Here is a 72,089-nt window from a genome sequence, read left to right on the forward strand (position 1 = left end):
TAGGAAATTCTGAACAACCCATTCAATCAAGAAATACCAAAGGCATAATATAGATTCTTCTCTTCCTGGAAGGAGCACCAAGCAGTCTTCTGATTCAAACTTGCAACCTCCATGGAACAAGCAGAAAGAATACTCTGATTTAGACTTCTCCTCACTAAGAAGGAAGCAGAGGGGCAGCTAGGTGGTACAGTGGATAGAGCACCAGCCCTGGATTCAGGAGGACCTGAGTTCAAATCCGGCCTCAGACACTTAACACTTACTAGCTGTGTGACCCTGGGCAAGTCGCTTAACCCCAATTGCCTCACCAAAAAAAAAAAAAAAAAAAAAAGGAAGAAGAAGAAGAAGGAAGCAGAGAACTATGTTTTCTGATGCAGATTCCTTTCCATCTTGAAGGAGTTAGCATCCCAGAGCAATGGCAAGCAGATGTTTTCTTGGGCCAAAACTGAGTTAGTGTCTGATGTAAGGCAATAGCAGCAAGAGCTCATGAGGTAGGAAACACAAAGCAAAATTTTAGAAGCTGAATTCCAAAATGCTGAAAACATTTTTCAAGAGAAGTCTGGTTATCAAAGGGACTTTAAGTTGGAAGGATGGAAATAAGAGGAGTCAGAGAAAAATGAACAGTATGCTCAGGAAGGAAAGCATCTTGTCCAGAGCCAGCAGCAGCAGAAGAAAGTAGAGAATGCAGTGAAAGAGATGAAGAAGCCATTGGCCTACTACCTCAATTATGAGGAATTGGATTAGATGCTCTGAGAGCTTAACCTCATTAAAAAGAATAAGGGCCAGGACCTGAGCCAAGATGGCAGAGGAACAGCAGTTACTTGCCTGAGATCTCCCAAACACCTCTCCTAATAACTTCAAATACTGCTATTAGACAATTCTTGGAGCAGAAGAACTCACAAAAAGACAGGGTGAAATAATTTTGCAGGCAAAGACAACATAGAACATAAGCAGGAAAGGTCTGTTGCACTGGGGTGAGAGTGGAAAGTAGTTCAGCACAGTCTGTGCCATCACAGTCCCTGACCCAGCAAGCCAGGAACAGACTTTGGGATCCTCAAAGTCAACAGTGGCAGCAACTATTTCTGGACCTCAGCCCATAGACAATAAGTGGGTTGAACAATTGGACAGAAGCAGATAACAAGGGTCTCTTTGCTTAGCACTGAGGCAGGACTCTTGTTTTGCCCATACTCTAATCCAGGTCATAGTCTTTGGTGGCATTTATAGGCCAGAGAGGAGCACAAGCACACAACACCTTGCAGTCACAGTGGAGTTGGATGTTCCTCATACTTCCAGGGCAGAAAAGCAGACTTGTGGTTGCTTGCAGACAAGAAAACAAGCCAGGAGAGTAGTAAATATACTTCTTAAATCATACCACCTAGGAAGAACTAAAAACTTTAAAATCCCTAGAAGTACCTCTGAAAACAGCTGCACAAACCCTCAAAGCCTGGGACAGTATACCCTCCACCCTAGAAATTCTGACCAGAGAAAATTTATATAGTGACAAAGAAAATCAAAATACAACCTCAGAAAAAGATAAAAAAGTCAAAGCACCTACATGCAAAGGATCCAAGAACAATCTGAATTGGTCTCAGGCCATAGAAATACCCAAAAGGACTTTACAAATAAAGTCAGAGAGGTAGAGGAAAAATGGAAAAAGAAATGAGAGTGATGTAAGAAAATCATGAAAAAAAGTCAACACCTTGTTAAAGGAGACAGACACACAAAATACTGAAGAAAATCATTCCTTAAAAACAGACTAGGTCAAATGGTAAAAGGGTAACAAAAAGCCAATGAGGAAAAGAATGACTTGAAAAGCTAAATTGGGGGCTTTGGGGGTGGAGCCAAGATGGTGGAGAGAAGCCAGAAAGTTGCCTGAGCTTTCCCATGTTTCCCTCAAAAACAACACTAAATCAAGCCTCTAAACAGGTTCTGGAACTACAGAACCTACAAAAAGACAGAGAGAAAAATCCTCCTACTTGAGATAATTTAGAGGACTTCAGGAAAGGTATGTCTCACTTGGGTGAAAGGGGAGGGTGGCTCAGCATAGCTCAGCTCTGCTTGGCTCACCATTGCTCAGCTCAGCAGGTAGCTCAACACAGCTGAGAGTGGGGCAGCTCAGAGTTGTAATAAGCTAGCAAAAGTGATCCCTGTGCCCCAGGAGCAGACTTCAACTTTATCAGTTTAAAAATAGGCTACAACAGGAGTTATATAACCTTTATCGGTTTAAAATTAGGCTACAACATAAGTAATAAACAAACAAACAAACAAAAAACCTTACCACTGACAGCTTCTATAGTGAAAGGGAAGACCAAAACTCAAACTCAGATGAGTTCATCAAAATGCCTGAAAGTGAAGACTCAAGTGGGAAAAAGATCTTGTCTCAAGACTAAAAAAATTTCTTTGAAGAACTCAAAAAGGCTTTTAAAAACCAAATGAAAGAGGCAGAAGAAAACATGGAAAAAAGAAATGAGAGTTATGCTGGAAAAAGAAGCACAAAAATTGACTGAGGAAAACAATTCCTTAAAAAGTAAAAATTGGCCAAATGGGAGAAAAGAATAGCCAAGAGGGAAGAATAATTGGCCAAATGGGAGAAAAAAAAATTGTCCAAATGGAAAAAGAGGTTCAAAAGCTTACCAAGGAAAATAATGCCTTAAAAATTTAAATTGGGCTAGTGGAAGCTAATAACTCCAAGCAGAATCAAAAAACTGAAAAAAAGAAGAAAATGTGAAATACCTCATTGGAAACACAACTAACCTAGAAAATATAACCAGGAGAGATAATCTAAGAATTACTGGACTACCTAAAAGCTATGATCAAGAAAAGAGTCTAGATGCCATATTCCAGGAAATTATCAAGGAAAACTGCCCTGAAATTATAGAATCAGAGGATAATTCATCATTGAAAGAATCCACTGAACACCTCTTGAAAGAGACCCCAAAAGGAAAACTTCAAGGAATATTGTAGCCAAACTCCAGATTTATCAGGTGAAGGAGAAAATGCTCCAAGCAGCCAGAAAGAAACAATTTAAATATCATGGAGCCATGGTCAGGATTGCTCAGGACCTAGCAGTTTCAACATTAAAGGATTGCAGGGCTAAGAATATGATATTCTGGAATGCAAAGGAGCTTGGATTACAACCAATAATCAACTACCCAGCAAAACTGAGCATTCTGTTTCAAGAGAAAAGATGGACATTCAATGCAATAGGGTACTTACAAAGTTTCCTGTGAAAAAGACCACAAGTGAACAGAAAATCTGATCTCCAAATACAAGACTCAAGAGAATTATAAAGAGGTAAACAAAGGCAGGGGGAGGGAAGGTTATTCAATGAGGTTAAACTGCTTACATCCCTATGAGGGAGGATAATAATTTTCATCTCTTGGGATCTGTATCTCTATTAGGGCATTGTTATTAAATTGACTTTGATGTGATGATATAAAGAAACCTAAGGGGCAGAATAAAAGGATACTAGGGGGAGGAGAGGGAGTGGGAGGTGGAATGGGGTTAATTACATCATATGAAGAGGTACAAAAAGAACCCATTACAATAGAGGGGAAAAAGGGAGGGGTAAGCATTGTTTCAATCTTAATGTCATCAGATTTTATTCAGGGCAGGTAAAAAATTCACTCCCATTTGTATACTGGAAGTTAGCTTACACTTTAAGGAAACAAAAGGGGAAGGGGAAAAGGATGGTATTGATAGAAGGAAGGGCAGAAGCAAGGAGGGGGGAAGAGGGCAAGGAAAGGAAGAGCAGCAAATAAAAGTGAGGGCAGATTGAGGGAGGCAGTGGTCAGAAGCAAAACACTGGTCAGGAGGGAATGGGTGAAAGAAGGGAAGAAAGAGGACAAAGGGGAAAAGAGGATGGAGGGAAATAAACAGTTAATAATCCCAACTGTGAATGTGAATGGGATGAACTCTCCCATAAAACAGAAGTGAATAGCAGAGTGGATTAAAAATCTGAATCCTATAAAAAGATGTTTACAAGAAACAAACTTGAAGAAGAGAGGTACACACAGAGTAAAGGTAAAAGGTTGGAGCTGAATATATTATGCTTCAGCTCAAACCAAAAAAATAGGGGTAGCAATTCTTACCTCAGAAAAAGAAACAGCAAAAATATATATAATTACAAGAGATAAGGAAAGAAACCACATCTTGTTAAAAGGTATGATAGATAATGAAGTAATATCAGTACTAAACATGTATGCACCAAGTGGTATAGCATCCAAATTCTTAGGGAAGAAGTTAAATGAGTTATAAGAGAAGGGAGCCAAGATGGCGGAGAGGAAGCAGCAAGCTGCCTGAGCTCTCCTTCTGTTCCCTCAAAACGAACATTAAATCAAGCCTCTGAATGGATTCTGAAACTACAGAACCTGCAAAGAGACAGAGAGACACAGTCCTCCAACCAGAGATAATTTAGAAGACTTCAGGAAAAGGTCGGTCTGACTCGGGCAAAAGGGAGGCCCAGCGCAGGGCAGCAACCCAGCGCCGAGGGGGTTGGGGCAAGTCAGCAGGAGCTGCTGGCCACAGCCTAACAACTGAGGCTCCCCGAACCTGGCTCAAAAATCTGGTGGCCAAGAAGGACAGTGGAAAAACCTACCTGCATCGGCCGAGAGGGCCACGAACGGCAGGATCAGACGCCGGGGTCTGGCGCCTGGCTGGCCGAGCACAATCAGACAGGAAGTGCAGGGTGGGGGATCTCCACACACCATAAAGGCCTCAGAGTAAAAGCCCGGTCACACAGCACCTATACACCTGCACAAGAAGCCCAAAACAGGGACCCTGGGCTCCCAGAGCAGACCTCAACTTAAAGAATAAATAAATGAGCTGCAATAATGAGTAAGAAGCAAAAAAGAGCCCTCTCCATTGAGAGCTTCTGTATCAATAGGGAAGAAGCCAACACAAACTCAGATGAGGACAATAGCCTCAAATTGTCTACATCTGAAGCCTCACAAGGGAAGGTGAATTGGTCGCAAGAACAAAAAGCCTCCTGGAAGAGCTCAAAAAGGATTTTAAAAATCAATTGCAAGAGGTAGAAGAAAAAATGGGGAGAGAAATGAAAGCAAAACAAAAAAACTATGAAAAAAGAATCAGCAGCTTGGAAAAGGAAGCTGAAGAAAACAAAGCCTTAAAAAATTCATTTGGCCAAATGGAAAAAAAGCTGCATAATCTCACTGAAGAAAACAATACCTTAAAAAATTCACTTAGCCAAATGGAAAAAAAGGTGCATAATCTCACTGAAGAAAATAATGCCTTAAAAATTAAAGTGGGACAGTTGGAAGATAAGGAATCCATGAGACACCAAGAATCAGTCAAGCAGAATAAAAAAAATGAAAAAATAGAAGAAAATGTGAAATACCTCATTGGAAAGACAACTGATCTGGAAAACAGATCGAGGAGAGACAATTTGAGAATCATTGGACTGCCTGAAAGCCATGACCAGAAAAAGAATCTAGACACCATATTCCAGGAAATTATTAAGGAGAACTGCCCTGATATCATAGAATCAGAGGATAAAATCATCATTGAAAGAATCCACCGATCACCTCCTGAAAGAGACCCCAAAAGGAAACCTCCAAGGAATATTGTAGCCAAATTCCAGAATTATCAGGTGAAGGAGAAAATACTCCAAGCAGCCAGAAAGAAGCAATTTAAATATCATGGAGCCATAGTCAGGATTGCGCAGGACCTGGCAGCTTCAACATTAAAGGACCGCAAGGCTTGGAATATGATATTCCGGAAGGCAAAGGAGCTTGGATTGCAGCCAAGAATCTATTACCCAGCAAAAATGTGCATTTTCTTTCAGGGGAAAAGATGGACATTTAATGACATTGGGGACTTTCAATCTTTCCTGATGAAAAGACCAGAACTGAATAGAAAATTCAATCTCAACATATAAGACTCAAGAGAAGTTTAAAAAGGTAAACAGAGGGAAAAAAAAGTTACCCTATTAGGTTAACCTGTTTATATCCCTACACAGGAAGATAATACTCATAACTCTTAAGAACTGTAAATGTATTTGGGCAGAGAGAAGGACTAGAGGGTATAAATATAAATTGTCTTTGATGTGATGATACAAAAGAATTAAGGGGATAAAAAGGGAGTCTATGGGGAGGAGAGGAAAGGGGAGGTGGAATGGGATGAATTATATCATATGAAGAGGTGGAAAAAAACCTATTACAATAGAGGGAAAGAAAGGAGGGGGAAACATGGTTTCAACCCTATTCTCATTAGATTTGACTCAAAGAGGGAATAACATATACGTTCATTGGGATAAAGAAACTTAACTCATTCTTTAGGGAAACAAAAGGGGAAGGGAAAGGGGGGGACTGATAGAAGGGAGGACAAAAGCAAGGGAGAAAAGGGTAAAGAAAAGAGGGGGGGTGATAAAAAGGGAGGGCAGATCGGGGCAGGCAGGGGTAAGAAGTAAAACGTTGGTGAGGAGGAATAGGGTCAAAGAAGGGGGGAAAAGTACAAACGGGGTAAATAGAATGGAGGGGAATAGACAGTCAGTAACAATAACTGTGAATGTGAATGGGATGAACTCTGCTATAAAACGGAAGCAAATTGCAGAGTGGATTAAAAACCAGAACCCTATAATACGCTGTTTACAAGAAACACATTTGAAGCAGAGAGATACACACAGAGTAAAGGTAAAAGGGTGGAGCAGAATATATTATGCCTCAGCTAAAGTAAAAAAGACAGGGGTAGCAATCCTTATCTCAGACAAAGTGCAGGCAAAAATAGATCTCATTAAAAGAGGTAAGGAAGGAAATTACATCTTACTTAAAGGTACTATAGATAATGAAGTAATATCAATATTAAATATGTATACGTCAAGTGGTATAGCATCCAAGTTCTTAGAGGAGAAGTTAAATGAGTTACAAGAGGAATTAGATAGTAATACTATACTAGTGGGGGATCTGAATCTCCCCCTCTCAGAATTAGATAAATCTAGCCAAAAAATAAATAAGAAAGAAGTGAAAGAGGTGAATAGATTACTAGAAAAGTTAGATATGATAGATGTCTGGAGAAAATTGAATGGGGATAGAAAGGAATATACATTTTTCTCAGCAGTACATGGCACATTTTCAAAAATTGACCATGTATTAGGGCACAAAAACATCATAGTCAAATGTAGAAAGGCAGAAATAGTAAATGCATCCTTCTCAGATCATGATGCAATAAAAATTACATGTAAGAAAGAGCCAGGGAAAAGTAGAATGAAAATCAATTGGAAACTAAATAATTTCATTCTAAAGAATGAATGGGCCAAACAAGAAATCATAGAAACAATCAATAACTTTATCCAAGAGAATGACAATAATGAGACAACATACCAAAATCTATGGGATGCAGCCAAAGCAGTGCTTAGGGGAAAATTTATAGCTCTAAATGCTTACATGAATAAAAAAGAGAAAGAGGAGATTAATGAATTGGGCATGCAACTTAAAAAGCTAGAAAAAGAACAAATTAGAAATCCCCAATTAGACACTAAATTAGAGATCCTGAAAATTAAAGGAGAAATTAATAAGATTGAAAGCAAAAAAACTATAGAATTAATCAATAAAACTAAGAGCTTGTTTTATGAAAAAACCAATAAAATAGATAAAATATTGGTTAATTTGATTAAAAAAAAAGAAAGAAGAAAACCAAATTCCCAGTATCAAAAATGAAAAGGGTGATGTTACCACCAATGAAGTGGAAATTAAAGCAATAATTAGGAAATATTTTGCCCAACTGTATGCCAATAAATTTGACAATCTAAATGAAATGGATGAATATTTACAAAAATACAAACTGCCCAGGTTAACTGAAGAGGAAATAAAATCCTTAAATAAACCCATATTAGAAAAAGAAATTGAACAAGCTATTAATGAACTCCCTAAGAAAAAATCCCCAGGGCCAGATGGGTTTACGGGTGAATTTTACCAAACATTTAAAGAACAATTAATTCCAATATTATACAAATTATTTGGAAAAATAGGTGAAGAAGGAGTTCTACCAAATTCGTTTTATGACACAAATATGGTGGTGATACCAAAACCAGGCAAAGCAAAAACAGAGAAAGAAAATTATAGACCAATTTCCCTAATGAATATTGATGCTAAAATCTTAAATAAGATACTAGCAAGGAGATTACAGCAAGTGATCACCAGGATAATACACTATGACCAGCTGGGATTTATACCAGGAATGCAGGGCTGGTTCAACATTAGGAAAACTATTAACATAATCAACCACATCAATAAGAAAACCAACTAAAATCATATGATTATCTCAATAGATGCAGAGAAAGCTTTTGACAAAGTACAGCACCCATTCCTAATAAAAACACTAGAGAGTTTAGGAATATGTGGAGCTTTCCTTAGAATAATAAACAGTATCTACCTAAAGCCATCAGCAAGTATTATATGCAATGGAGATAAATTAGAGGCCTTCCCAATAAGATCAGGGGTGAAACAGGGATGTCCATTATCACCCCTATTATTTAATATTGTTCTAGAAATGTTAGCTTTAGCAATCAGAGAAGAGAAAGGAATTAAAGAAATTAGAATAGGCAAGGAGGAAACAAAACTATCACTCTTTGCAGATGATATGATGGTATACTTAAGGAATCCTCGAGAATCAAGCCAAAAATTACTTGAACAATTAACAACGTTAGCAAAGTAGCAGGATATAAAATAAATCCACATAAATCATCAGCATTTCTATACATGACCAACAAAGTCCAGCAGCAAGAGATAGAAAGAGAAATTCCATTTAAAGTAACAGTAGATAATATAAAATACTTGGGAGTCTACTTGCCAAGACAAACCCAGGAACTCTATGAACACAACTACCAAACACTCTTCACACAAATCAAATCAGATCTAAATAATTGGAAAGATATCAATTGCTCATGGATAGGCAGACCTAATATAGTAAAAATGACAATACTGCCTAAATTAATTTACTTATTCAGTGCCATACCAATCAGGCTACCTAAAAATTATTTTATACAGGTAGAAAAAATAATAACAAAATTCATCTGGAAAAACAAAAAATCAAGAATATCCAGGGAAATAATGAAAAAAAATTCACAGGAAGGTGGGTTAGCGGTACCAAACCTGGAGCTTTACTATAAAGCGGCAGTCATCAAAACTATCTGGTACTGGCTAAAAAATAGAGTGGTAGACCAATGGAATAGGCTAGGCTCAGGAAATGCAGTAGTAAATGACACTAGTAATGTAGTGTTTGATAAACCCAAAGACTCCAGCTTCTGGGATAGGACCTCAGTATTTGACAAAAACTGCTGGGAAAACTGGAAGATAGTATGGCAGAAATTAGGCATAGACCAACATCTTACACCTTATACTAAAATAAGGTCAAAATGGATACATGATTTAGACATAAGAGGTGATACCATAGGTAAATTAGGAGAAAAATGAATGGTGTACCTATCAGATCTTTGGAAAGGAAAACAGTTTTTGACCAAACAAGAGATAGAGTATATTATAAAATGCAAAATGGATGATTTTGATTATATTAAATTAAAAAAATTTTGTACAAACAGAAGCAATGCATCCAAAATTGGAAGGGAGGCAGAAAGCTGGGAAACAATTTTTGAGGCCAGTGCTTCTGATATAGGCCTCATCTCTAAAATATATAGGGAATTAAATCAAATTTATAAGAATCCAAGTCATTCCCCAATTGAGAAATGGTCAAAGGATATGAACAGGCAGTTTTCTGATGAAGAAACCAAAGCTATCTATTCCCATATGAAAAAATGCTCTAAATCTCTAATGATTAGAGAGATGCAAATTAAAACAACTCTGAGGTACCACCTGACACCTATCAGATTGGCTAAAATGACAAAAAAGGAAGATAATAAATGTTGGAGAGGTTGTGGGAAAATTGGAACACTAATGCATTGTTGGTGGAGCTGTGAGCTGATCCAACCATTCTGGAGAGCAATTTGGAATTATGCCCAAAGGGCGATAAAGCTGTGCATACCCTTTGACCCAGCAATCCCACTTTTAGGTCTTTTGCCCAAAGAAATCATGGAAGGGGGAAAGGGACCTACATGTACAAAAATATTTATAGCTGCTCTTTATGTGGTAGCAAGGAATTGGAAGTTGAGGGGGTGCCCATCAATTGGGGAATGGCTGGACAAGTTGTGGTATATGAATACAATGGAATACTATTGTGCTGTAAGAAACGATGAGCAGGAGGAGTTCAGAGAAACCTGGAGGGTCTTTCATGGGCTGATGATGAGTGAGATGAGCAGAACCAGAAGAACATTGTACACAGTATCATCAACATTGAGTGTTGACCCACTGTGATGGACTATATTCTTCTCACCAATGCAATGGTACAGAAGAGTTCCAGGGAACTCTTGATAGAAGAGGATCTCCAAATCCAAGAAAAAAAAGAAAGAAAGAAATGTGGAGTATAGATGCTGATTGAACCATATTATTTCTTTTGTTTTGGGTGCTGTTGTTTTTTTTTTCTATTTTGAGGTTTTGCATCACTGCTCTGATTCTTTTTCTTGTAACAGGATTAATGCAGAAATAGGATTAATGTTATTATGTGTTTATATATATATATGTGTGTATATATATATATCTATATGTATATGTCCAGAGATATATAGATATAACCTATATCAGATTACCTGCTGTCTAGGGGAGGGGGGAGGGAGGGGAGGGAGGGAGAAAAATCTGAAATTGTAAAGCTTGTATAAACAAAAGTTGAGAATTATCTTTACATGTAACGGAAAAAATAAAATACCTCATACATTAAAAAAAATGAGTTATAAGAGGAAACAGACAGCAAAACTGTACTAGTGGGGGATCTCAACCTTCTCCTCTCAGACTTAGATAAATCTAACCACAAAATAAACAAGAAAGAAGTTAAAGAGGTGAAGAGAATCCTGGAAAAAATGTGGTATGTTATTGCAATGGAACATTGTTGTCCTATGAGAAATGATGTGCAGGATGCTTTCAGAAAAACCTGGAAAGATTTACATGAGCTGATGCAAAGTGAAATGTACTGTGTATAAAGTAACAGCAGTATTGTAAGATGTTCAGCTGTGGATGACTTAGCTATTCTCAGCAATACAAAGATCCAAGATCAACTGTGAATGACTCATGATGAAAAATGCAATCCATCTGCAGAAAAAGAATTGTTGGTGGTTGAACACAGATTGAAACATAATTTTTTTAAACAAATTTTATTTTTCTTGAGGTTTTTTTGTCTCCTTTCTTTCAAAACCTGACTAATATGGAAATGTTTTGTTTGACTTCACATGTGCAACTTATGCTGAAAAAGATAAAAATTTTAAAATTAAATTAGTAAATACTAATAAGGCCAAAAGGAACAAAGAAAAGAAAGAAAAATCTTACTACGATGACCCCACACTTCTTCTCAACAGATTCAGTATCTGGCCCAGGTACCACTGGGTTGGCATGAATAGCTTCAATGGCTTTGAAGAGAAGTGTTTTGCCAGACTTGTCAGCAAGAAACTGTTGATGAACTTTCCTATGAATGGATTACTGAGGATATGTACCTCCTACAATTAATAAATAATAGCTGTAGGTTCTGGTTGTGGAAACAAGACAAATAAGACAGCTAGGCAGCTCCAGGGCTAACACTTTACTCATGCTAGCCATTCTTGGGTGCCAACAATGACTATGGGAGTGGGATTAGGATTTGATCCAGGGGAAGCATGATCCAGGGAAATGTCTATATTCTTTAGGCATTCACACAGTTTCTCCCTTCTTTGATGTGATACATGTTCCACAGAGGGTCATACAGGTACACTGGAATTCGTTCTTGATTGTTTTTTTTCATTTTTCCTAACAAGCATACATCAGTTCTTGTAATCTTGTTCTTTCTTTTTTCTTGAGGATTCTAAAGCCATTTGTTGTTCCTTCTAGTGCACCCTCTTGGGGGTGAGGTTGGGGGGATGACATATTTCATATATCTAGAAAATAGGTAGCAGGGGCTTTCTTGGAGTTAAGTGAGAGCTAGAAGTGGATATGAAGCAGAGATTAGGTTAAATTGTTTAAGTAACTGCTCACATCTCATGCTCCTAGAGAATGACCCTCTGGCCATTGCTCAGTCATTTGGAGCAGAAGTTGAGTTTGAATCAATCCTTCCATTTGTGAAAATAAGGGACTCATTTTTCACTTGAAATCTATTAGAGGAAATCACTGCCAAGCTAAGGTGCCATTCTCCCTCTCTTAACTCTGACCAAGAACTGTAAAAGAGAAGCCTAAGCTTACAGCTGATAGGTAAGAAGGGAGTGCTGGTTGATTCTTGTTTCTGGAAAAGGGACTGAAGTATGCAGAGCATAATTTTTTTTCAAAATGTCTATAGGACTCTATGGTCTCTAGGGTGTTCATGAAAATACACTGATAACACATTTTTAGAAAATCAGGTACTCCTAGGTTGCCTTCACATTTTTCTTGATTCCCTTCTTAGTGTTGACCTTTTGTTCTTACAGAAGAATTTTGTTATTAGTATTTCTACTTCTCACTGTAGATGGGGGGTGGAGCCAAGATGGCAGAAGAAAAGCTATGACTCTCCCAGATCCGGAAAACCTGTCCACATACATTCAAAAATAGTGTGAAAAGATACTTTTGGAGCAGCATAACCCACATAATAACAGTGAGACTCTTTTCCACCCAAAGATGGTTTAATTAGGTGACTGGGATCACCTGTGGTTCAAGCTGAGCGAGGAACACAGCTCATGGAACAGGAGCAGCCTCAATTAGGCTGCACATCCAACCAAAGCCTCAGAATCTTCAGCTGCTTATTCTGAAGCTTAGCTTGTGATGAGGGGGTCCAGCAGTTGGGGGGAATAGCTGCAGTCTCTGCTGCAACTGGGGTGGGAATCTCACATTCTAAACCAGTAAGCAAGGTTGAAGGACAGCCATCCAGTGGGGTAGAGGCACAGGCATGCCAAGCTTCCTACCATAGAGAATCAGATTTCAATTAGACTTCTATTTCTGGCTCAAAGAGAAAGCATGCTGTTGTTACTCACAGGCCAGGAAGGCTGAGAAAAAGCCAAATTACCCCCCAGGTGAAGCTGTAGCTCAGAATAGTGTATCCTGGAAGCAACGCTATGCTTTAAGAAGGAGTTAAAAGCCAAGAAATAGGGTATGAAGATGAGTAAGCAGAAAAAACAGCAGATCATAAAAAGCTGCTTTGGGGGCAAGCTAGACCAGAATACACCCTTAGAAGTTTCCGAAAAAAAGTATGAATTGGTCTTAGGCCTTGGAAGTGCTCAAAAGGGAATTTGAAGAGAAAGTAGGAGAGATAGAAGGAAGATTTAGAGAGGTGGAGGAAAGAACGGAAAGAGAAATGAGAGTGATGCAGGAAACTTATAAGAAAAATGTAAACAGCTTGAAAAGCCAAATGGAAAAGAATACTAAAAAGCTCTCTGAAGAAAATAATTGCCTAAGAATTAGGACTGAACAAATGGAAACTAGTGACTTTATGAGAAGCCAAGACATAGTAAAGCAAATCCAAATGAATAAAAAATTAAGGGAAATAAGAAATATATCCTTGGTAAAACAGCTGACCTGGAAAATAGACCCAGGAGAGATAATTTGAAAATCATCTGAATACCTGAAAACCATGACCAAATAAGAACTTAGACAGCATCTTCCAAGAGATTATCATGGAAAATTGCCCTGACATTCTAGAAGCAGAAGGTAAAATAGAAACTGAAAGAATCCACAATAACTTCCTGAAAGAGATCCCAAAAGAAAAACTTCCAGGAATAATAAAGCCAAATTCCAGAGATCCTAGGTCATGGAGAAAATATTGTAAGCAGCTAGAAAGAAGGAATTCAAATACTGTGGAGACACAGTCACAATAAAACATGATATAGCAACTTCTACATTAAAGGACTGGAGGACATGGAATAGGATATCCCAGAGGGCAAATGAACTGGGACTAAAACCCAAAATCATTTACCCAGCAAAACTAAGTATAATCTTTCGGGGGGAAAAATGAGACTTCAATGAAAAAGAGGAATTCCAGGCATTTGTGATGAAAAGACCTGAACTAAATAGAAAATGTGACTCTCAAATACAAGACCCTACAGAAGCATAAAAAGGAAAACAGGAAAAAGAAATCATGAAGGACATGATTGCAAGGGTAAACAGTTTCCATTCTTCAATGAGAAGATAATACTTCCAACTCATAAGAACTTTCTCAGTATTAGGGCAGCTGAAAGGAATATACTTGGACAGAGGGCATAGGTGTGAATTAAATATGAATGGATGGTATATGTAAAGCATTTATCCTTGTTTTTTTTTAGGGCAAGAAGGGTGGGGTGGCTTATGACTGGGGCTGGATTTGGGCTTGGGGCCTCCTGGGTCCAGGAATGGTGCTTTGTCCATTGTGTCACCTAGCTGACCCACGATGACATCTTTAAAATAAAGTTAAGTGGTGGGGCAGCTAGGTGGCACAGTGGATAGAGCACCAGCCCTGGATTCAGGAGGACCTGAGTTAAAATCCAACCTCAGATACTTAACACTTAACTAGCTGTGTGACACTAGGCAAGTCACTTAACCCCAATTGCCTCAACAAAAAAAATGAAACAAACAAAAAAAATAAAATAAAGTTAAGTGGTAAGAGGAATACACTGGAAGAAAGGGAAAAGGAGAGGTGGAAGCATGTAAAGTAACTCAAATAAAAGAAACAAGAAAAAGCTTATGGAGTGGAGGGGAAAATGGGGAAGGAGCAGGGGAGTAAGTGAATCTTACTTTCATCAGAATTGGCTCAAACAGGAAATAACGTACAAATTCGAGTGGGTATAGTAATATATTTTTCCCTGAGCGAAAGTGAGAGGGGGGGAGGAAAAGAAGGGGAGAGTTGAAGGAAGGGAGGGCAGATTGAGGGAGGGGGCAGTTAAAAGCAAAACACTTTTGAGGAGGGATAGGGTGAAAGAACATAAAAAATGGAGTAAATATCAAAGGGAAGGAATAGGATGAAGGGTAATACAGTGAGCAATAGTAACAGTATAAGAAATGATTGGCAGTATGCTATCAGAAGGATGTATGAAAAATGCAAACCATCAACAGAGAAAGAACTGATGGTATTTGAATACAGATTGAAGTATAATTTTATTTGTTAGTTCCTCTTGCTAAAGTTATTCTATTTTCTTTCATAACTTGAGTAATGTGAAGACGCTTGGCATAACTGCACATATATGATTTATATTGAATTGCTTGATTCCGTAGAGAAGGCTGAGGAGGGAGGGAGGAAAAAAATTAGCTTTTAAAAAAACCAACGTGAAGAAACAAAAAGCAGGTGGATTTCAGAGAAACCTGGGAGGACCTGCATGAATTGATGCTGAGCAAGATGAGCAGAACCAGGGGAATGCTGTACAACATTTTGTGGTCATCAACTGTGACAGACTTGACTCTTCTCAGCAAAACAATGGTCCAAGATAGTTTCAAAGGAGTCATAAGGGAAAGTGCTCTCCAAATCCAGAAAAAAAAAAGAAATGTGGTATCTAGATGCAGATTGCACCATGCTATTTCTACCTTTTTTTTGTTTTCCTTTAATGAGGCTTTTCCATTTGCTCTGATTCTTCTCTCACAGCATCACTAATGTAGAAATATGTTTAATGTGATTGTATATATATAAAACCCATATCAGATTTCTTGCTGTCTTGGGAAATGGGGAGGGAGGGAGAAAAATTTGAAATTTAAATCTTATAAAAAAACAAATGTTGAAAACTATCTCTACATGTAACTAGAAAATAATAAAATACTTAATAAAAATAAATAAATAAGTAAAATAATTATAGACAATATGAAATACTTGGGAGTCTACCTGCCAAGACAAACCCAGGAACTCTATGAACACAATTACAAAAACACTTTTCACACAAATAAAATCATTAGTGTTCCAATTTTTTCACAGCTTCTCCAACATTTATTTTCCCTTTTCGTAATATTAGCCAATCTGATATGAGTGAGGTGGTATCTCAGAGCTGTTTGCTTTTCTCTAATCAGTAGTGATTTAGAGATTTTTTTCATATGGCAATAGATAGCTTTGATTTCTTCATCTGAAGACTGCCTTTGACCATTTCTCAATTGGGGAATGCCTTGCATTATTATAAATTTAATTTATTTCCCAATATGTTTTAGAAATGAGACCTTTATCAGAAACACGGACTGTAAAAATTGTTTCCCAGCTTTCTGCTTCCCTTCTAATTTTGGATGCATTGCTTCTGTTTGTATAAAACCTTTTTAATTTAATGAAATCAAAATCATCCATTTTGAATTTCATAATATTCTATGTCTCCTGTTTGGTCATAAATTGCTTTGCTTTCCATATATTTGAGAGGTAAACTATTCCTTCTTCTCCTAATTTACCTATGGTAAGACTCTTTATGTGTAAGTCATATACCCATTTTTACCTTATTTTGGTATACAGTGTAAGATGTTGGTCTATGCCTAGTTTCTGCCATACTATCTTCCATTTTTCTGAGAAATTTTTGTCAAATGGTGAGTTCTTATGCAATAAGCTGGAGTTTTGGGGTTTATTAAACAGTATATTACTAAAGTCATTTACCAATATGTCTGCTGTGCCTAACCTATTCCATTGATTCTCCACTCTATTTCTTAGCCAGTACCAAATAGTTTTGATTACTGCCACTTTACAGTGGAGCTTCAGATTTGGTAAAGCTAGCCCACATTCCTGGGCATTTTTTTTTCATTGGTTCCCATGATATTCTTGATCTTTTGTTTTTCCAGAGGAATTTTGTTATTATTTTTTCTAGCTCTATAAAATAATTTTTAGGTAGTCTGATTTGTATGGCACTGAATAGATAAATTAATTTAGGTAGAGTTGTAATTTTTATTATATTAGCTGGACCTATTCATGAGCAATTGGTATTTTCCAGTTATTTAGATCTGATTTGATTTGTGTGAAAAGTGTTTTGTAATTGTGCTCATAGAGTTCCTGGGTTTGTCTTGGCAGTTAGCCTCTCAAGTATTTTATATTGTCTACCATTACTTTTTTTTTTCTTTTTAAGTGAGGCAATTGGGGTTAAGTGACTTGCCCAAGGTCACACAGCTAGTAAGTGTGTGTTAAGTGTCTGAGGCCAGATTTGAGCTCAGGTACTCCTGACTTCAGGGCCGGTGCTCTATCCACTGTGCCACCTAGCTGCCCCTGTCTACCATTACTTTAAATGGAATATCTCTTTCTATCTCTTGCTGCTGGACTTTGTTGGTCTTGTATAGAAATTTATTTTATATCCTGCTACTTTGCTAAACTTGTTGTTTCAAGTATTTTTTTAGTTGATTCTCTAGGATTCTCTAAGTATATCATCTGCAAAGAGTGATAGTTTTGTTTCCTCCTTGCCTATCCTAATTCCTTTAATTCCTTTTTCTTCTCTGATTGCTAAAGCTAACATTTTTAGTACAATATTAAATAATAGAAGTGATATTGGACATCTCTGTTTTGCACCTGATCTTAGTGGGAAGGCCTCTAACTTATCTCCATTACATATAATGCTTGCTGATGATTTTAGGTAGATACTGCTTATTATTTTAAGGAAAGCTCCACCTATTCCTAAGTTCTCTAGTGTTTTATTAGGAATGGGTGCTCTATTTTGTCAAAAGCTTTCTCTGCATCTATTGAGATAATCATATGATTACGTGGTTAGTTTTCTTATTGATGTGGTTGATTATGTTAAGAGTTTTCCTAATGTTGAACCAGCCCTGCATTCCTGGTATAAATCCCACCTGGTCGTAGTGTATTATCCTGGTGATCATTTGCCGTAATCTCCTTGCTGATATCTTATTTAAGATTTTAGCATCAATATTCATTAGGGAAATAGGTCTATAATTTTCTATTGTTTTGCTCTGCCTGGTTTTGGTATTAACACTATATTTATGTCAGAAAAAAAAACCTATCTTTACATGTAATTAGAAAATTTAAAAAATCCTTTAATGATTAAAAAAATTAGAGATTCCCAAAATGCTTTTGTTTATGAGATATATCTAATGATATTTACTTTATTATAATTTAAAAGTGATAAATTTAAATCAACTATTCATTAATACAATTAGAACAATAACAATAACAAAAGCATGTTACATGTTAATAAAATGTTAAAATTTTAAAAATTAAAAAATAAAGTATTTACACTTCCAATATACCACATTAAGCATGGATATATTAGAAACTAAATGGTTTGTTTTCATTGTTATCAATAATGAAAATATATTGTTGTCAATTTTTAGTCTATTTTCCTATTTCACATTTAATCCAGAAATCTGGATTATGTTTCTCTTAAATCAATCTTTGTGCATAATTTTTGTTTGTTTGTTTGGTTGTGGTTTTGGTTTTGGTTTTTGGGGGTTTTTTGCAGGGCAATGAGGGATAAGTGACTTACCTAGGGTCACACACCTAGTAAGTGTCAGGTGTCTGAAGCCTGATTTGAACTCAAGTCCTCCTGAATCCAGGGCCAGTGATCTATACACTACACACCTAGCTGCCCCCTTTGTGCAGACTTAACATTCTTTTTTACTAATCTTTCATGTTTTTTGATGTCCTCATATATCATTCTGGGTAAATTATTTGATATGCTATATTAGGTTTGCCTTTGGCTGTTATTTCTCTCTATTTTCCTTGGAATTGTTATCTGAAGACATTTCTGGGTTTTATGGAAAGTTCTTGGCTATTAATTGATGTTGGCTAAAATTTGGTAGGAAATGATTGTAGTACAAGTTGATATCTCTTTCCATTTTTGGTCATCAGTTGCTTCTTTATGAGTCAAGTTGGAGCTATCTTAATTTGTCATAACCTATTCCTTTTATCTTTTTGGAACCTAAATTTGTATGAGCATGCCCCTATTGCCTAAAATGGGTGCCATCTTTGTTCTCAATGGGTAGTTTTGTGTAGTCTTCTTTGACTGACCATGCTTCTGTAAGGGTCGTGCCTTTAAAACTGGTAAGAATGAGATAGATTGTCCTTTACTGCTACTCTTTATCAACTGGGTTCTTTTCTGGTTTCTCCTTTCTGCCATGACCAGAGGGTAAAGATCACACTTCAGCTTGGGTACCATGAACTGTTCTGGTAAGAGGGGAAGACTTTCTTCTGCGAATCTTATTCTCTTTTACCCCAGCTCCCAGAAATGGCCCTGTGGATGTTTCTTTCTGTTCTGTGTCATTTGTCATTCTAAGATCCAGGTGTCATTTATGATCCCTACAAAATTTCAAAGCTCAAGCCAGGGTAAACTTCGAACCAGGATTCCAAGCAGGACAGTATAGCCAACCACCACAGGGTAGACAGGAGAATTCAGGAAACCTCAGATTTAAGCCCAAGGAGGATATTTGGCTTAGAAATGGGACTATGATCTATAGGAACTGAGCTGAACTGTGAACTTAATCCCCTTTAGAGAATTAGTGGTAGGTATAAGAGGCAATGGGATTATATCTCCCATACACTGGGGGAGTAAGTTTGCATATTGGTAATTGCTTCTTTTAAAGTGAATATTCCTGGGGGCAGCCAGGTGATGCAGTGGAGAAAGCACTGGCCCTGGATTCAGGAGGACCTGAGTTCAAATCCAGCCTCAGACACTTGAGAATTACTAGCTGTGTGACCCTGGGCAAGTCGGTTAATCCTCATTGCCCTGGCCAAAAAAATTAAATAAAGTGAATATTCCTTTATGAAAGCTCAAGTGTTACATTTATCTTTGATTCAAGTTTATTTTGATCTCTGAACTGACTATGTGATGATGAGACTATAAAATTATTTCTGATATTCAGAAAGATTGGCATTCAGCCCTAGAAAGTCTGTTAATGTTACCAAGTCCTTTACTTTCCACTAAGCCAACATGTATTCAATTCCCCATAATATTTGAGGTTTGTTATGGTAAATAAATTGCTCACTCTCCTCTTAAGGAAAATATTTTATAATATACAGGAATGGGAGTTCCACAGTATACAAACTATGGTTATCTTTCATATCCTAATTGTTCTTCAGTCCTTTTGGTAGTTCCTGACTCTTTGTGACTCCATTTGGGATATTTTAACTAAAATACTAGTCGTTTATCATTTTCTTCTCCAGCTTATTTTACAGATAAGAAAACTGAGGCAAATTGGTTTAAGTTACTTGTCCGTGGTCACATAAGTAGTAAGTGTCTGAGGCCAGAATTTGAACTCAGGAAGATGAATCTTCCTGACTACAGGTCTGGCACTTTATCCATTGCCCCACCTAGCTTCCAATTCATAGCTTAATATTTAATCATATATTGCAATGTATTTTTCCACTCTTTCCTATATTGGCCATTGTGCTGAAATTACTGGACATCAAAATATTTTGCAAGTTCTTCACAGAATATATTTTAATCAATATTAGGTACATAACCTTCAATTATGTCCATGATCATCTTTTTTGTTTATACAAATCTGAATACCATAAATTGAAGTCACCAATTTGACAATGTCTTTCAATCTTTCTTTCTTTCTTCCTTCCTTTCTTTCTTCCTTCCTTTCTTTCTTCCTTCCTTTCTTTCTTTCTTTCTTTCTTTCTTTCTTTCTTTCTTTCTTTCTTTCTTTCTTTCTTTCTTTCTTGTTTTGGTGAGGTAATTGAGGTTAAGTGACTTGCCCAGGGTCACACAGCTAGTAAGTGTTAAGTGTCTGAGGCCAGATTTGAACTCAGGTCTTCCTGACTCCAGGGCCAGTGCTCTATCCACTGTGCCACCTAGCTGCCCCTATTCAATTTTTCTTATTGCCTTTTTCCACAAAATTATGACAATTCTGCCAACTACTTCACCTGACTTCCTAAGGAAAATCAAAATCCATCCTATTATTTCCACAGAAATTCTGTATGCCTTCTTGTCTTGTTCATAGTTAGAATGTCAGTATTGATGTGGTTCGGACCCTTTAGTAATATAGCATCATTGGAAGAGGAGCTCCCATTTAGAGTCTAAATTCATTCTTATAGATACTCCAAAGTCTTTGTGATCTTAGTACACTCAAAACCCTTACCAAGGGGCAGCTAGATGGCGCAGTGGTTAAGCACTGGCCCTGGATTCAGGAGTAACTGAGTTCAAATCCAGCCTCAGACACTTGACACTTACTAGCTGTGTGACCCTGGGCAAGTCACTTAACCCCCGTTGGCTGCAAAAAAAAAAAAAAAAAAAAAACCCTCTTACCAAGCACACTGTCATCATCATTATGAAAAGCTAAACCAATTGCACAAAACTGAAGTTCATCTATTTTGCTTGATTTCATGGGTTGCTGTGAACAAAGAATATGTTAGTAGACAACTTATTCATGATGATGTACTTCTTGATAAATTAGGCTAATCCTCAGCAGGCTTGAAATTTTCTCTCTTTCACAATGGTATTTCATATGGTATACCATATTTAGGTTTTTTTTAATTACCTTTTTAAAAATGATCCTGAAAAAACAAATGTAAAATCCCCTATAATAAAGTTAAAACTAAGAAATCACTGTATATGATTTAATCAAACATGCTTCAACCTGCATTAAGGTTTCTTCTCTTTGAGACCTATGATTTTATCAGTATAGTATATCCTCAGAGAGGAATTTAATCTACCAGTGCAGATGGTACCTGTTCTTCAAATGTTTACTAGAGAAATGGTGGAGTCAAGTGACTTACTGAACATCACAGAACCTGCGTTAGAGGTAGGACTTAAATTTACTTCTTCCTAACTTTAAGTCTTAGTTTCTATCCATTATACCACACTTCTATTTTGATATATAATTGTATCAAAATCCCCAATAAGATCCCACTCTAGTGCCTCTTCATTGCATAAAAATTACTCTGAGTTCTTCATGGCTATACCAATGGAATATAAAATGTATATTTTAATCAAGCATTGATCTTATAAAATGTGTAAGGTTTTAAATGAATTTTGTTATCAGAACCCATAGATTATATGGCTCTTCAAATTAGCCACCCAGCTAAATTCAGAATCATCATCAGAAAACTGACTAACAAGTCATGATTTGGGGTGGAAAAATTAGGTGACCACACCTAAATATTACTATCTATTAAGTCACAAAAAATTTGCATTATTTGCCTTAAAGCGAGTATCTACACTGATGAAATAATAGATTGTTCAAGGACTAAAGTAATTATACAATAGAGAAAAATAATTTCTTCATGCCAGGTGGAAATTTTTTTGAAAATTAGAACAATCATAAAACTAAGAGCAATTGAATAATTTAATAAAGTAACCACTCCAGCCAGGTGTGGGCCCTAGGCTTACAGAGGGAAATGAAGCATTTAATTGTTGGTGTTATATATTCAGCAAGAGATGCATAAGTGTTTCCTGGGCCTTGCTAATGGCCTAAATATCATTAATAATTCATTAGCTCCATTTGTAGGAGATAGCTTATATAGTGTCAGAGCTAGAGAATGATGCAAAATGACTAAAGCAGCAGTAAATGGGGATAGGGAAGAAAATCTGAGAACATAACTATAATCTTGAGTACTATTTAAAAATACCTTTGGAAATAAATTTTAAATGAGTCAGATATCTGCCTCACAAATGAACTAGTGGAGATTTCTTCAGTAAAAACTAAGGAAAGGAAAGGATAATTTATGTGTGCCAGTGGGGATAGGGGATGAGGGGAGATTTTTTAAATTCTATTCTTTGATTAAAATTTTGGAAGATTTTTAATATGTTAAGGACAGTAATTTTGAAGTGTCTCTTATTGGGTATATCCATTACCTGAAGTAGTTTACTCCAGGCTTCAAGGAGCCAGTATAAAAAGATAGAAGTGTTTCTGTGAAATCCTACAAACATAATGAAGGCAGGGCCTCATGGGATCAAAAAGTAGTCTGTGTGCAGACAGAAAGAGGAGGAGTGAAAATTGTTTCCACTTTCACCTTGAATCAAATTAAATCAAATCAACAAATTCCTATTAAGTATCTGGTATGGCTAAGGCAGTGTACTAGGCCTCCTGGAGAATATGAAAAAATATAAGATACAGTTTCTACACTTATTGAGGTCACAGTCTACTGGGGAAACCAGATAGAACATAACAAAAACCACATGATCTATGAGCACTGTTTAAATATGATAATGTTTTTAGTTTATATAATTACAAAGAAATACATTAGTGGCAGAATGGTACAATGGGTAAATATCAAGTTTTGGAGTCAGAATATCTGAGTTTAAATCTTATTTTGGATTGTAGAGTCATATTCAAATTTTTTGAGACTTTAAGTTATATGATGCTCTTCCCTAGTATAAGGAGTGTCCTTATTGAGGATTCCCTATACCAATGAAATCATGGGTCTGTTGAAAGTGAATGAGAGAGATACAAGCAATTTGAAAATAGACAGTTAAAATGTAATAGATAAATAACAATAAAAGAAGTGTCACATAGTTATATATAAATACCACATGGTCGAGATAGTTAGAATGGAGCACTCTGGAAATTCAGAGAAAAAAGAGAACACCAGATCTCAATGGCCCTGCAAGTTTCAGGATATGAATTGGTCCCCGAAGAATAGGTTTGATTTAGACCTTTTTAGAATAGAGAAGATATTCTAAATCCCACTAATACAAAAACTGATCATTCCCCCTGCAACTGGGCTGCTCGTTGTAAATTTTCAGACAAGCAAAATCAAATCCAGAGGCATTTTAAGTGAATAGAAAAAGCTTAAGTATAAGAATAGAGTAGGAAGGGTGTTTTTGTTTGTTTTTGTTTTTAGTGAAGACAGTTTGTTTAGAATAAAATACTCATATAGTAGAATAGAAAGAAATATAATGGAAAAAAGAGGTTATGGACAGATTACAAAGGACCTTGAATGTCAACTAAGGTGTTTTATCTTTACCACTTAGGTAATGGGAAACAACTGAAGATTTTTGATTAGAGGAGTGACATAATCCAAGTATTATGTAAAGAGAATTACTGTTGTAATGGTGTGCAGAATGAATTTTAGAGTATAGATATAGAAACAGGGAGATTATGGCAAAAGTTTAGGTAATTGAAAAAAAGGGTCTGAATAAGGGTTGTGAAAGTGGGAGTTGAAAGTATGGCATGGTTAGATATTTTTAAGAAATAAATGTCAGGATATGGTGAATGATGGGGGACAAAGGAGAAAAGTTGGTGAGGACTAATATTCCAAACCTAAAACTGTAAGAAGATTGGTCCCATTACCATAAAGATGTAAGAAATGAGAATCAGACTATAGAACTGTACATACCTTTTGATTCAGCAATACCACTGCTAGGCTTACATGCCAAGACATCCCCCAAAAGAGAAAAAAGACCTATTTGTATAAAATATTTCTAGCAGCTATTTTTGTGGGGGCTAAGAATTGGAAACCAAAGGAATGCACATCAATTGGGGAATGGCTAAACAAACTGTGGTATATGATGGTGATGGAATATTATTATGCTATAAAAAAGAACTTGAGGATAAGTAGGATGACTTTGGAAAGACCTGGAAAGTCATATATGAAATGATGTATTGTGAAGTGAGAAGAACCGAAGGAACAACATACACAGAGATAGCAATATTGTTTGATAAAGAACTCTGAATGACTTGACTATTCTTAACAATACAATGATCCTAGACAATCCCAAAGGACTATTGATTAAACATATTATCCTTCTCCAAAGAAAGAATTGATATTGATGGAACAGACAAATGCATGCTATTTTTCACTTTCTTTAATTTTTTTCTTTTAATCAAGTTTTCTTGTTCAAATTGACAAATATGGTAATGTTTTATGTAATCATACATGTAAACCACATATTTGATTGTTTGTTGCCTCAGAGAGTGGGGAGGGGAAGGAGGGATAAAAATTGGAATGCAAACCTATAATTTAAAATGTCTGTTGAATTAAAAAAAAAAAGAAAGGAGGGGTTAGCTAGGTGGCGAAGTGGATAAAGCACCATCCCTGGATTCAGGAGGACCTGAGTTCAAATCCGGCCTCAGACACTTGACACTTGCTAGCTATGTGACCTGGACAAGTCACTTAACCCTCATTGCCCCAGAAAAAAAAAATATTAGGAAGACTTGATCCTATTTGTAGATGCATATCTACCAAAAAAGTCAAATGATATGGAGTTAGTAATTTTTCATAGAGAGGATGACAGATGGAATAATAGATGGAATGAATGGATGATAGATGGAATACCCAGTTATAGGACAATTAAATTCAAAGAGAAAGAACATTTCTAATATAGATAGAAAAAAGAAAAGATGGGTAGGACAAAAAAAATTAGATATTGACAAAAGAAAAGAAAAATAATCAACGGATATAATATCACCCTCTTGTCCTGCATTACCCCTACCTCACTGGCTCTCTGCCTGTTGGATCCTTGATGATTCTTACCATGCTTTCAAACTATCCCCACTGGACATTTTTTTCTAGGTAAGATGTCTTCACTTTATCTTATAATCTCCACTTTGTGGAGAATAAAAATAAGGTCTGGAAATGTTGTTTCAGTGGCATGGGAAATTCTCTGGAATAGAAATTTCCCCTGCTAATTAATTCAGGTTGGCAGCATGCCTACAATTTAGAATATAAGAGAATTATCTAGAGCACTTGAGAGGTTAAGTGACTTGCTAATGATGCCAAAGCAAGTATGCCTCTGATTTGGGACTTGAATACAGGTCTTTCTATGTATGAGATGGGATATTGATGCTCCAATTGGTTAAAATGCCAATTGAATATTAAAAAATGTAAAAACCTCCACTTGGGGTCAAAAAGTCACTATTGGTAGATGTGAATTGATATAAAAATGAAACTTATCATCTTCACTTCTAAACTTGAATTCCCTTCAACTTTCTAACCTATTTGATCCTTTACTGTCATAGCTACAGAATCATCTGCTATGCTGACTATAGATCCTCAGCACTTGAATTCTTTCATTATAACTTCTTGCAGTATTTTTTTAACCTAGAAGCTCTCAATGTTGGTTATAGTGTTCCTGGCAGTTTTCATTTGGTACTATTTTTCAAGAGGTGACCAGTGGATACTTTCAATTTTCTCTATGCTATCTGGTTCCAAGAAATCTAATTAGTTTTCTTGGGCAATTTCTGGATAGTTTTCTTGAAATACCATGCCTCCTTTCTCTCTGACTCTGTCTTTGTCTTTCTCTTTCGGTCTTGGAATTCAGGGAGTCCAGTGATTCTTTTTATTGTCATGGTTTTTGCTCTCTTTTTCATATCAATTGTTTTTGTTATGGGATACTTTATATTTTCTTCTATTTTTCTATACTTTTTCATTCTATTTGATCTTTTATAATTTTCAGACAATATGTGGCTTCAGCAAGGTTTTGTACCTCTTTTGCCAAACTACAAATTTTCTTTGAATGAAAAAATGGAAAAGAAAATATATATATAATTATAGATGACTATATATAATTTAATTTCCAATTTTTTGATGAGGTAATGAGGGTTAAGTGACTTGCCCAGGGTTATACAGCTAGTAAGTATTATGTGTTTGAGGCTGGATTTGAACTCAGGTCATCCTGAATCCAAGGCCAATGCTCTATCCACTGTACCACCTAGATGCCACTATTTTCAAATTTTAATCTAGTATTCTTGTTAATTTTTGTTGTTGTTGTTTTGGTGAGGCAATTGGGATTGACTTGCCCAAGGTCACACAGCTAGTAAGTGTTAAGTGTCTGAGGCCGGATTTGAACTCAAGTCCTCCTGAATGCAGGGCTGGTGCTCTATCTACTGAGCCACCTGGCTGCCTCTATTCTTGTTAATTATAAATACATCATTTTAATTCTTTTTTCTCTCCTGGTTCATTGCTTCTAAAAATTCAAATTGAATCTCTACCTATGCTATGTTTTTCTTTGAGCATTTGTTTATAGATGTTTTATAGTCATTCTATTCTGGGTTCATGTCTTAAGCATTCAAATCACCATAATAGATTCTTGTGGTGAAATTATTCTTTGTTTGCAAATTCCTCCAACCTACCTTATTACTCAGACTTGCTAGATCTGGGTCCTGGGCACTTCTCCAGGGAAGGTCTGGGTGAGGGTTCTGTTACTACTTTCTTTGACTGTTCTATTTATTATTCCCAGATTTCAGGCACAGCACAAACTAGGGACCTGTAAGCATTAGGACTTTCAAAGTGGTCTGATCCAGGGCAAAGTGTGATCAATAACCACTGGTCTGAGCTCTGCAATTCTTGACCTGGATTTGGCTTCAGAAATAATAAGCTGATTTTGAAGTCAGGTACTATCAAGTGAGCTAAGTAGCTCTGCTAGTTTAAAGTAACAAAACTGTAAGTGTACTCTTGGTCTGGGATTCTTACCCTGGTTATTTCTGTACAGATTTCATATTGAGCTAGAAGAAGCTAGAATTATGACCCCCCATACTCTTGGGGATCTGACAAAGCTGCCAAATAAGACACTCCTTTCTCTCTTGATTTCTTGGTATAATTATGAAAATAGTTTTGACTCTGCCAAAAAAGAGTCTCAGGAACCTCCAGGTGTCCCCAGAATACATAGACAACTGCTGGTTTAGAAACTTCACAATCTGGCTCCAATCTAACCTTCCAGTCTCATTTCATATTTTTTCCTTTTTAATACTCTCTACATTTCATTAAATAGTATTTAGTAGCTGTTTCTCAATATTCTTGAGCTGGTCCCTCTTAACATATTGATCTTGTGCTAAGCATAAACATAAGTTAACATTAATGCTAGCCAGTTCTTCCCCCACCTCAATCCTAGATTGCATTCATCTTAGAATCCTTTTCTTGAATTAAGATTCATTTCAGGTGCCACCAGTTCTGTGAAACTTTGCTAAATTCTCCTCCCCAAATGAAAATGCTCTCCTCTTTTTTTCGAATTTTATTACAAAAAAATTTAAATGTCTTTTCTTTGCTTTTATTCTACCCTACCTTATATTATACTTACATTTATATATGTGTGTGTGCACACACACATAATATTTACTAAAAATGATCTTCAATTACTTGGACACAGATGCTTGAAGAAAACATTGCAATACTCCTATAAATATTTCTACTTTGAAAAAGAATTGTTTTTAACAAATGCCTCAGCTGCAGTTGGTCAAAAGTTGTGGTTTGTTTCCTTGTTTTAGAATGTCACCTGTAAAATAAACATTATTTATGATTTTATTGTATGTATTGTGTAAAGAAAGGGTCTGTATGATGTGTTATGATACTAGTTGTATATTTAACTTATAGACTTAACATATATCATATGCCATCATTATAATGTACTATGATTGACATGGTTATAATACATGCAAATCTGTCCTCTGCTATACAAATCTTTTTGTGTGTGGTCAATCGGTTTGAAGTAAAAGTGGGTTTGTGTAGGGAAGGAGATAAACTTATACTATAGGGAATGTGGTCAGGATCAGGAGGGATTAAATGTCTTGGGAGACAGACATTCAGGAGAAGAGAAGAACAAAGGTGATTATACTAGAGGGAAAAAAATTTTCCCCTAGGAAATGAGGAAGACTAAGCTAAGACAGTTACTGACCCAGAAAACCCTGACAGTTTATTGAACTCACTGGAGGATTAAGGGTTTTCTCTTATTGATGTGTTGCCTTGTTTGGTGTCCCTGAAAGACAGCCTACTTTATCAAGGAATTAATCAATATATTTTTCTCTTTTTATGTAATAAACATTTTTATTTATAGTTTTGGTTCCAATTTTTATCTCTCCATTCCTCCCTCCCCTCCCATCTCTCTGAGGCAGCAAGAAATCAGATATGGATTATTACATGTATGATTATGAAAAGTATTACCATATTTGTCATTTTATACAAGAAAACAGTTTAAAAATGGAATAAAGTAAAAAATATCATGCTTCAGTCTGTTCCATCAATATTTATTCTTTCTTTGGAGGTGGATAGTATATTTCATGAATAGTTGTTTGGGGGTGGGGGCAGAGCCAAGATGGCACAGGAAAGGCTGTAAGTTTTGGAACTCCCTGTGATCTATCCACATACCTCCAAATAATGCCATAAGATAACTTCTAGAGCAGCAAAACACACATAACAGAATTACATAATTTTTTCTAGCCAAAGATGACTTAAAAAGGTGGCAGGGAAAGTCCACTATACCAAGCTGAGATGGGACTGCAGACAAACCATCCATATCCAGCCTCAGAGAAGCCTAGCCTCCTGATTTTCAGAATCCTCAGCATTGGTGGCTACTTCTGGAACTCAGCTTCCAGACCATTTATGGGGTCCAGCAGTTGGTTGGAGGTAGATAGCAGGGGGTCTCTGCTGGAGTTGAAGCAGAGTGCCATTGTGCTGCACAGGAAGCAGACTTAAGGGGCAGTGGCCCAGTGGGAGAGGGACACAGGTACTCCAAACTTGCTACCACAGAGAATTACATTTCTGCTTCCAGGTTAAAGCAAGCTGGCCAGTGTTTACTTACAGGCCAAGTGAGTTGAAAACTAGCCTCTCCTTAAATCCTACTACCTGGAACTTCCTGAATCTTCGGATAATGCATCCTGAAAGCAGTGCCACACTTTAAGAAGGAGTTCAAAATGAAGAAATAGGCTAGGATAATGAGGAGGCAGAAAAAACTGGACCATTGAAAGTTTCTTCGATGACAAGGAGAACAAAATGCACCTTCAGAAGAAGATAGCAAAGTCAAAGCCTCTACATTCAAAGCTTACAAGAAAAATATGAATTAGTCTCAGGCCATAGAAGTGATCAAAAAGGACTTTGAAGATAAATTAAGAGAGGTAAAGGAGGGGTGGCTAGGTGGCGTAGTGGATAAAGCACCGGCCCTGGATTCAGGAGTACCTGAGTTCAAATCCAGCCTCAGACACTTGACACTTACTAGCTGTGTGACCCTGGGAAAGTCACTTATCCCCTATTGCCCCCCACAAACAAAAAAAAAACAAAAACAAACAAACAAAAAAAACCAAGAGAGGTAAAGGAAAAATGGAAAGATAAATGAGATAGATGCAGGAAGGTCATGGAAAAAAAATCAACAACTTGAAAAGCCAAATTGGCCAAATGGAAAAGATGGTATAAAAGCTCTCTGAAGAAAATTACTGCTTAAAAATTAGGATTGGGTAAATAGAAGCTAATAACTTTATGATAAATCAGGAAACAATAAAGCAAATCCAAATGAATAAAAAATATAGAGGGAAATGTGCAATATCTCCTTGGAAAAACAGCTGACCTATAAAATAGATCCAGGAGAAATAATATTAAAATTATTGGACTACCTGAAAACCGTGATAAAAAAAAAAAGAGCTTAGACAACATCTTACAGGAAATTTGTCCTAATATTCTAGAAAGAGAAAGCAAAATAGAAATGGAAAGAATCCACTGATCACCTTTTAAAAGAAATACCAAAATAAAAGCCTTCCAGGAATATTATAGCCAAATTCCAGAGCTCCTGGGTCAAGGAGAAAATATTGCAAACAGCTAGAAACAATTCAAGTACTTTGGAGATACAGTTGGGATAACACAAGATCAAGCAGCTTCTACATTAAAGGACTGGAGTTGCATGGAATAATGATATTCCAGACTGTAAAGGAATGGAGATTACAACCAAGAATTATCTGCACAGCAAAACTGATCAAAATCTTTCAGGGGAAAAACGGGACTTCAATGAAAAAGAGGACTTTCAGGCATTTGTGATGAAAAGACTTGAATTAATAGAAAATTTGATTTTCAAATACAAGACCCTAGAGAATCATAAAGAGGTAAACAGTAAAAAGAAATCATGAGGAATGTTAAAAGGTTAAAATGTTTATATTCATACATGGAAAGGTGATACTTCAATTTTCTTAGTATTAGGGCAGCTCAAAGGAATATATATATATATATATATATATATATATATATAGAGAGAGAGAGAGAGAGAGAGAGAGAGAGAGAGAGAGAGAGAGAGAGAGACAGAGAGAGACAGAGAGAGACAGAGACAGAGAGAGAGAGAGACAGAGAGAGAGAGACAGAGAGACAGAGAGAGAGACAGAGAAAGAGACAGAGGGCGTAGTTCTGAATTTAATATTAAAGGATGATACCTCTAAAGCATTTATTTTTTGTTTATCCTTTTTTCTGGGGCAGGCAGAGTGGAATGGCTTATGTCTGGGGCCACATTTGGATTCGGGGCCTCCTGGATCCAATGCTAGTGCTTTTTCCACTATGTCACCTAGCTTCCCCATGATGACATCTTTAAAATAAAATTAAGTGGTGATAGTAATGCACTGGAAGAAAAGGAAAGGAAGAGGTGTAATGGGGTAAAATAGCTCACATAAAAGAAAAAATAAAGCCTATGGAATAGAGGGGAAGATGGGGAAGGAGCACGGGTGTGAGTGAGCTTACTCTCATCAGAATTGGCTCAAACAGGGAATAACATTCACACTCAAGTGGGTATAGTAATATATCTTGCCCTCCAGGAAAGTGGGAGGTGAAGGAAATAAAGGGAGAGAGATAAAAGAAGGAAAGGCAAATTGGGGGAGGGGGCAATAAAAAGCAAAACACTTTTGAGGAGGGATGGGGTGAAAGAAGATAGAAAATAGAGTAAATATCAAAGGAAGGGAATAGGATAGAGAGTAATACAGTTAGCAATAGTAATTGTGAAAGAAATTATGAGCAGGATGCTATCAGAAAGTCTTATGAAAAATGCAATCCATCTACAGAGAAAGAATTGATGGTATCTGAATACAAGTTGAAGTATAATTTCATTTGTTAGCTCCTCTTTCTAAAGATATTTGTCTGTTTTCTTTTACATCCTGACTAAGGTGGAGATGCTTTGTAAGACTAAACATGTATAACTCATATTGAAGTGCTTGATTTCTTAGGGAAGGGTAGGGAAAGAGAGAAGATGAGAATTTGGAACACAAAGTTTTTAAAAATCACTATGAAAATTTGTTTTTACATGTAACTTGGGGAAAATTTTAAATAAATAAATTTATATTATTTTTAAGTAGTTCTTTGGGATTGTTTTGGATCATTGTATTTTTGAGAATAGTCAAGTTATTCAGGGTTCTTCATCAAACAATATTACTGTCTCTGTGTATCATATTCTCTTGGTTCTGCTAACTTCACTATACATCATTTCATATATGTCTTTCCAGGCCTTTCTGAAGTCACCATGTTTGTCATTTCTTATAGCACAATAATATTCCATCATCACCATATACCACAGTTTGTTTAGCCATTCCCTAATTGATGGGTAAGTTTTTGCACAAGTAGTTCTTTTTCTCTTTTTTTTTTTGGGGGGGGGGAGGATATCTTTTTTTTTTTTACATATAAGGTATTTTATTTTTTCCATTACATGTAAAGATAGTTCTCAACTTTTGTTTATACAAGCTTTACAATTTCAGATTTTTCTCCCTCCCTCCCCTTCCTCCCCCCTCCCCTAGACAACAGGTAATCTGATATAGGTTTATCTATATATCTATATATCATATACATATACATATAGATATAGATATACACACACATATATATATATACACATAATAACATTAATCCTATTTCTGCATTAATCCTGTTACAAGAGAAAAAATCAGAGCAGTGATGCAAAACCTCAAAATAGAAAAAAAAACAGCACCCAAAACAAAAGAAATAGTATGGTTCAATCAGCATCTATACTCCACAGTTCTTTTTTCTTTTCTTGGATTTGGAGATCCTCTTCTATCATGAGTTCCCTGGAACTCTTCTGTACCATTGCATTGGTGAGAAGAATATAGTCCATCACAGTAGGTCAACACTCAATGTTGATGATACTGTGTACAATGTTCTTCTGGTTCTGCTCATCTCACTCATCATCAGCTCACGTAAGACCCTCCAGGTTTCTCTGAACTCCTCCTGCTCATCATTTCTTACAGCACAATAGTATTCCATTGTATTCATATACCACAACTTGTCCAGCCATTCCCCAATTGATGGGCACCCCCTCAACTTCCAATTCCTTGCTACCATGTAAAGAGCAGCTATAAATATTTTTGTACATGTGGGTCCCTTTGGAGGGGGGGATATCTTGAGGATATAAACCTAGCAAAGGTATTGCTGGATCAAAGGGTATGCACAGTTCTTTAGCCCTTTGGACATAGTTCCAAATTACTCTCCAGAGTGGTTGGATCTTTTCAAATTTCCACCAACAATGGATTAGTATCCCAGCTTTCCCACATCCCCTCCAACATCCAATATGTTCCTTTTATGTTACATTTCTCACTCTGATCAGAGTTTTTTAAATTTGCATTTCCATGATACAATAGTGTTCTAGAGCATTTTTTTCATATGATTATAGACAGCTTTCATGTATCAATTTGGGAAGGTCTAGTATTTTTATAAATTTAACTGAGTTTTTTCCATATTTGAGAAATGAGGCCCTTATCAGAAATATTTGTTTCAAACATTCCTTCCCAGTTTTCTGCTTCCCTTGTAATCTTGGTTACATTAGTTTTGTTTGTGCAAAAGCTTTTAAATTCTATATAATCAAAATGATCTATTTTATATTGTGTTTTGCTCTCTATATCTTCTTTGGTCCTAAATTCTTCCTCTGCCCATAAATCTAATAAATGCTTGCTATCTATCAGGAACTGTGCTAGTGGGTAGTCTTACAAAGATACAAGTCAAACATTACATGACATTACAAAAGACAGTTATTTTAATTAATTTTTTAAAAAATTAGCAAGCATTTGTTTTTCTCCCACCTTTCTTAACCCCCTCTGTAAGGGAAAATCTTTTAAAAATATGCATACAAAATTCCTAGATTGGCTATGTCCAAAAATGCCTCATTTCACACCCTGATGGCACCACCTCTGTGCCAGAAGGTGAGCAGCATTCTTCATATATGGTAATCAGTTATGATTCCTGAGACTTATTAAGTCTTCAAAATTGTCAATTTTTATACCATTAATGTTATAGGATAAGTTGTTCTCCTTAATCTGCTCCAAGTTTTCCTAGGTTTCTCTGGAACTATCCCTTTCTTCATTTTTTACAGCACAACAGTATTCCATTACATTTGTTCAACCCTTTCCTATATAACAGACAATGCATTAGTTTGCAATATAATATACCACAGACATGCATTTCATAATGTGTATTGTATGTAATATGTGTGTAACATATACACATGTGATTGTGTATTTAAATTTATGTATATATGCATCATTTTCCTCTTTTATTTTTATTTTTTGGAGATAAGATTAGTGAAGCTATTGTGTGCTCAAGAAGCATGCAGAGTTTAGTAATTTTGAGGACATAGTGTCAGATTGCTTTATATAATGCTTGCACCAGGTGGTAAATTTTGTAGAGATGACATTTGTATTGAAGGGTTGAACAAAAATAGGCCACATGGCATTGTAGAGAGAGCATACTGTGTTGAATCGATATATACAATATAACCAGAGACTTCAGAGATAGTATAGTACAACTCCTAAACCCCTCCACTATATACCTAAGTAGTTTCCATCTAGACCTTGATTAAAGATTTCTAATAGCATCCCAAAATGGATTTTAATTTTTAACAGCTGTGATTTCTAGGGAGTTTTTCCTTTATATTGAATTTAAATATTTTCAATGTGTTCAGTATCAGAGGATCTAAAGCCTATATTAAATGGGATTCATGATAAGAAAGCATAGTACCTGAATACCAGGAGCTTATAATATTGCTAAGGACACAGAATTAAAATATCCAAAGCAACTAGAGCGTAGAAAACTGTATAATAAATGTACTAAATCACATGGTATAGATTATAACTATTATAACCTGGGAAGTATCTCAACATATTTTAGTATACATATGTATTAAAGTATTAGTGTTACTTAAAAACTGAGGCACCATGGCATAGTAGAGGTGAAGGCATTCCCAGCTGGGGGATGAAGAAAGAACTTTGCTGAAAAGTGCACAATCTGAGCTTTGAGGAATACTGGAGATTCTACAAGGCAATAGGAAGAAACATTCACATTCTAATGATTGCATGGAGCCCACAAAAAGGCATGAAGATGGAAAATAGAGTGTTATATGTGAAAGACAAACCAGAAAGGTCAGATTGGCTATACTGAATAGTATCTGAAGGTGAGTATTGTACAATAAGGATGAAAATATAGGCTGGATCCAGGTTACTGAGGGCTTAAGTGACAATTACAGGAGTTTGTATATGATACAAGAGGTAATAGGGAGGCCTTGGCATTTATTGAAAAAGGAAAAAGTATAAGACCTGTACTTTGTGAAAATAAATTTGGCAGCTTTAAGGAGGATACATTAGAGAGGGGAGAAAATTAATAAAGGAAAACCAATTTCAAAGTTATGGAAATAATATAGGTTAGAGGCTATGAGGGACTAATCTAAGTCAATGGCCTTGTGAGTAGAAAGAAAGGAGTAGGCACAAGAGATTTTGGGGAGAAAGAACTGACTAAATTTTGAAACCCAATAGGAATAGGGAAGTTCAGAAGAAGGATGTAATTGGGAGAAATAAAAGATTTCTATTTTGGACACACTGAATTTGTGATGACTGTGGCCTAAATATGCAGTTAACAGATGATAATGGGGTTTGCTGCTACTGTTGCTGTCATTTCATTCCACTCAGGAAGTTATAACTAAAGAGCTGTGATGAGACCAGAAGCCAGAGCAGCCAACCAAAGGCTAGTTTACAAAGAATCATGGCTAGACCAGAAGTTGTCGTGGCCTACTTTCTAGAAACATCAGCTATTGGTGAATATGATTAATTTTAATCATTGATATTAATATTATAAATTTACTATTTCTCTGTCTGACTTATTAAACATGATAAAATGACAATGAAAGTGTGAAGCACCTCCCCTCTCATAAACTTTGTTCCTAATCATCTCCTAAACCTCCTTTGACATTGTAATAAATGTATAAAGGAATAAAAGGGGGTTTGGGGGTCACAGAGGAGGTTGGGGAGAAATCTTGTAGTACAGTGATTTCTTCCAAGTTCTGATCTGTTACAATTAAAGAAATGAAATGTGAAAATGTGCTATGGGTAAGAAATATCATCTTCCTTAGTCATCAATGCTTACTTGACTGACTGTGAAATGCAGCATGGACTCTAACTCCCAGATTCCTGTGACTCTTCCCCTTGACCTAAAGATTAATCTACTTTATCTAAAATAGAAAAGAATAAATGCATAGGCCATATATCAAAGCCCTTTCATGAGGTCACATGATCTCAGAAGGGAAAAGGACCCAAGGTTTCTCCTCTTATAGCATTGTTTCTTTGCCAGACACCATGAGCAAAGGAGTCATAATATCCCCAAAGAGTGTAATCATCAAGAGGTAAAAAGACTAGACAAAAGCTTAGTCAGCTTTTTAAAATGACTCTAGTTTTGGATACATAGTCAATTTAAAAACAACAATAACAACAATTCCTAACCACTTTGCTAGCAGACTACAAGAAATTCCATAAATTCCATGTATGTTCTCTTGTCTATGCAAGGAAATTTTATTCTATGTCATAAAGTCTCACAGAAATACACTCCCTGCTCTAAATTTACCACTGATGACATCACAACTAAAGCTTGGCACATAGGAAACCCTCAAATACTTTTTTATTGATAAACTGATTTATTAATTCACTTAATTTTGCTTTTCTTTCCTTATGCTTTTAAAATTATAAATTTCTAGCTCCTCCTGCATATTCTGTCTTCCCTTGCTTTCAATAAAATTTGTCCTTTGGCTCCCCTGCTTTCTTTCTGTTGCTACTTCTTAGCATCCATTTCTAGACTGTTATCTATTTCCTGTGTCCAAAATATTCTTATCTTTCAAAGACCAATATTAGACTTTTCTATTTTACATGGTCTTCTTTAATAGTCTAATGATCTCCCATTGGATCAATGATCATCTCTATACACATGACATTCAAATCCCTAAATATATCCCTAATCTCATCCAGTCCCATATCACCAATTGCCCACTTGGAAGTCATTTAATCTCTGCCTCCTTTCTTCTCATTTTTTATTACCTTGATTTATTTTATTTTATTTATTTGTTTGTTTATTTATTTATTTTTGTGGGGCAATGAGGGTTAAGTGACTTGCTCAGGTTCATGCAGCTCATGTCAAGTGCCTGAGGCTGGATTTGAACTTAGGTCCTCTCAAATCCAGGGCCAGTGCTTTATCCACTGCACTACCTAGGTGCCCCCTTGATTTTTTTTACCTTTTTTTTCTTATAGATGAATTTTGTTTTTATAGCTCCATAAAATAATTATTTGATAGCTTCATTGGTGTGGCATAGAATAAGTGAATTAATTTAAGTGGAATTATAATTTTTATAACATTTACTTGACTAACCCATGGACAATTAATATTTCTCCAGGTATTTAGAGCTGACTTTATTTGTGTGAAAAGTGTTTTGTAATTATGTTCATATAATTCCTGGGTTTGCCTAGGCAGGTGGACTCCCAAATATTTTATATTGTCTACAATTATTTTAAAGGAAATTTCTCATTCTACATCTTGCTGCTGTGTTTTGTTGTTCATGTATAGAAATGCTGATGATTTATATGGGTTTAATTAATATCCTGCAACTTTGGTAAAGTTGTTAATGGTTATGAGCAGTTTTTTAGTTGCTTCTTGAGGATTCTCTAAGTATATGATCATATGTTTTCAAAGAGTGAATTTTGTTTTTTCTTTGGCTATTCTAACTACTTTGATTTCTTGTTCTTTTCTTATTGCTAAAAATGTTCCTAGTACAATATTGAACAATAGTGGTGATAATGGACATCCTAGTTTCATCCTGGATCTTATTGAGAACACTTCTAAGTTATCTCCATTACAAATAATGCTTGCTGATGGTTTAAAATGGATATTGTTTATCATCTTAAGGAAAGCTCCATTTATTCATATGCTCTCAAGTGTTTTGTTTTGTTTTTGTTTTCTTTTGTTTTGTTTTTTAATAGGAATGGATGCTGGGGCAGCTAGGTGGTACAGTGGATAAACCACTGGCCCTGGATTCAGAAGGACCTATGTTCAAATCTGGCCTCAGACACTTGACACTTAATTAGCTGTGTGACCCTGGGCAAGTCACTTAACCCTCATTGCCCCCCCCTTCAACAACAAAAAAAGGAACTGGTGTGTATTTGCAAAAGCTTTTTCTATTATCTATTGAGATAATCATATGATTTTGGTTAGTGTTGCTATTGATGTGGTCAATTATAATGATTGGGTTTTTTTTCTAATATTGAACAAGCCCTGCATTTCTGGGATAAATCCCACCTGGTCACAGTATATTATCCTGGTGACAAATTGCTGTAATCTCTTTGCAAACATTCTATTTAGAATTTTTATTTTATTTAGAATTTTCACAAATTACATGTAAAAACAAATTTTGAAATCAATTTTTTTTTAGTGAGGCAATTGGGGTCAAGTGACTTGCCCAGGGTCACACAGCTAGCAAGTGTTAAGTGTCTGAGGCCGGATCTGAACTCAGGTACTCCTGACTCCAGGGCCGGTGCTCTATCCACTGCGCCACCTAGCTGCCCCTGAAATCAATTTTTTTAAAACTTAGTGTTCAAAATTCTCTTCTCCCTCCCTTCCTAGCCACCCCAAGAACTCAAGCAATTCAATATAAGTTATACATGAGTAGTCATGCAAAACATTTCCAAATTAGCAAAGTTGTGAATGAAAACAAACAAAACCAAAACTTCAGATAAAAGAACTAACAAAAAAATGCTTCAATCTGTATTCAGATGCCATCAGTTCTTTTTCTGTAGATAGATTACATTTTTCGGAAGTCCTTCAGAGTTGTGTTGGATCATTGAACTGCTGAAAATAACCACGTCCTTCACAGCAGATAACCTTACAATGTTTCTGTTATTTTGTATACAGTACATTTCACTTTGCATCAGCTCATGTAGGTCTTTCCAGGTTTTTCTGATAGCATCCTGCTCATCATTTTCTTAATAGTAAGCTACATTTATATAGTACTTTAAAGAGATATGTCTTTACAATAGACCCATGAGGTTGATTATTGCAACAACAGCAATAGATAACATTTATATACTACCTTATACCTGACAAAGAATTTTCTTCACAATAGCCCAGCAAAGTAAGAAACATATGTTTTATCATCATCGTCAATCAAGCATAATCAATGGATCCTCATCAGCCTCATAAATCAATGCTCAGCATCATCAATCAGTCCTCCTCATCAATAAATTATCAATAATCAAACCTCATCTCCATCCAATCATAATTAATCCATCCATCAATAAAAACATCAATCAACAAATCAATCAATAAATGTATCCATCAATAATAGTCATTATCATCATCATATTCTTACATTGCTCTTTCCTCTGCTTCAAAATTTTTTCAGTTACTATGCCTGTTTCCCTCCATCCTATTCCCTCCCCTTTATATTAATCTGTTTTCTACCTTCTTTCATCCTATCCCTCCTCAAAAGCATTTTGCTTCTGACTGTCCCCTCCCCTAATCTGCCCTCCCTCATTTCACCCCTCCCCCTTATCCTTTTACCCACCTACTTTCCCACAATGTTAGATAGATTCTTCTACCCAAATTAGTGTATATGTTACTCCCTCTTTGAGCCAATTCTGATGAGAGTAAGGCTCACTCACTCCCCCACATCTCCCCTATGTTCCTTCCTCTTGCATCTTCTTTATGAGATACTTCAGCCCAATCCATCTCTCCTTTTCCCTTTCTACTAGTGCATTCCTCTCTCAATCCTAAATTTATTTTTTCAAATATATCATTCCTTCATATTCAACTCACACCTGTGCTCTCTGTCTAAATATACTCTTTCCACCTGCCCTAATAATGAGAAAGTTCTTATGAGTTACAAGTGTCATCTTCTCATGTAGGAATGTAAACAGTTTAACCTTTTAATATCCCTCATGATTTATTTTTCCTGTTTACCTTTTTATGCTTCTCTAGGGTCTTGTATTTGAAGGAAATTTTTTTCTATTTAGCTCAAGTCTTTTCATCACCAATGCCTGAAAGTCTTCCCTTTCATTGAATTCCCATTTTCTCCACTGAAAGATTATGATATTTTGATGGGTAGGTGATTCTTGGTTGTAATCCCAATTCTTTTGCCTTCCAGAGTATTACATTCCAAGTCCCACTATCCTTTAATGTATAAGCTGCTAGGTCTTGCATTACCCTGACTGTGGCTCCACCATACTTGAATTGTTTCTTTCGGGATGCTTGCATTATTTTCTCCTTGACCTGAGAGTTATGGAATTTAGCTATAATATTTCTGGAGGTTTTTATTTGGGGATCTCTTTCATGAGCTAATTGTTGGATTCTTAAATTTCTATTTTACTTTCTGCTTCTAGAATATCAGGGCAATTTTACTTGAGAATTTCTTGGAAGATGATGTCTAAGCTCTTTTTTTGATCATGGATTTCAGGTATTTCAATAATTTTTAAAGTATCTCTCCTGGATCTATTTTCTAGGATAGCTGTTTTTTCCAAGGAGATATATCACATTGGCCTCTATTTTTTCATTCTTTTTGGTTTTGCTTTATTGTGTCTTGATTTCTCATGAAGACATTAGCTTCGGTTTGTTCAATAATAAATCTTTTTTGTTTGTTTGTTTTTTATTTTGATTGTCAAATCAACAAGAATTTGTCAAGCTTTTATTCGGTGCCACAAGACAAAGGCAGCTAGATGTAGCAGACGATAGAGTTTTGGTCCTGGTGTCAGGAAGACATCTTCCTGAGTATAGATCTGGCCTCAGATACCATTTTTTTTTTGAGTTCTGTATGTTTATCTTTCTTTCTTTTTCTTTCTTTCTTTCTTTCTTTCTTTTGAATTTTTCCAACCTTACATGTAAAAAACAAATTTTTCACATTGATTTTTAAAACATTGTCTTCCAAATTCTCTTCCTTTCTCCCTATCCCCGCTTAAGAACTCAAGCAATTCAATATGTTACATATGTGCAGTCATGCAAAACATAGAAGAAAAAAAACCTTTAGAAAAAGGAATTAACAGCAACAAAATATACTTCCATCTGTATTCAGATACCATCAGTACTTTCTCTGTAGATGGATTCCATTTTTCATAAGTCCTTCAGTGTTGTCTTGGATCATTGCATTGCTGAAAATAAATCATTTGCAGATCATCTTACAATATTTCTGTTATTTTGTATACAGTACATTTCACTTTGCATCAGCTCATGTAGGTCTTTCCAGGTTTTTCTGATAGCATCCTGCTCATCATTTTAAATTGTTTTTGTTTTTGTTTTTGTTTTTTGGTGAGGCAATTGGGGTTAAGTGACACACCCAGGGTCACACAGCTAGTAAGTGTTAAGTGTCTGAGGCCGGATTTAAACTCAGGTCCTCCTGACTCCAGGGCCAGTGCTTTATCCACTGCTGCTCATCATTTTTCAATAGTAAACTACATTTATGTAATACTTTAAAGATTGATTTCCTTATAATAGACCCATGAAGTTGATTATTTCAATAACAGTAATATATAAGGTTTATATACTACCTTATACCTGACAAAGAATTTTCTTCACAATAGCCCAGCAAAGTAAGTACCATCATCATAACCATCATTGTCAATTTACACTGCACTTTCCTCTGCTTCAAATTGTTTCCCAATTACTACTGATAATAGCATTTTCCTTGATACTATTCATTCCCCATGATATTTACTGTATTTTCTATCTTCTTTTATCCTTTCCCTCCTCAAAAGTGTTTTACTTCTGATTGCGCTCCCCCAATCTGATCACCCTTCCTTCACCCCTCCCCCTTAACCCCCCTCTTTTCCCACTTCCCCATAGTGCAAGATACATTACTATACCCACTTGACTGTGTATGTTATTCCCTCTTTGAGACAATTCTGATGAGAGTAAGGCTTATTCAGTCCCTCTCTCCTCCCCCATCTTTGCCTCTATTCTATAAGCTTTTTCTTGCTTCTTTTATGTGAGATACTATGCTCCATTACATGTTTCCCTTTCCCTTTTATCCCAGTGCAATCCTCTCAACCTTTAATTTTATTTTAAAGATGTCACTGGGAGCCAAGATGGCAGAGAGGATTCAGCAAGCTGCCTGAGCTCTCCTTCTGTTGCCTCAAAAAGAACATTAAATCAAGCCTCTGGACAGATTCTGAAACTACAGAACCTGCAAAGAGACAGAGACACAGTCTTCCAACAAGAGATAATTTAGAAGATTTCAGGAATGGTCAGTCTGACTCAGCAAAATGCAGGCACACTGCAGGGCAGCAGCACAGTGCCAAGGGGGTCAGGGCAGGTCAGCAGGAAGCTGTGGGCCACAGCCAAGCAACTGAGGCCCCTGGATCCTGGCTTAAAAATCTAGAGGCACAGCAGGACAGTGGTGAAACCCAAGTGCTCCAGCTGAGAGGGCAGGTTGCTAGTTGGAGGGCCAAGAGAAATCTACAAGCCAGAGAGGCCTCAGAGTAGAAAGCTGGTGACACAGCCCCTATACCACAGTACAAGAAGCTTGAAACAGGGACCCTGTTTCCCCCAGAGCAGACTTCAACTTAAAAGATAAATAAATAAGCTGCAGTATGAGTAAGAAACAACAAAAAAAGCTCTCACCATTGAGAGCTTCTATATTGTCAGGGAAGAGGCAAACACAAACTCACATGAGGACAATACTCTCAAATTGCCTACATGTGAAACCTCAAGAGGGAAGATGAATTGGTCTCAAGAACAAAAAGCCTTCTGGGAAGAGCTCAAAAAGGATTTTAAAAATCAATTGAGAGAGGTAGAATAAAAGATGGGAAGTGAGCGCAAAAAGGATTTGCAAAGTCAATTGAGAAAGGTAGGAGAAAAAAATGGGGAGAGAAATGAAAGCAAAACAAGAAAATTATGAAAAAAGAATGAACAGCTTGCAAAAGGAAGCACAATGATTGACTGAAGAAAACAATGTCATAAAAAATTCATTTGGCCAAATGGAAAAAAAGGTTCAAAATCTCATTGAAGAAAACAATGCCTTAAAAATTAAAATTGGAATGTTGGAAGATAATGAATCTGTAAGACACCAGGAATCAGTCAAACAGAATCAAAAGAATGAAAAAATAGAAGAATATGTGAAATACCTCATTGGAAAGACAACTGATCTGTAAAACAAATCCAGGAGAGACAATTTGAGAATCATTGGTCTGCCTGAAAACCATGATCAGAGAAAGAGTCTAGACACCATATTCCAGGAAATTATTAAGAACTGCCCTGATATTATAGAATCAGAGGATAAAATTGTCATTGAAAGAATCCACTTATCACCTCCTGACACAGACCCCAAAAGGAAAACTCCAAGGAATATTCTAGCCAAATTCCAGAATTATCAGGTGAAGGAGAAAATACTCCAAGCAGCCAGAAAGAATCAATTTAAATATCATGGAGCCACAGTCAGGATGGCTCAGGACCTGGCAGCTTCAACATTAAAGGACCACAAGGCTTGGAATATGATATTCAGGAAGGCAAAGGAGCTTGGATTGCAGCCAAGAATCTATTACCCAGCAAAAATGTGCATTCTATTTCAGGGGAAAAGATGGACATTTAATGACATTGGGGACTTTCAATCTTTCCTGGTGAAAAGACAAGAACTGAATAGAAAATTCGATCTTAACATAGAAGACTCAAGAGAAGTTTGAAAAGGTAAACAGGGGAAAAAATCACTCAATAAGATGAAACTGTTTACATCCCTATACAGGAAGATAATACTTATAACTTTTGAGAATTGTAAATGTATTTGGACAGACAGAAGGATTATACACAGAAGGTATAAATACAAATTGTCTTTTATGTGATAACATAAAGAAAATTAAGGGGTTAAAAAGGGAGCTTATAGGGTGAATAGGAAAGTGGAGGTGGAATGGGGGAATTGCATCATATGAAGTGAAAAAAAAAACCTATTACAATAGATGGAAAGCTTATTCTTTAGGGAAGTAAAAGGGGAAGGGGAAGGGGGGACTGATAGAAGGGAGGGCAAAATCAAGGGATTAAAGGGTAAAGAAAAGAGAGGGGGTGATAAAAAGGGAGGACAGAGTGGGGGAGGCAGGGGTAAAAAGCAAAATATTGGTGAGGAGGAATAGGGTGAAAGAAGGGGGAAAAAGTACAAAGGGGATAAATAGAATAGAGGGGGAATAAACAATTAGTAATAATAACTGTGAATGTGAATGGGATTAACTCTGCTATAATATGAAAGCTAATTGCAGAGTGGATTAAAAACCAGAATCCTACAATTTGCTGTTTACAAGAAACACATTTGAAGCAGAGAAATACACACAGAGTAAAGGTAAAAGGCTGGAGCAGAATATATTATGCTTCAGTTAAAGTAAGATAAAAAGCAGGGGTAGCAAACCTTATCTCAGACAAAGCACAGGCAAAAATAGATATCATTAAAAGAGATAAGGAAGGAGACTATGTCTTGCTAAAAGGTACTATAGATAATGAAGCAATATCAATATTAAATATGTATGCACCAAGTGGTATAGGATCCAAATTCTTAGAGAAGTTAAATGAGTTACAAGAGGAATTAGACAGTAAGACTTTACTAGTGAAGTATCTGAATCTTCCCCTCTCAGAATTAGATAAATCCAGCCACAAAATAAATGAGAAAAAAGTAAAAGAGGTGAATAGAATGTTAGAAAATTTAGACATGATAAATGTCTGGAGAAAATTAAATGGAGATAGAAAGGAATATACCTTTTTCTCAGCAGTACACAGCACATTTTCAAAAATTGACCATGTATCAGGGCACAAAAACATTATAGTGAAATGTAGAAAGGCAGAAATAGTAAATGCATACTTCTCAGATCATGATGCAATAAAAATTACATGTAAGAAGGAGAAATGGAAAAGTAGACTGAAAATCAATTGGAAACTAAATAATTTCATTCTAAAGAATGAATGGGTCAAACAAGAAATCATAGAAACAATCAATAACGTTATCCAAGAGAATGACAATAATGAGACAACATACCAAAATCTATGGGATGCAGCCAAAGCAGTGCTTAGGGGAAAAATTTATAGCTCTAACTGCTTACATGAATAAAAAAGAGAAAGAGGAGAATTGGGCATGCAACTTAAAAAGCTAGAAAAAGAACAAATTAGAAATCCTCAATTAGATACTAAACTAGAAATCCTGAAAATTAAAGGAGAGATTAATAAAATTGAAAGCAAGAAAACTATAAAATTAATCAATAAAACTAAGAGCTGGTTTTATGGAAAAACCAATAAAATAGATAAAATATTGGTTAATTTGATTAAAAAAGAAAGAAGAAAACCAAATTACCAGTATCAAAAATGAAAGGGGTGATGTTAGCACCAATGAAGTGGAAATTAAATCAATAATTAGGAATTATTTTGTCCAACTGTATGCCAATAAATTTGACAATCTAAATGAAATGGATGAATATTTACAAAAATACAAACTGCCCAGGTTAACTAAAGACGAAATAAAATCCTTAAATAAGCCCATATTAGAAAAAGAAATAGAACAAGCCATTAGTGAAATCCCTAGGAAAAGATCCCCAGGGCCAGATGGGTTTACAGTTGAATTCTACCAAACATTTAAAGAACAATTAATTCTAATATCTGATAAATCCAAAGACTCCAGCCTCTGCAATAGGAACTCAGTATTTGATGGAAACTGCTGGGAAAACTAGAAGATAGTATGGCAGAAATTAGACATAGACCAACTTCCGACACCTTATACTAAAATAAGGTCAAAATGCGTACATGATTTAGGCATAAGAGGTGATACCATAGGTAAATTGGGAGAAAAAGGAATAGTCTACCTTTCAAATCTTTGGAAAGGAGAGCAGATTATGACCAAACAAGAGATAGAGAATATTATGAAATGTAAAATCAATGCTTTTGATTACATTAAATTAAAAAGTTTTTGTACCAACAGAAGCAATGCATCCAAAATTAGAAGGTATGCAGAAAGCTGGGAAACAATTTTTATAGCCAGTGTTTCTGACAAAGGTCTCATTTCTAAAACATATTGGGAACTAAATCAGATTTATAAGAATCCAAGACATCCCCAATTGAGAAATGGTCAAAGGATATGAAGAAATCAAAACTATCTATTCCCATATGAAAAAATGCTCTAAATCACTATTCATTAGAGAGATGCAAATTAAAACAACTCTAAGGTACCACCTGACACCTGTCAGATTGGCTAATATGACAAAAAAAGGAAAATAATAAATGTTGGAGAAGCTGTGGCAATATTGGAAAACTAATGCATTGTTTGTGGAGCTGTGAACTGATCCAACCATTCTGGAGAGCAATTTGGAATTATGCCCAAAGAGCCATAAAGCTGTGCATACCCTTTGACCCAGGAATACCTCTGTTGGGTCTTTTTCCCAAGCAGGTCATAGAAAAGGGAAAAGGGCCCACATGTTAAAAAATATTTATACCTGCTCTTTTTGTGGTAGCAAGGAATTGTAATTTGAGGAGTTGTCCATCAGTTGGAGAATGATTGAACAAGTTATGGTATATGAATGTAATGGAATTCTATTGCACTGTGAGAAATGATGAGGAGAAGTTCAGAGAAACCTGGAAGGACTTGAATGAACTGATGACGAGTGAGATGAGCAGAACCAGAAGAACATTATACACAGTATCATCAACATTATGTGTTGATCAACTGTGATAGACTGGATTCTTCTCACCAACACAATGGTAAAAGTAAGTTCCAGGGGACGCCAAAAAAAGAACTGTGGAATATGGATGCTGATTTAACCATACTATTTCTTTTGTTTTTGGTGCTGTGGTGCTGTTGTTTTTCTATTTTGAGGTTTTTCCTTGTTGCTCTGATTCTTCTCTTATAGCATGACTGATGCAGAAATATGTTCAATGTTATGTATATGTATATGTGTGTGTGTGTGTGTATATATACACATATATGTGTATATATGTATATATGTGTATATATGTGTATATATACATATATACATGTGTGTGTATATATGTGTGTGTGTATATATATATGTATATATATATATATATATAAAATTTATATCGGATTGCCTGTTGTCTGGAGAAGGGGGGGAGGGAGGGGAGGGAGGGAGAAAACTTTTAAATTGGAAATCTTATCTAAACAAATACTGAAAGCTATCTTTACACGTAACTGGGAAATATGGAAATATGGAATGCTTTTATTTCAAAAAAAAAGAGGTTGAAACAAAAAAGATGTCATCATGGGGCAGTTAGGTGACACAGTGGACAAACCCACCACACCCTGACTGCCCCACAAAAAAAGAGAAACAAAAAATAAATGCTTTACAGATATCATCCCTTTATAATCAATTCCACCTTTGCCCTCTGTCTAAATTTATTCCTTTCAGCTGCCCTAACACTGAGAAAGTCCTTATGAGTTTGAAGTATCACCTTCCCATGTAGGAATGTAAACAGCTTAACTTTTCAACCTCCCTCATGATTTCTTTTTCCTCTTTACCTTTTTATGCTTCTCTAGGATCTTGTATTAGAAAGTTAAATTTTCTATTTAGTTCAGTTCTTTTCTTCAAAAATACCTGAAAGTCCTATTTTTCATTGAAGTCCCATTTTTCTCCTGAAAGATTATACTCAATTTTGTGGGGTACGTTTTTGGTTGTAGTCGCAGTTCCTTTGTCTTCTGGATTATCATATCCCATGCCCTCCTATCCTTTAATGTAGAAGCTGCTTGATCTTGTGTTTTCCTGTTTCTTTCTGGCTGCATGCAATATTTTTCCTTAACCTGGGAACTCTGGAATTTGGCTGTAATATTCCTGCAAGTTTTCTTTTTGCGATCTCTTTCAGGGCATGATCAATTGATTCTTTCCATTTCTATTTTACCTTTGGTTTCTAGAATATTAGGACAAATTTCCCTGACAATTTCCTGTAAGATGATCTTTAAACTCTCATTTTGGTCATGGTTTTCTAGTAGTCCAATAATTTTCAAATTATTTCTCCTGGATCTATTTTCCAGGTCACCTGTTTTTTCCAAGGAGATATTTCACATTGCCCTACATATTTTGGGGAGGATTTGTTTTATTGTGTCCTGATTTCTCATAAAGTTATTAACTTCCATTTGTTCACTGCTAATTCTTGAGCAATTATTTTCTTCAGAGAGCTTTTCCATTTGGCTATTCGTGCTGTTGACTTTTTTTCATGATTTTCCTGCATCACTCTCATTTCTCTTTCCTTTTTTTTCCTCTACCTCTCTTACTTTTTCCTTTACCTCTCTTACTTTATCTTCAAATTCCTTTTTGAGTGCTTCTATGATCTTACCAGCTTTGGATGTAGGAGCTTTGACTTTGTTATTTACTTCTGAGGGTGTATTTTGATCTTCCCTGTAACCAAAGAAGTTTTCTATGGTCTGCATCTTTTTTTCTGTCTGTTCATTTTGCTAGCCTATTTCTTGATTTTAAAGTCCTTCTTAAAATGGGGTACTGCTTCCAGGATACACGCTCCCAAGCTTGAGGGAGTCCCACGTGGTATGATTTAAGGAGAGGCACATTCCGCACTCACCTCACCTGAGCTCTGTCAATCCTAACTCTTAAGCAATGATTTTCTTTTGCTTTTTTCTTTCCTTCTTTCCTTCTTTCTTATTTTCTTCCTTCCTCCTTTCCTTCCTCCCTTCCTTCCTTTCTTCCTTCCTTCCTTCCTTTCTTTATTTTTTTTTGCAGGGCAATGAGAGTTACCTGACTTGCCCAGAGTCACACAGCTAGTAAGTATCAAGTATCTGAGGTTGGATTTGAACTCAGGTCCTCCTGAATCCAGGTCCAGTGCTTTATCCACTGTGGCACCTAACTGCCCCCTAAGTGATGATTTTCTTCAGAGAGCTTTTATATCTCCTTTTCCATTTGCCTTTTCAAGCTGTTGACATTTTTTTCATGACCCTCCTGCATCACTCTCATTTCTCTTTCCATTTTTTACTCTGCCTCTCTTACCTTATCTTCAGAGGCCTTTGTGAGCACTTCAATGGCCTGAGACCAGCTCATTTTTTTGGAAACTTTGGATATAGGAGCTTTGACTTTGTTATCTTCTTCTGATGGTGTATTTTGATCTTTGTTGTCACCAAAAAACTTCCTAGTATCTGTATTTTTTCAGCTGCAAATGATCCCTCCTCATCCTTTTGTGGGTTCTGCTGCTCCAGGAATTGTCTTATGGCATTATTTGAAGATATTTAGAGGGATTTGGGGGAGAGCTCCAAGGAGTCACTCTTTGTCCACCACCATCTTGGCTCTGCCCAAGATCTCTCTATTTAAAATTTCTGCATCAATTCATTAGGGAGATTTTTCTATAATTTGCATTCTCTATTTTTGCTCTGTCTGGTTTAGGGATTAGCCTTATATTTGACACATAAAAGAAGGGTGGGATCCCTTCTTCACCTATTTTCCCCAAATAGTTTGTATAGTATTGGAATTGGGTTTTTTTCAATGTTTGGTATAATTCACTTATAAACCAATCTGGCTCTGGAGATTTTTTTCTTAGGGAATTAGTTCACTGAAAGCTTGTTCAATTTCATTTTTCTAAAATGGGCTTATTTAATGATTTTCTTTCCTCTTCTGTTAATCTGGGCTATTTATATTTTTGTAAATATTCACCCATTTCATTTTGATTGTCAAAGTTTATTGGCATATAATTGCATAAAATAACTACTAATTATTGCTTAATTTCCTCTTCATGGATGATGAAATCAGCCTTTTCATTTTTGATAATGGTAATTTGGTTTTCTTCTTTCTTTGTTAATCAAATTGACCAAAATTTTATATATCTTTTTGTTTGTTTTTCATAGAATGAACTTAATTTTATTTATTAATTCTATAGTTTTCTTACTTTCAATTTGATTACTCTCTAATTTTCAGAATTTCTAATTTGGTATTTAATTGGGGATTTTTCATTTGTTCTTTTTCTCTAGCTTTTTTAGTTACATGCATACATTATTGACCTCTTTCTCTATTTTATTCATGTAGGCATTTAGAGATATAAAAAGAACTGCTTTGACTGCATCCCATAATTTTGGTATGTTATCTCATTGTTGTCATTCTCTTTGATGAAATTATTGAATGTTTCTATGATTTGTCGTTTGACCCATTCATTCATTAGGATGAGATTATTTACTTTCCAATTCATTTTTGCTCTATCTTTCCATGGCCCATTATTACACATAATTTTTATTGCATCATGATCTGAAAATGATGCATTTACTATTTCTGTCTTTCTGCATTTGACTGTCAAGTTTTTGTGCCATAATACATGATCAATTTTTTATATAGGTGTCATGTACCACTGAGAAAAAGATATATTTCTTTCTATACCCATTCAATTTTCTAAAATTCTATTAATCTTAATTTCTTTATTATTAATTTTGTGCTTAGATTTATCTAGTTCTGAGAGAGGAAGGTTGTGATCCCCCATTAATATAGTTTCACTGTCTATTTCTTCCTATACCTCACTTAGCTTCTTCAAGAATTTGGATGCTGTACCACTTATTGCATATAAGTTTAGTATTGATATTATTTCATTGTCTAGGCTACCTTATAGCAAGATGTAATATCCTTACTTATCTCTTGTAATTAGGTGTATTTTTGTTTTTACTTTGAGATAAGGATTACAATGCCTGTTTTGCTTTATTTCTTATGTCAGCTGAAGCATAATATATTCTGCTCCATCCTTTTACCTTCACTCTGTGTGTATCTTTCTGGTTCATATGTGTTTCTTGTAAACAACAGATTGTAGGATTCTGTTTTTTTTAATCCACTCTGCTATCTTCTTCCATTTTATGAGAGTTCATCCCATTCGCATTCACAGTTATGATTACTAACTATGTATTTCCCTGCAATGTATCTTTCCCCTTGCTCCTACTTTACTCTTTCCTTTATCCCTGTCCCTTCTCAACAGTTTTGCATCTGACCACCGCCTCCCTCAATTTATTCTCCTTCTATAAGCACCACCTCCCTTTTTCTTTCACCTTTTGCCTCCTAGTTTTACCCTCCCTTCTATCAACACACCACTCTTCTTTCCCCTTTCCCCTTTCCCCTCCTATTTCCCTATAGGGAAAGACCAAATTCTATACCCAACTGAGTGTGTATGTTATTCCCTCTTTGAGCCAAATTGAATGAGAGTAAGGTCAAAACAATGTTCACCCCTCCATTTCTCCCCTCTATTGTATTAGGTTTTGTGTGCCTCTTCATGTGATATGAATTACCCCCTTTTGCCTTCCCTTTCCTCTTCTCCAAGTATAATTCTTTTTGTCACCCCTTAAGTTTTTTTTTAATATCATTACATCAAAATCAACTTATGCCAATACCCTCTGTATATGTGTACTTCTCCTGTCTGTCTTAATAAATATGTAGTTCTCAAGAGCTAGACATATTTTCTTCCCATGTAGGGGTGCAATCATTTAAACCTTATTGAAGACCATGTTTTATCTTTTATACTTGAGTCTTATATTCATAGATTGTATTTTGTGTTCAGTTCCAAGCTTTGCAACAGGAAATTTTGAAAGCCCCCTATTTCATTGAATGGCCATCTTTTCCCCGAAAAGAATCTCCATAATTTTTCCCAGGATTACCTTCTTGGCTATAATCCAATTTCATTTGCCCTCTAGAATATCATATTCCAAGCCATCAGATCCTTTAATGATGAAGCTGCCAGGTACTGTGTAATCCTGACTGTAGGTTCTTGATATTTAAGTTGTTTAATTCTGGTTGTTTGCAGTACTTTCTCCTTTATGTGATAATTCTGGAATTTGGCTATGATATTCCTTGGAATTTTCTTTTTGGGGTCTCTTTCAGGTGGTGATTGGTGGATTATTTCAGTAACTATTGTTTCCTCTGGTTCTAAGACACTGGGGCAGCAGTTCTTGATAATGTCATGAAATATGTTGTCCAGGCTCTTTTTTTGATTATGGTCCTCAGATAATCCAATTATTCTTAAATTTTCCCTCCTTGATCTATTTTCCAGGTCTGTTGTTTTCTGAAGAGGTATTTTATGTTTTCTTCTACTTTTATGTTTTTCATTATGATTTACTTCTTCCTGTTATCTCATTGAGTCATTAGCTTCTATCTGCCCAATTCTGATTCTTACTTAAGATATTATTTTCCCCAGTCAGCTTTTGCACCTCCTTTTCCATTTGTCAAGTTTTATTTTTTTTACTGTGCTGTTTTCCTCAGTCAATTTTTCTCCTTCTTTCCCTAAGTTATTGACTCTTTCTTACATACCTCTCATTTCTTTTCCCAATTTTTCTTCTACTTCTATTATTAGATTTATAAAATCCTTTTTGAGCTCTTCCAAGAAGGCTTTTTGGTCTTGCGACCAGTTCCTCTTCTCTTTTAATGCTTCACATGTAGGTATTTTGACATTGTTGTCCCCTGAATTTACATTTTGATCCTCCCTGTTGCCATAGTAATTTTCTTTTGTGAGGGTTTTTTTTTCTGCTTCTATTCATATTTTAGCCTCTTTCATGCCTTTTAAAGTTGAGTTCTGCTCCTGGGGTACAATGTCACTCTCCAAAGCTTCTTTTGCTGGGGACCAGTGGCCTAGCCACTGGCTTTCTGCTCTGGGGCCTTAGCCACTTCCAGCTTCTTCAGTGCACTGGAGTGGCCGAACCTAGTTGAAACTTTTGGGTACCTCATAACTAGCCTGCTGTGCCACTAGCTTACTGAGTTAGGACCTCAGGTCCTCAGCTGCTGATCTGTGCTGTGTCTAAGAGCCTTTAGCAGGTTATTCCAAACACCCTCTACTCTAAATTGTGCTCCCCTTTTCCCAGGTGAGAAATACCTTGCCTGAAGATCTTCTAGGTTATCTTAAGCCAATAGACTGTTTCAGTCTGTCTTTTTGTAGGTTTTTCAGCTCCAGAATCCATTGAGAGGTTTAATTTAATGGTGTTTCTGAGGGAAATTTGGGAATGCTCAGTCTGCTTCCTGACTTCACTCCACCATCTTGACTCTGCCTCCAGAACTCTCATCTGTGTTGTTAAAGTAGCTAATGTTTTCTTTACCAATTTGGCTGCTGGTGCAGCTAGGTGGCACAGTGGATAAAGCACTAGCCCTGGATTCAAATCTGGCCTCAGACACTTGACACTTACTAGCTGTGTGACTCTGGGCAAGTCACTTAACCCTCATTGCCCTGCAAGTAAATAAATAAATAGATAGATAGATAGATAAATGAATGAATGAATAAATAGAAATTGGCTACTATACCATATAGTGCATATATGTTTAGTACTTATATTATTACATTGTCTATGCTACCCTTTAGCAAAATATAATTTCTCTGCTTATTTCCTTTAACTAGATCTATTATTGCTTTTGCTTTTTCTAAGGTCATGATTGCTACCCTTGTCTTTTAATTTTTTTTTTACTTCAGTTGAAGTATAATAGATTTTTTGCAAGACATATTTTTACTCTATGTATATCTTGTTTCATGCATGTCTTTTGAAAACAACATACTGTCTGATTCTTATTTTTAATCCATTTTGTAAATCATTTCCATTTTATGGGTGAGTTTATCTCATTCTCATTCATAGTTACGATTATCGTGTTTTCCTCCATCCTATTTATTCTCTCTCTCTCTCTCTCTCTCTCTCTCTCTCTCTCTCTCTCTCTCTCTCTCTCTCTCTTTCTCTCTCTCTCTCTCTCTCTCTCTCTCTCTCTCTCTCTCTCTCTCTCTCTCTCTCCCTCTCTCTTCTTAAAATTGTTTTGATCCTGGACACTGCCCTCTTAAAGTTCTTTTCCTTCTATTAGTGTACTCTTCCTTTATCGACTTCCCCTCCTACTTCCCTGTAGGGTAAGATGCATTTCTGTACCTAACTGAGTATGTATGTTATTCTCTATTCGAGACAATTTTGATGAAAGTAAGGTTAAAGTTTACTGCCAGCCCCCATCTTCCTTTTCACTGTAAAATTTTCCTTGTTCATTCAGCAATGGGAGGCTGTGGGAGCAGTCAGGTGGTAAATGCTCCTTGGTAGTGTGAGAATAAAATTGGATATTAGATCATAAATCTCCCCTACTTAACTTTTCCCTAATTTATCTCCCAGACTAGTAAATGGAAGAAGCTTCTGGTTTTCTAGATAGAGCCTTTATTGTATGGTAGTCACAAGGTGATGTTGATTAGAAGGATAGGAAAATAGAAATACAATACAAATCGTCTTAAGTCTAGGCTTAGTCTATATTCCTTATAAAAACTCACCAAACCGAAAAGGCCACCTTTGGAGAGAGAGAGAGACCGTCTGTGCCGCGCCATCAGGAGTCCCGCCAAGCAGGCAAAAAGGCCTACCCTCGTTCTCTCCACCCCGGAAGTCAAAAACCCGGCAGGCAGTCTGACATGCGCAGCAGGTGGACTGTTCATCTCCTCCCCAAAAGGGTGGTCCTTGAAAAACTGGCGTCTTTCAGTTATCCTAACCGACTGTTAAAAACTTTCATATTTTACCACATTTCCCCCCTTTGCTTCCTCAAGAAACGGAATGTTTCCTTGATGGAACAGTAAAAAGAATATAATAACTTTTGCTGACTAATAATATGCGAACAACAATACAGAAAAGGAAGAGAGGAAAGTTTTGTCCAGAGGGGCGATTTTTTTACTGAAAGACGCCAGTTTTTCAAGGACCACCCTTTTGAGCACTTACAAATTGATTATATTACTATGCCAAAAGCAGGCGGACTGTTCATCTCCTCCCCAAAAGGGTGGTCCTTGAAAAACTGGCGTCTTTCAGTTATCCTAACCGACTGTTAAAAACTTTCATATTTTACCACAGTAGGGCTTGAGAGACAGTCTGTTTTCACCTGGTTCTCACCTTTGTGGAGGAAGAAAACCAGGCTCCCCAGCTAGCAGCATAGTAATCCTCTGCTAGCAAGGCTTTGGTCATTGAATAGGACAGAGAAGAGTTTGGTTATATATACCAAACTGGAGAAGGACAGCAATTTCATATAAGCCAGCTCACAAGAGGCATGAATACCTCCGATTCCAGCTTAGGAGGACAATATTGGAAAGGATACTCCAAAATATACTATTCCTTTGGGCATCCCACTGACAACCCAGATATTTCCTTCATGGTTGTATTCCTCCTGGGGATAATGCTGCTGCTGATTGCTTCCTTCATCCACTTCATTTGGAAGTCCTATGTAGAGAAGGAGATTCACAAGGAGGCATCCCATGATCAGAGCCAAGATGGCCTTGATACCTCAGGGCCCAGCCCCTCCCCAGACACCCTGTTCTAGGAGTCTTTTACCAGTCAGGGCCCATTGATTGGTAGGAGTCAGGGTGTCCTCTGGAGGCCCAGGATGAAATCTAAAGGAGACTAGATGTAGCATCCATTATGGATGCCTTTGTAATCTCAGACATGCTCTCCAGGCTATCCAAGGAATTCCCTCCACCTCCCTATGAGGAGGTAAACCCCTTTCATTTGGATATGTCCCCTGTTTATAAGGACACATAGCCATTATTCACCCTTACCATATAATACCAAATAATTGTATTGCAATGCAAAAAAAAAAATTTCCTTGTGTGTCTATTCTATGTGAGATAATTTTCCCCATTCAACCTCCCCCTTTCCTCTTCTCTCAAGTATCCTTTTTTCTCACTCCTTCATTTTACTTATTTTTAAATCATTGCATCTTAGTCACCTCATTCCCATGACCTATGTCTATGTGTACTACTTGTAACTGCCCTAATAATGTTACAAGTATTAACTTCCCCAAAAAAATTTAAATAGTTTTACTTTATTCAATCCCTTTTGATTTCTCTTTCATGCTTACCTTTTCAAGATTCTCTTGAGTCTTGTATTTGAAAGTCATTTTTCTATTCAGCTCAGTCTATTCATTAGGAATGCTTGACAATCCTCTGTTTCATTAAATATCCATTCTTTTTCCCCTGAAGGATTATACTTAATTTTGCTGGTTAGATTATTCATGGTTGTAATCCTAGCTCCTTTACCATCTGGAATATTATATTCTAAAACCACAGATCCCTTAATGTAGAAGCTGCTATTTATTATGTTGTCCTGACTGTGGCTCCATGATATTTGAACTGTTTTTATTTTTGTTTTTGGCTGCTTACAATATCTTCTCTTTGAATTTGGAGCTCTGGAATTTGGCTAAAATATTTTTTACAGGGTAATAAGGGTTAAGTGACTTGCCCATGTTCACAAAGCTAGTTAAGTGTCAAGTGTCTGAGGTCAAATTTGAACTCAGGTCCTTCTGAATCTAGGACTGGTGCTTTATCCACTGTGCCACCTAGCTTCACTGGCTATAATATTCTTGAAGAGGCTTTATATTTGGATCTCTTTCAGGAAGTGATTGGTGGATTCTTTCTATTTTACCCTCTTGTTCTGTTATATTAGGGAAGTTTTTCTTGGTAAATTCTTAAAATGTGATATTGAGGCTATTTTTATAAACCTGGCTTTCAGGTAGTCCAATAATTCTGGACTGAGGTCCTCCTGAATCCAGGGCCAGTGCTTTATCCACTGAGCAACCTGGCTGCCCCCCACACACACCAAACAATTTTTTTAATGAGATATTTCACATTTTCTTCTATTTTTTTCATTCTCATAATTGTGTTTTGTTTTGTTTATCATTTCACAGAGTCATTAGCTTCCATTTGCCCAGTTGTAATTTTTTAAGGTTACATTCTACAGTGAGCTTTTGATCCTCTTATTACATTTGGTCAATTCTACTTTTTAGGGAGTTCTTATCTTCAGTGTATTTTTGTACCTCTTTTACCATTTGACCAATTCTGGGTTTTAGGGTGCTATTCTCTTCAGTATTTTTGTTCCTCTTTTATCCTGCTGTTGACTCTTTTATTTATAATTTTCTTTCACCATTCTCATTTCTCTTCATGTTTTTCCCTTTATCTCTCTTATTTGACTCTTAAAAATTCTTTTTCAGCTCTTCCAGAAATTATATTTGTGCTTTTGTTCAAGTCAAAATTTTCTTTGTTGTTTACACGATAGCAGTTTTGACTTTTTTGTCTTCTGAATTGGAGTTTTGCTTTTCTTTTTCTCTGTAGTAACTTTTCATTGTAGGGCTATTTTTATTGTTTTTTGCTCATTTTTCTAGTCTGTTTCTTGACTCTTAAGTTTATGTAAAATTTGGCTCTCCTTTGAGGATTGAAGGGGCACTGCCTTACGCTTCAAATTTTCATGTTCAGGTTTGCAGAGCTACTCCTAGGGGCGTGTAAATTTGTAGTTATTTTAAGATGTTATCATCTAAGGAGAGATGTGTTCATTTCTCTCCTGGCGTGTGCTCTGGTCTGTGCATAACCATAAGAAATCTTCTTCACCCTGGAAGTGTGATCAGCGCCCCTGTCCTACCTGCTGCTGCAATTGTTCTCATTCCTTATATCCCTGGAAATGTAGCTTGGGGTCCTGCTTTCCTGTGTCCACAAGATCCAGTCATCCTTTATGTCTTAGATGTGAGACCAGGACCACTGCTCCCTTGGTAGTAATTGCAAGCACTCTTCTCCACTATGAAACTGTGATCAATGACCCTTCTTTCATGCAGCAACAAGTGCCATTGCTTTAGTGCTCCTCTTCACACTGGGACTATGACCTGAAACTGTGAATGAGCAATTCAACAGGGTCCTGCACCTATTGCTAATAAAGGACCCCTGTAACCTTATTCTGACCAGTTTCCTGACTCCCTTACTGTCTATGAGCTGAGAGCTCTTGAATATGATTCTGTCACTGATGCAGCAGCCTCCAAAGCCTTCTGCTGGCTTGACAGGGTCCAGTCTAGGTTGCACTATACTCTAGAACCAATCATCATGCTAGTGAGGCAAACCTTTCCTGCTGACATCCTTAATTGTCTTTGGGATGAAAATGTTTTACCCTGACGTTTAGTCTCTTCTGTTGCTCCAGAATTGATTTGAGGTATTATATTAAAGTCGTTTGGAGGGGAATTTGGGAGAGTTCAGGGATGTTGCTAACTTTATGCCACCATCTTAGCTCTTCCCCTCATGGCTAAGCTTCTTGAAAAGGTTATGTATAATAACTGACTCAACTTTTTTTGCTTTTAATCTCTTTGCAACTATGCAATCCAACTTCTGACCCTGCCATTCCACCAAAACTGTTCTCTTCAAATTGACTAATGATGTATCAAATGACAAATCCAATGACCTTTTCTCAATACTAATCATTCTTGAGCCTTCTAAAGGCTTTTACATTGTCAACACACTTTTTCTCCTTGGCACTCTCTTTTCAAAAGGTTTTTAAGACATTATTTTCTCCTGGCTTTCTTTTTACCTATCAGCCTGCTCCTCAGTAATTTCTGTTGGAACTTCATCTAGGTCACGTCCCCTTAATGAGGGTGTCCAAAAAGTCTCTATCTTGGACGCTATTCTTCTTTCCCTCTATAATATTTCACTTTATGGTCTCATCACTTCCCACATAATCAGTGTTCACCTCCCTGGAGAGGATTCTTACATCTAATTATTGAGCCCTAGCCTCTCTGTTGACTTCAAGTCTTGTAAATCCAAATGTCTATCTTGAACTTGATGTCCCATATACATCTTCAACTTAACATATCCCAAACCCAAGTTAATATTTGCCTCCAAACTATTTAGAGTAAAACTATCCTCCCAGTCACCCAGATTTGAAACTTAGGTGTCATTCTCAACTCCTCACTCTCTCTCTCACCTACAATATCAAAGGTGTTACCAAGGCCTATTTATTTTATCTTCCAAGCATCTTTCATATATGCCCTCTTCTCTCTTCTTATACTATCACTACCCTACTGCAGATTCTCTTTATCTCACACTTGGAATAATACAACATCTTTCTGGTTGGTTTCTATTACAAAAGTCTCTGCCATTTCTGATCCCTTTTATACTCATCTGTCAAACTGATTTTTTTTCCCTTTGTATCCCTCAGGACCTAGCACAAAGCCTTGCATTTTGGATGGGACCTATGATTTCAGTAATATGGGGAATTCCCTGGAGAGAAATTCCCTCTACCTATACAAATAAATATTTGCCTTGGAAATTACAGCCTTACAGAGTTACCTGTAATTCTGACCACTGAGATATTAAATGACTTTCCCATGTCTGAGAGGCAGGATGTGATTTTCAGTAATTCTGACCTGAAGGTATGTTCTCTTTCCACTACAGTGTAGTTCATATTATGCGGTTTCTCATGCCTTTACCCATAGACAAATTTTGTTTGACTGATTTTGAATGATTTTAAGTAAATTTTTTGGATGATTGAGGAAAACTCAGAGAACTGAGCAAAACTAGAGGTTATGTCATGCATTGTCATGAAAGTTCTACTTTGTCAATATGACTATCTGCAGGGCAAGGAAGAATGAATGGTTGAGGTAATTATCTGAGTCATTGAGTACAAATGTGTTGTAATCAACCCATCAATCAATCTGCTATTATTTATTGAGCGACTCTTTTATATCCAGCCCTATTTCTCTAGTTGTTTATATTTTTGAAGTGGAAATGGAGATAAAATTCCTTACTTAAGAAAAATTCTAATCTATACATGGGAAAAATATTTACCATGTACAGAATAGAGAGAAAAACAAGAAAATACTTAACTATACATTAGATCTAATGCCTTCAATGACTGAAACAGTGACTTGTCTATTATAATGGGTGAAAAATATTTACTAAATGAAAAATCAAAAGAACTGTGTCATTCATACACTGCGCGGTTCGTTTAGTGGGTGTCATAAAAACTCAGAAAAGGGACATCTTGCAGAATAAAATGGTCAAGAAAATTTTCATGGAAGAGTTGTAAATTGAACTTAGAAGTGTATGTAGGGGGGCAGCTAGGTGGCGCAGTGGATAGAGCACCGGCCCTGGAGTCAGGAGTACCTGAGTTCAAATCCGGCCTCAGACACTTAACACACACTTACTAGCTGTGTGACCCTGGGCAAGTCACTTAACCCCAATTGCCTCACCAAAAAAAAAAAAGTGTATGTAGGATATTGATTGGTAGGGAGAAATGAGGTTAATTTAGGTGGGCGGGACAAACTGCACAAAAATGAAGAAATTGAAATAAGGATCTGGGGATAGTGAAAAGATCTACCTGACAGGGAGGGAGGGTGACATCTCCAAAAAGTAATGACAAATACATGATATATTATTCTCCTCAATTCACCTCTCTTCTCAATTTTTGGCGCACTCAACTTGAGATGGGTGTTTGTAGCTAATATTCATTTTGCTCAATGCATTTGCCATTTTTCCCTTTTCCCCATTAAAATGTGCAGTTCTATGAGCCACAGATGTCATATTGTCACAACAAAGACTCGATTATTTTTATATGTGTCATGTCTAGTTTAAGAGGAGAAAAGATCATTGAAAATGGTAATCCTAGAAAGGAAGAACCCAAAGGAGTTTTCCTCCTCTGAGTCCAGGCCTTTATCTCATTTTTCCCATTCTCCCTTCTTGGAATATAGTATATTCAGTTGCCTACTTTCCCTTTGGAATAATTTCCTGCTATTAAAGAGTTGTATCAAAATACATTTGGTATCAGATACCTATTAGCTTCATGCTGCTACTAAATCTCTAGCCAAGCCATGATCTTGTTCTGTCATAAAAATTCATCATTTGCCTTTACCATTCCCTGACCATTCAACGTGATTGATCAGAATCCCTCTCTTCCTTCAGGATACAACTAAAATACCACCTTGTACATTAAACCTTTCCTGATTCTCTGAACTGCCTATGCTTTCACACTCAAACCTTAGCACAGATCATCACACATAATAGGCACTTAAGAAATACTTGTTGATTGACTGAGAGACATTGGTTCAACTCTTCTCAGTTAATAACAGAGAGTTAATAAGAGGCACCATTCACACTTCTACAGGCATTTTCCACACTTCTACTGTATATTTAAGAAAGAGCACAAGACTCAGGAGATGTGGGTACTGATTCCTACTTATGTATTCCCTTATTTGCATATATTAGTTTCCTCAGCTGTAAGATTAGGAAAATAATATTTCCTTCATTTACCTAATAGGATAATATTCAGGATAAAGTAAAATAACAATTATGAGCTTTAAAAATTAAAAGTATTATTATTAGGACTATTGCCTATTGCTTGATATTCCTAATCATTTTTAATGAATTTCTAATGAAATTCTAATGAATTAAAATTGTAGTACTATAGGGGGATGTAGGATAACAGTTTCTCAACTTTTAGGATTTTCTTGATTTCCCCCTAGGTTTTTTTTTTTTTGGTTTACATTTGGACAAATGGCAGGAAAAAAGAGAAACAAGCATCTATTAAGTGCATCTTCTCTGCCAAGTGCTCTATAAATAATATCTCATTTGATATTCACAACAACCGTAAGGATAGATGCTATTATTATGCATATTTTACAGCTGAGGAATATACAGAGGTATACTTGTCCATGGTCACAAGCAAAGTAGTGGCTAATCAAGGATTATAACTTAAATCAAAATAACACTGGGAGGAAGATGCTATTATTATCCTCATTTTCCAACTAAGGAAACTGGGTCCGACAGAGGTTAAATGACTTGCTCAAGGTCACAGAGCTAGTAAGTATCTGCCACTAGGTTTAAACTCAGCTCTTCCTGATTCTAGACCCAGTACTCTAACCACTGTACCAACTAGCTCAAGTATCCAATAAAAGATTCAACTATGTCTCCTGGATTATTCTACATATTTAATTTTCATGTTTGTTGGAAAATTAAGAAGCTAGAGGATAAGTTAAGTATATTTCCAACAATTCCTGTATGCCTATATACATAACAAAAAGCTGTCCTATTCATTTCAAACATATTTGGCTCAGCACAATAACCAAGGCTCATCAACCCACTTTTATAACTCACGGGCTACTTCCTCCCAATGTAATTTTCTATTCTTATTAATCTGAGGAAGCACCATCCATCTTTGGATAAAATGTGTTTAGTTTTCTAATTATAGGTTTTTGGAAATTTCTAAGGAAATCACTTTATTCAAAAGAAGTTAAGATTAATCAACTAATTGCATGGGACTCTTTGAATGACTGCTCTGGGTTGGTCATTATATTGTGATCAAATAAAGAGAAAGAAAAAAAAAACTTGCTCCTCTATTGACCTGACAAAATGAGAAATCATGCTTCTACTTACTTTTTAATTCTCATTACTAATTATACAAATTTGAAATAACATTATTTTGATATTTGGGAATCCAAAATGTGGAAAGTAGCCCTCAATAAGTAGCTGGTAATTTTAATGCCCAAATAACTAGAATTTACATTAAAAATAATAATAATGGTTAGATTTTTAGCCCTAAAGCATTTGTCAAATGCTTCTTTCAATCTAAACAGGAGGTGGCTTCTTTTGCTTTTGATAAGTGGATCTAGATGTTAGCTGCTTATCCTTGTGCATATCACTAAACACAGAGGTCCAAATCAGGTCTCTTGAATTATTCCATCTGCTTAATTTACATTTTGTTTGGTTGATAATGAGGAAGCTGGGGCAGTCAACTGAGGGGATATAGCTTCCCCAAGGTTATCATTGGAACAAATAGCAAAAAAAAAAAAAGTTGAAAATTCATATCCTGAATTTTCAACCAGGTGTGTGCTGCCCAAATATCAGCCAAAGAACTCTTAGCACATTGTTTCATCATGCAATGAGGATTGGCTCAAAGGTGATATAAAGTAGTTATTCTAAACATGATTGGATTTCCTGAAAATTATTCATTTTTTAATACATGTCTTTGCATATATCTCCTCTCAGATGGTTACTTCTCTAGTATATGTAGCCACACTTTTAAGATTCACCACGCCTAGGAGTGAAGAGAAAAAAGAACCTCACTAATATCTTTTAAAAGTAGCCAAGAAAAATCCATAAAAGTTCATATATACCCCTGTTACTATTCCTTCCTTCAGCAAAGTTTTTTTTTTCCTAAAAAATAGAAAAAAATATTGGTTTAAAAAGAGAATGTATTGCAGAGCCAAGATAGTGGGGGGAAAGGCAGAAATTCCCCTGAGTTCTCCAAAAAATCCTTCTGAAAACCTCTGAATAATGACATAAAACAGTCCCTAGAGCAACAAAACCCACAAAATGATGGGGTGAAATAATTTTCCACCCAAAAACAACAGCAAGAAAGATCCATCATATTTGGGTGAGAATAGAACACAGTCCAGCTAAGGCTGCACAAGCACAGACCCAGCCCCAGTAAACCAGGAGCAGACCTTGGGAACCACTGAATCTGTACCAGCAGTAACAGAGGCAGCAGCTGCTTCCAGGCCTCTTATCCCACAGATGAATGACTGATCAAGAGACTATAGGGTCTCTTTGCTAGCAGTGAGGCAGGACTGTCACTTTGCCCATACTCTAATCAAGGTCATAGTACTGGAAAGCAGTCCTAAGACCAGGAGAAGTAGTAGCATAGCAGTTCTTGAGGCTCCAGTTAAGCCAGGCCCCTTGTTACAGTTCCAGGGCAGGTGCATGTGGTGATTCACAAATCACAGCACAGGTCAAGAGAGTAGTAAACATACTTCTCCTTAGATCATTCTACCTTGCAAGAACCGAAATCTTACAAGACATTAGAAGTACTTCTGAAAACAGCTGTCCAAATCCCTTGAAGCTTGGGACAGTGCAATCTCCATCCTGGAAGCAGAGCCCCACTTTAACATAGTTAGATGTCAAGAAATAGGCTGGGAAAATGAGCAAACAGAAAGAAAAATTCTGACCATGGGAAGTTACTATGGTGACAAGGAAGATTAAAATATACTCTCAGAAGAGGATAGCAAAATCAAAGATCCTACATCCAAAGCCTCCAAAAAAAAATATGAATTGGTCTCATATCATGGAAGGGCTCAAAAAGGACTTTGAAAATAAAGTAAGAGAGGTAGAGCAAAAATTGGGAAGAGAAATGAAAGAGATGCAAGAAAATAATGAAAAATGAGTCAACAGCTTGCTAAAGTAGACACACAAAAAATACTGAAGAAAATAACTTAAAAACCAGAGTAGATCAAATGGTAAAAGAGGTACTAAAGGCCAATGAGGAGAAGAATGCCCTGGAAAACAGAATTAGCCACATGGAAAAAGAGATACAAAAGCTCAGTAAAGAAAATAATTCCTTAAAAATTGGAATTGAGCAAATGGAAGCTAATGACTACATGAGAAAACAAGAAGCAATAAAAAATCAAAAGAATAAAAAAATAGAAGATAATGTGAAATATCTCATTGGAAAAAACTGACCTGGAAAATAGAACAAGAAGAGATAATTTTTAAAATATTGGACTACTTGAAAGCCATAATAAAAAAAGAGCCTAGACATCATCTTTCAAGAAATTATCAAGGAACTCTGCTGTCATATTCTAGAACCAGAGAGTAAATTGAAATTGAAAGAATCTACTGATCACCAAGAGATCCCAAGATGAAAACTCCCAGGAATGTTATAACCAAATTCCAGAGCTCTTAGGTTAAAGAAATTTTTTTTAAACAACAAGAAAGAAACAATTCAAGTACCATGAAGCCACAGTCAGGATCATACAAAATTTAGCAGCTTCTACATTAGAAGATCAAAGGACTTAGAATGTGATATTCTGGAGGGCAATGAAGCTAAGATTAAAACCAATGATCATCTACCCAGAAAAACTGTGTATAATCCTTCAGGGTGAAAAATGGACAGTCAATGGAAAAGAAGAATTTCAGGCATTCTTGATGAAAAGACTAGAGCTGAATAGAAAATTTGACTGTCAAATACAACACTCAAAAGAAGCATAAAAAGGCAAACAGGAAAGAGAAATCATAAGTGATTTAATTAGGTTAAATTGTGTACATTCCTACACTGAAAGATGATAATTGTAACTCACAAGAACTTGCTCATTATTATTGTAGTTAGAAGGAGCATATATAGACAGAAGGCAAGGTATGTGTTGAATATGAAGGGCTGATATCTAAAAAGTAAAATCAAGGTGTGAGAGAAGAATATACTGAGAGAAAGGGAAAAGGAGAGGCACAATAGGATAAACTATCTCACATAAAAAAGGCAAAAAAGGAGCTTTTACATTAGAGGGGAAAATGGGGGACCTGAGGAGGAGTGAGTGAATCTTAGTCTCATTAGAATTGACTCAAAGTAGGAATATCATACACATTCTATTGGGCATAGAAATCTATCTTACCCCATAGGAAAGTAGGAGGGGAAGGGCATAAGAGAATAGCGTGGTGATTGAAGGGAGGACTGATTGGGTAAGGGGGCAGTCTGAATCAAAACACTTTTGAGGAGTGACAGTGTGAAAGGTGAGAGATAATGGAATAAATGGTAGGGAGTTAATGAGATGGAGGGAAATACAGTTAGTAATAGTAACTGTGAGAAAATATTGAAGCAAGTTTCTCTGATAAAGGTCTAATTTCTCAAACATATAGAGAACTAAGTCAAATTTATAAAAAAAATAGGGGCAGCTAAGTGGTGAAGTGGATAGAGCACCGGCCATGGAGTCAGGAGGACTTAAGTTCAAATCTGAACCTCAGACACTTGATACTTACTAGCTGTGTGACCCTGGGCAAGTCACTTAACCCCAATTGCCTCACCAAAAAAATAAAAATAAAAAAAGAGCCATTCCAGAATTGATAAATGATCAAATGATATGAAGAGTTTTCAGATGAAGTAATCAAAACTATCTATGCCTATATATAAAAAAATGCTCTACCTCACTATTGATTAGAGAGATGTAAATTAAAACAATTCCTAAATACTACCTCATACCTATTAGATTGGTTAATAGTACAGAAGAGGAAAATGATAAATATTGTAGGGGATGTGGGAAAAGTGAGACATTAATGCATTGTTGGTGGAGTTGTGAATGGATTCAACCATTCTATAGAGCAATTTGGACTGATACCCAAAGGGCTATAACAGCATGCATATGATTTGACCTAGCACTACCACTACTAGGTCTGTATCCAAAAAGAGATTACAAAAAGGTAAAAGATGCATGTCTAAAAAAAATTTATAGCAACTCTTTTCTAGTGGTAATGAACTGGAATTTACCCATCAATTGAATGGCTAAATAAACTGTGTTATGTGATTGTGATGGAATGTTATTATGCTATGATGATGAGGAGGATGCTCTCAGAAAATCCTGGACACACACATGATGTGATACAAAGTGAAATGTACTATGTACAGACTAACAACAATTTTGTAGGATGATCACCTTTGAATGACATAGCTATTCTCAGCACTATAATGATACAAGAAAGCTCTGAAGGGGTTATGATGAAAACCGTTATCCAACTCCAAAGAAAGAAATGATGGTGTCAGAATATAGACTGAAACAAACAAACAAAAAGATGCACCTTAAGTACTATCTGTATGAAATGTTTCTTCATCTCCCAAATTACTTTGTCTTTAATTACTTTTTAGTAGGCTTCCGCCAGTTGTGCATGACCATGGATCAGCGCCTTGAAGAGCCACAGGCCACAGTGTGGCTGTGCAGTCCGATACAGGAGCCGCAGCTCCTGCCTTATAACTGGTAACTGCTGCATCCCGTGTTGTATCTACCCCATGAGGAGTAGCTGGAGTGTCCTCTACTGGCCTGGGCGGGTCAATATGGAAAACAAACTGTTGCCCATGCAGCAGGTTCTCCCTCTCCATGACATTGGTGGATCCAAAGGAGAGGCAGAGCCAGTATAGTTTGGCACCAGTGCTGCCTCAGGAGTTGCCAGAGGGATGAATGTCTTCTTATTCATTAAATTTATATTTGTGTTACATACAAAAAAGAAGAGAATTTATCTTTTGGTCAAAGCTCTTTGAGATTTAACTCATTCTTGTGGGTTTTTTTTTTTAATTTCCATAATGTGTTACATCTACGACAACCCAATGATTACAATCTTTGGATAAGTCCTATCTTCCTTGTAAAGATTATTATTGGGGATTTGGAATTGATGTGTGGTAAATCACAGGTCACAGTTTCATGGTTGCTTTTTTCCTCAGGAAAATAAAAAGAGAAAGTCAGACTGGAGGTAGAATAGATATAGGCCAATAAATATCAATAGGCCAGAGGTTAATAGAATCCATTGAGCATTAGGGAGTTTTATTCTCTTAAGGAAGAAAAAACTTCATTGAGTCTTTTTTAAATGGTGCACAATTGTTATACTTTACAACCTTTAAGGATGTTTTGAATTATCTCCAATTCTCTATTCTAAAGCCCCTCCTTCCCAGCATAATTGAATACAAAAAGAAATGAAAGGAAAGAGAAAAGTGCTACAGTCCTCCTTTTGAACTTTTTAATCCTTTTCCATGTACATAAAAACTTCCAAGTAGGTCTAAATCATCCAGGAGCCCCTTCACATCTCCATTCTATTCTTCAGTCTACCTCTTGGTCTCTCTTCTTTTGTTCTCACCCTTTGCAGGTAAAAGAGTCAATCTAATCCCAAATCATCCAACAGCATTCATTAAACCCCAGATATGTGAAATTAATTGTTAATCACTTGGGATATGAAAAAAAAATGGAAAACAGTTCCTGCCATTCATGAAGCATATGCTCCAAGGGAGAGATATGAAATGTAACTATATAAACATAAATATTGTATTATTATATTTGATGATAACTTGAGCATGACACCTTGATTAAGGAGCAAACTCTAACACTACAGTGGTAGTGGGCAAAGCTTCTTATAGGAGGTGGCACAATAGCTGTAAAGTAAGTAAAGGAAACTTGACATTCTAAGAAACAGAGATGAGGAATTATTCCATTCTAGGCATAGAAGACAACCTAGGCAAAAGCACATATGGAGGGCTTAATTAAGGAAACAAATAGGCCACTTAGGCAGGATTGTAGAATGAGTGGGGGTAGGGGGAGAAATCTCAGTGAGGCTATAAAGGGAGGCTAAGATCAGATTCTTAATATTTTCAAATATCAAGATAAATTTTTTGAATTTTGTCCTAAATGCAATAGGGAGTCAGAGAAGCTTCTTTAGTAGGAAGGTAATGTAGAAGACATGACATAGGAAGATAATAGCTGATCAAACAAAAAAGGAAAAGAAGCAGGAAAAATCAGTGTCACATGCAAAAATTAGGGAAGAAAACTAGAAATTTCTGTTGGAGAAATTGTATTGAAATTAAGATCTTATAGTATATAGTACAATAAGTTAAAAATGAATATTCAACTTGAATATAAAATGAAGCATAATTTAGAACAAGATTTAAAGAAATACAGACATTTTAGGAATATTTTTATATTGTCTCAGGAGTCATCAACTCCTATCAATTTTCATATATTTCTTCCATCTCCCCCAGCTTCCCTCTCAAGAGAAGTTTTAGCTCATGAAAGAACCCTTGACCAGAAATTCACATATTTGAGTTTTAGTTCAAACTCTTTTACTTATTATCTGTGTGGTCTTGTAGTCATTTTCCTTTTTTGAAGATCACTTTCTTAATGTATAAAATATGACAGTATCCCTTTCAACTGATCTTTTAAAGTATGTTTGAAGCCCTCAAAATATAGAAAATTCACTTGAGTTATCCCATTTTTCTTCATTCATTAATTATAAAAACATCTATCAAACACTTATTATGGGCAAGACACTTTTTTTTCCTAGTATCTGGTGACACAGAATAAAAGTAAAACAACCCCTGCCCTTAAGTGGCTTAAATTCTACAGGATGAAAGCAATAAGTGCTTAAATTGGTTAATATAAAACATACATAAAGTAATTATTTAGTAAGGACTTTTCTTTCTTGGTTGTTGTTGTCCTCTATCAGTCTTAAATTTGCCTCTCTCTGGCTAATTTTGTCTCTACTTTATAAGTTTTGCAGAATGTTGATAAGTATCAAACAATAAACTCATCCTTTCTAGGGGTTTGTAGAGAAAATTTAAAAATCATCAAACCATTTTTCCGTTAATAGTATTTTTTCCAATTACACATAAAGATAGTTTTCAACATTAATTTATGTAAGATTTTTAATTGCAATTTTTTCTCCCTCTCCCTTCCCTCCTCCTTCCCTCAAGAAAGCAAGCAAGTTGATATAGATTATATATGTACAATCACGTTAAACACATTTCCACATTAGTCATGTTGGGAAAGAAGAATCACACTAAAAGGGGAAAACCACAAGAAAGAAACACCAACAAAAATAAAATAATAAGTGAAATGAAAAGAGTTCATTTCAATCTGCCTTCAGACTCCATAGTTCTTTGGATGTGGAGAACATTTTCCATCATGATTCTTTTGGAATTGTCTTAGATAATCATACTGCTGAGAAGAGCTAAGTTTATCACAGTTGATCATCACACAGTGTTACCATTATTGCACTCAGCATCAGTTCATGTATGTCTTCCCAGGTTTTTCTGAAATCCACCTGCTCATCATTTATTATAGAACAATAGTATTACATTATATTTATACATCACAAGTTGTTCAACCATTCCCCCTCAATTTCTAATTCTTTGCTATCATAAAAAGGGCTGATATATTTTTGCACATGTGGATCCTTTTCCCTTTTTTATGAAAAAATACCAAACTTTTAAAGTTAATAATGTGTGGGCCACCTGAGGGCACAAGGAAACTTTTGCTTTTACATCACATCACATTGGGCTTTTAGGCTATAAGAGGAGGTTGGAAATAACTGCACTCTGTCTGACTCCCATTTCAGTGTACCTGTGATTAAAGCACCAGTACCCAGAATATTTACATTGTATTTATTTCTTTCATTTTTCTTCAAGATTCTGCATTTCTACTCTTAGGGCCCTTACTCTTAATGGAGAGTTTTATTTTAGTACACTCAGGTTATATGCTTTTATTTTTTCCCTGCTTGATGACTTCACCATATGAACACTATGAAAAATATGACATTTTAAATTTTTCTGATTTTTCACTTAGTAGAGAAAGTTACTTAGAGGAGATTTTTACCAGAGGCTTTTCCTTTTCCAGGGCCATTATTAAGGACTTTTTTTTTTTGGTTTTCCATTTCCATTTCAAGATTTCCTATCCAGTATCCATCCTCTTCACTACTTGACTCCAAGAAGAGGCTGTACTAGATATAGTCCACTATAATCTCTGTCTGCATCTCCAATTTTACTAAAGACAAATTCTAGGGCAAAGGTCAATAACAAGGCAATGAAATCAGAGGCCAGAGACTATAGCCAATCATCAAACCCAGGACAGAGTTAGAAGTTCAATCTAGAAATCGCCAGAACTATGGTTCAAGATACAAAACTTGGAGCAGAGGCCAAAGCAAGAATCAGAGTCAAGTAAAAGCCATGGAAGACTTGTCTTGACTGGAGACAGTGGCAAAAAACACACCACATTTGAATAGTATTTAAAAAGCAACTATAAAAATGCTTTCCTAATTCCAAGACAATTCCAAAGGACTCAATATGAAAAATGCTACCCAGCTCCAGAGAGAGAACTGATGAACTGTGAATGCAGACTGAAGTAGAAGTTTATTTTCTTAATTTTTTCTTTCATTTTTTGCAATTATGAAAATAAGTTTTTCATGATTTCATAAGTGTAATTGAAATCTTATTTCTTGCCTTCTCAATAGGTGAGGGAAGAACTAGAGGGAGAAAGAATTCAGAATTCAGTATTTTCTTTTAAAAGAATGTTAAAATTAAATAACAAATTTATTTTTTAAAAAGTTTTCATATAGATGATCTCATTTGATCCTATCCAGATCCTTTGGAGGTACATTAAGCAGGTAGGTGAAATGGTAACAAAAGATGTCTAATAATTCATATGACTCTCAAATATCCCAATAAATCTCCATTCTTATCAATTAGGAGTTCTCTTCAATTATGCAGATTGTTCTCCATTCACATTTGCCCAGTCTATGAAACTCTCATTTATTTTATTCCAAAAGTTTCCCATAAGAGGTCCACCCAGTTGTTTAAAGGATCCCCCACTTCCTCCTGATATCCCAAGGTTGATAGTGGAGCACTTTGGCTGCCCATATGTGATCTCTCACTTTTATGTGATCAGTCTATCTTCTCTACTACCCATATATTTCATTGATGAAATCCTTCACTAGAGTTCTTCAGCATTCTTCATTGGTTATACGATGCTCACAATCATCACATTCTATAGAACAATTTGGAACTATGGCCAAAGGGTTATAAAATTGTGTATACCCTTTGACCCAGCAATACCACTACTAGGTCTGTATCATAAAGAGACCAAAAAAAAAAAAGAAGCAACATATTTCTACAAAATTATTTATCAAAGTTCTTTCTTCAGTGGCTCAGAATTTGACACTGAGTAGATGCCCATAATTGGGCGAATGGATGAACAAGTTATGGTATATGATTGTAATGGAATCTTATTGTGCTATAAGAAATTATGAGCAGGATGACTTTGAAAAATCTGGACTTACATGAACTGATACACAATGAAGTGAGAAGAAACAGGGGGATGCTGTACACATCGACAACAATATTGTAATGGTAAACAACTGTGAATGACTTTGCTGTTCTCAGGATTACAATGATCCAAGACAATCCCAAAGGACCCATGATAAAAAATGCTATCCACTTCTAGAGAACAAACTCATGGAGCTTGAATACAGACCAAAGGATACTATTTTTCTCTTTGTTTCTTTGTTTCTTGTTTTCTTCCACAGAATGACTAATGTTGAAATGTTTTACATAATAGCACATATATAACCTATATCAGATCAGTTACTGTCTCAGTGAGGGGGGAAGGGAAGAAGAGATAGGATTTGGAATTCAATTTTTTATAAATGTTAAAAATTGTTTTTACATGTAATTGGTGGGAAATAAAATATCATTAAAAAAGAAGAAAGTGAGCTTCTTGAGGACTAAGACAATGATTTTGCTCATTGTATCACCACTTAGCACTGTGCCTTGTGTGATAAAATAATGGGATTTAGCAGATACTCAAAGACCCACCTGGAGATTAATCTAAACTGATTGTATCAAGTGAGAGTGATTGACTGCTGATTAGTCTACTTCAAAGTTAACTAGATTGTAATCACACCTGGCTAGCCCTTAAATGGATTCTGAGGACACCAACCAATCAGCTTGAAGCAGTGTGTAAGGCCTGCCTCTGTTCAAGACCTATAAAAAGCTTCCACAATGAGTTTGTGAGTGAGTTCCTGATTAAAGCAGGATGGTGACGGAGGACTTGAGGAGGAACCAGACAAGGCTGGAACTCTAGACTAGGTAGGCCTTCTTTTTCTTAAATTTCTGAACTCCATGTGAATATCTGTATGTTTTAATAAATGTTTAATGCCCAAAGACTGGTGCTGAAACTTCTAATTTAAGGCAATCACACAATATAGATTTTAAACATCACACTTGTATATAG

The 72,089-nt window shown here is 36.1% G+C and overlaps 1 pseudogene; it reads left to right on the top strand.

The window, feature by feature from the left end:
* The first annotated feature begins 423 nt into the window (after window positions 1-423).
* LOC122747685 lies at window positions 424-57,690 on the top strand (annotated as a pseudogene).
* The last annotated feature ends 14,399 nt before the right edge of the window (window positions 57,691-72,089 follow it).

This window comes from Dromiciops gliroides, chromosome 3 (assembly GCF_019393635.1).
Source record: "Dromiciops gliroides isolate mDroGli1 chromosome 3, mDroGli1.pri, whole genome shotgun sequence".
In the NCBI taxonomy this organism is placed as follows: Eukaryota; Metazoa; Chordata; class Mammalia; order Microbiotheria; family Microbiotheriidae; genus Dromiciops; species Dromiciops gliroides.